The 70,875-nt window shown below is 38.9% G+C and overlaps 5 protein-coding genes and 1 long non-coding RNA gene across 9 annotated transcripts; 3 read left to right on the plus strand and 3 right to left on the minus strand.

Annotated features, from left to right (window-relative positions):
* Positions 1–16,337: 16,337 nt before the first annotated feature.
* On the minus strand, positions 16,338–18,130 carry LOC121970494 (protein TonB-like). Its single transcript, XM_042521256.1, has 2 exons — positions 17,792–18,130; positions 16,338–16,752 (listed from the first exon to the last, which is right to left on the minus strand). The coding sequence occupies exons 1-2, from the start codon at positions 18,113–18,115 to the stop codon at positions 16,534–16,536; spliced, it is 543 nt and encodes a 180-aa protein (XP_042377190.1). The 5' UTR covers positions 18,116–18,130; the 3' UTR covers positions 16,338–16,533.
* Positions 18,131–18,433: 303 nt separating this feature from the next.
* LOC121970496 lies at positions 18,434–19,296 on the plus strand. The gene is made up of 2 exons (XR_006108937.1): positions 18,434–18,650; positions 18,732–19,296. It is a non-coding gene; the product is annotated as an uncharacterized LOC121970496 (long non-coding RNA).
* Positions 19,297–20,383: 1,087 nt separating this feature from the next.
* LOC121970495 lies at positions 20,384–22,419 on the plus strand. 3 transcript variants are annotated; one of them, XR_006108936.1, is made up of 4 exons: positions 20,386–20,905; positions 21,055–21,234; positions 21,371–21,430; positions 21,512–22,419. XR_006108936.1 is itself a non-coding variant. In XM_042521258.1 (2 exons), the coding sequence occupies exons 1-2, from the start codon at positions 21,000–21,002 to the stop codon at positions 21,628–21,630; spliced, it is 354 nt and encodes a 117-aa protein (XP_042377192.1). In that variant the 5' UTR covers positions 20,393–20,999; the 3' UTR covers positions 21,631–22,419. The 3 variants fall into 3 exon arrangements, 1 of the variants encoding a protein (XP_042377192.1); XR_006108935.1 differs by having other exon boundaries at positions 20,384–21,280; positions 21,512–21,543; XM_042521258.1 differs by lacking the exon at positions 21,371–21,430 and having other exon boundaries at positions 20,393–21,234.
* LOC121970493 (hydroxyproline O-galactosyltransferase GALT6-like) lies at positions 21,447–26,646 on the minus strand. The gene is made up of 7 exons (XM_042521255.1): positions 25,595–26,646; positions 24,731–24,963; positions 24,374–24,661; positions 24,179–24,307; positions 23,884–24,057; positions 22,605–22,712; positions 21,447–22,078 (listed from the first exon to the last, which is right to left on the minus strand). Exons 1-7 carry the CDS (start codon positions 26,472–26,474, stop codon positions 21,872–21,874), a joined length of 2,019 nt encoding a protein of 672 aa, XP_042377189.1. The 5' UTR covers positions 26,475–26,646; the 3' UTR covers positions 21,447–21,871.
* Positions 26,647–31,364: 4,718 nt separating this feature from the next.
* On the plus strand, positions 31,365–36,711 carry LOC121970497 (DEAD-box ATP-dependent RNA helicase 37-like). Of its 2 annotated transcripts, XM_042521260.1 has the most exons (8): positions 31,365–31,494; positions 31,586–32,515; positions 32,623–32,706; positions 33,942–34,184; positions 35,053–35,220; positions 35,329–35,442; positions 35,778–36,244; positions 36,491–36,711. In XM_042521260.1, the coding sequence occupies exons 2-8, from the start codon at positions 31,742–31,744 to the stop codon at positions 36,558–36,560; spliced, it is 1,920 nt and encodes a 639-aa protein (XP_042377194.1). In that variant the 5' UTR covers positions 31,365–31,494; positions 31,586–31,741; the 3' UTR covers positions 36,561–36,711. The 2 variants fall into 2 exon arrangements, with proteins under 2 accessions (XP_042377194.1, XP_042377193.1); XM_042521259.1 differs by lacking the exon at positions 36,491–36,711 and having other exon boundaries at positions 35,778–36,483.
* Positions 36,712–38,747: 2,036 nt separating this feature from the next.
* LOC121970498 (threonine dehydratase 1 biosynthetic, chloroplastic-like) lies at positions 38,748–42,468 on the minus strand. Its single transcript, XM_042521261.1, has 9 exons — positions 41,937–42,468; positions 41,326–41,505; positions 40,916–41,185; positions 40,426–40,632; positions 40,093–40,341; positions 39,940–40,013; positions 39,740–39,857; positions 39,212–39,346; positions 38,748–39,102 (listed from the first exon to the last, which is right to left on the minus strand). The coding sequence occupies exons 1-9, from the start codon at positions 42,411–42,413 to the stop codon at positions 38,962–38,964; spliced, it is 1,851 nt and encodes a 616-aa protein (XP_042377195.1). The 5' UTR covers positions 42,414–42,468; the 3' UTR covers positions 38,748–38,961.
* Positions 42,469–70,875: the final 28,407 nt, after the last annotated feature.

Here is a 70,875-nt window from a genome sequence, read left to right on the forward strand (position 1 = left end):
AAGACTTTAGAAGAGGAACAATTGACCCAACCCTATTTCTAAAGTACCTAAGGATGGAGACATTTTTTTTGCCTAGGTCTATGTTGATGATATCATTTTTGGGTCAAGAAATAATAAACTTCTTCATGATTTTATCAAACATATGGAAAGTGAGTTTGAAATGAGTCTAGTTGGAGAATTGAGTTTCTTTTTGGGCTTACAAGTTAAACAAACTAGTGAAGGAACCCATGTCTACCAAACTAAATTCGCTAAAGAACTTATCAAGAAATTTGGGTTGGAAAACGCTAAAGGAGCATCTACTCCTATGGGGACCAATACCAAGATAGATAGTGATCAAGAGGGAAACCTAGTTGATTCAAAGCAATATAAGAGCATGATTGATAATTTGCTATACCTAACCACTAGTAGACCGGACATATTATTCGCGGTAGGAATTTGTGTAAGATACCAATCTTGTGCCAAAGAGTCGCATTTAGTGGCGGTAAAGAAAATTTTGAGATACATCAAGAGTACCCTTAATGTAGGTCTTCGGTATCCTAGGACCAGGAATTTTGAGTTGATTGGGTACACCGATTCCGATTATGCGGGTTGCAAATTAGATAGAAAGAGTACTAGCGGTAGATGTCAATTTCTTGAACCTTCCCTTGTAAGTTGGAGTAGTAGAAAACAACCTTGTGTAGCCTTATCCACAACCGAAGCCGAGTATATGGCCATGGGTAGTTGTGTAGCTCAATTACTTTGGATGATGCATACTTTAGAAGATTATGAGCTTCACTATTCCAAAGTTAAGGTGTTGTGTGAATGTTAGCACCATCAACTTAACTAAAAATCCGGTGCATCACTCTAGGACAAAGCACATTGAAGTGAAACATCATTTCATTAGAGATCATGTGGCAAGAGGAGACATTATACTAAATTATGTTGATTCTAAGTCAAATCTTGCCGACATATTTATCAAACCACTACTCGAAGTGGAATTTACCTCACTTAGGAGAGAACTTGGTATGTGTTTTGTAGAATAGTGAATATAGCATTACATGATCCCATATCACATTAAGAATTTATCTCATTGCATCTCACAATAGACCTAAGGAGCCTTGCTTGTCTATTTCTTCAATTAGACATTATGTAAGGTGGTTAGGATGATGTTTTTGGTTCAACATGTTAGTCATGATACATTACTTTGAGCCAATATGACATCTAGTAACATTAATCCTACATTACCTTGGTCCAATCATAGGGAAAACAAGTATACAAATCATGTGCACTTAGCCCTACGATTATGATTGGAAATTTTAACTTTACAATATGTATAAAACTTATTTTTGAAACCTTGGTTGAAGTTTGTGTTTGGATGGGAGTTACCATTGAATAGTTAAATATGAATCTATAAAAATATTGAAGTTTTCGACGATTGTCAAATTTTGTGTCAATCTTAAAAAATAAGAGTAATTATTTTTTTTAACCTTATGTTTCCTTGAGAATATGAGCCATATATAGTGTCTAAATGAAATTTCATGATTTTTGGGGTAGTATACATTTAGTTATGCATTTTCAAAACTTGGATATGAAAATTTTCATAAATGCAGTAATATCAGAATTCCCAATCGATCGGTCGATCGATTGGGGAGCTCGCACTTCACCATAAAGGGCAGTTGAATCGATCAATGAATCGATTCAGAGTGTTTTAATCGATCAATGGATCGATTGAAATGCATTTTCAATTTCACAGAAGCCATCTGAATCGATCAATGGATCGATTCAGAATGTTTCAATCGATCAATGGATCGATTGAGATGCAATTTTGATTTCCACAGACGCTATCTGAATCGATCAATGGATCGATTCAGCTTGTTTGAATCTATCGATGGATCGACTAAAATGTGTTTCCATTTTTTAACAGAGGCTTCGTGAATCTATCGACCGATCGATTCACTTCCTCTCAATCGATTGGTCGATCGATTGGGGATTTAAAATCCTACTTAAATCATTGTTAACCTAAAGTCCACCCTCACTTACTCTCATTTCCTCTCTTTTCCCTCTCGATTGCATCTGTGCCCTAGCCTGGGTGATTCTCCCGGCGACTCTCTCGCCTACATCGGTCGTCCTCTCCGGCGGCCCTCTCCGGCGATGAGCGCTCTTCCACCTCTCTCCCGCTTCCTTTCTTCCTCTCTCGACGCACAGGGCCGGTTCTTCTTCCTCATTTCTGCGTCGCCCAATGAGGACTCCAAACCCTAGGTAAATTCTTCCCTCTTTTCCCATTTTCTCTTTGGCTCTTGCTCCTATACTTGGATTGCTAATCTCCGTGTATCTTGTGTGTTTTGTGTGTCTTGCATTGCAATTTCTCTTGCATTGCATTCTCTGCTTTGGTATTGCATTTTTCTTGCATTTTCTTCCTTGCTTTTTATGTTGCACTGCCAATTATCTTGCTATTGCTTGTTCCTTTTCATTGGTTACCCATAGGAAGAAACAAAAAGTTCATGAATCGGGCGAAGGTTCGTCCATACCACCATCACGCCCATTACCTCCCACTGATCAGCGCTTTCCTAATGCTGCTATGCACCAAGCTTTTAGCAAACATACCTTTAAACTAATAACTCCTAGGTCTGTTGATCTTCAATTCTACAGGGACTCTTGTTTTGATACCTATTCCCATTTCAGGCACTATAAACTCGAGTCATTGTTATCTTGTGAGAGGAGTGTCAATGTAAGCCTTGTCTCTGAATTCTAAAACAATTTGCACACTTCTGATGGTGTCAACTATCGCCTTCGCATTGCGAAGCAGAGGTTGGACTTTTCCTATAAGATCCTTCAATCCTTTCTAGGGTGTCTACCATCCAAAAATGATTTTATTTTTTTATCCCACACTTCCTAATGAGTTGCCTCCACCTTTGAGCATCTCAATATTGCATCTATGCATCAATTCCTTTTTGGTCGTCCTCGTCCGGACGGGTCGAATGCACAGATCACTACTTTCTCTTCTCTTGAGTTGTCGGCTGAGAACGCCGCCCTGTTTAAGGTGATCATTAACTACCTCTTTCCCATTGTGTCATGTGCCTTAGCCGCTCTTCGTCCCCCTCACATGTTTGCCCTATATGTCATTCGGCATTCCCTTGACATCAACATTGCTCTGAACATATTTCATTGCATCATTCATTTTACTCAGCCAATGCAGCAGACGGTTCACATGCCTTTCGGTCATCTCAACACTGACTGGCTAGAGTTCATGAAGATAGATGTCTCTCGGGGTCGGCTGGAGACCATGACCGTTGTCTACTCTCGAATTTCTTCCCGCTCTTTCACGAAAACGGGTTTAGCGGCTGGTCCAGGGGAGTCCGATGGCATGATGGACGTGCTCTTGGTGAGGGACCCAAGGCTCTCCACCAGGGGGTCGTACAGGCACTAGTTCCTGCGACGGTTGATGCTGAGGAGGATATCGCCGAGCCTGATTCTCCGACATTCGAGGAGACTATCGATACCCATCTTGAGGAGCTGACCATGGAGGTAGCTAGCATGCGCACAGCGATGGACACCATGGTCCATCGGCAGACTATGATGCAGGCGACTCTGGACACATTAGTGGATTTGGTGAGCTCTTGGGTGTCGGGTCATCCGTCTCTGTCTGTTCCATCCACAGATCCCATCCCTCCTGCTGTAGATGTTCCTGAGGTTGCTGTTGCGTCTGCTGATGCTCCTGCTCCTGCTACTGCATATGCCCCTTCTTCTGACCCTATCGCCGTTTCTGATCCTACTCCCACTGCTCCGGGAGATGATCTCATTGAGTTTTATGGCCCTCTATGACACATGTTATTGTACGTTATGTGGATGTTTGTTGTGGAGTCCCTCTATGAACTTCACTTTATTTTGGATATATGATATACTGCTTTTCTATATTTTATTATGTGTCTAAAATCCAAGTTGTTATCTTATGTTGACATCTGTGTGCTTTAGGAGGAGTTTTATCGTGTTTCCTTCGAATTTATCGTGTTTGCTTAGTGCACAAATTGAGGGGGAGTTTTATTTTTGATCTTTGACAAAGGAGGAGATGTAAATTGAAGTTTATGCTTAATTAAGAAGGAAATTCATGCTTAGTCATATATGATTTGCTATTATTGCTTATAATCAAGTAAGATGACTTTTATGCCTAGTTAGTAACGATATTGTATTTACTGTTAGCTCATGCTTGTTGCTATTTACTGCTTATCGTCTTATTATTATGGCGTGTTGGAAATTAGCCTAAACTCAAATAGATTGTCAAACATCAAAAAAGGGGGAGATTGTTGGTGCAATCATGCCTTGGGTGTTTTCAATGTGTTGACAACTATTTAAGTTTAGGTTAATACGTTTGGATCTAACATGTACTGCAAGTTTTGCAGGAGAAAGTCCTTGCAGGTCAGAAGACCGGGTGTAAGGCAAGAGAAGTCCAAGGAGGTCGAGGACCGGAGTCTTGGCAAGAAAGTCCAGGGATACATTTATCTGGCACGAAGTGTTGGTTGGGAAACCAGCAAGCAATCGATTGGTAAATCGATTGAGGCGTAAAACTGAATAGAATACTACTGAATCGATCAGCCGATCGATTGGAGTAAATCAATCGATCGATCGATCGATTGACAGCCTCTGCGCAAGAGCACAGAATGAACTTGGATCGATCAGCCGATCGATTGGAGTAATCCAATCGATCGAGCGATCGATTCACATGCTTTGCGCAAGAGCACAGTGCGAACCTAGATCGATCAGCCGATCGATTGGGTACACCCAATCGATCGGTCGATCGATTCACAAGGTTTCTGCACGAAGGAGCAGTGCGATTTTGAATCGATCAGCCGATCGATTGGAGGTAACCAATCGATCGGCCGATCGATTGAATTGATTGAATCGATCCAGTGTTGATTCAATCGATCGGGACGGCACTCAACGGCTAGATTTGAATCGATTGGAGATGTCCTCAATCGATCAAAGGTGACGATCTCGTGAGAAACGACTAGTTTTGAAGACGAATAAAAAGGGAAAGAAGTACTGTAGCAATGTAACTCTTGTATAGTTATTGTGCTATGCAAAAAAGAGAGCTCTCCAAGTGATTTCAAAGAAAAAGATTTGAGTCTCTTCCTCCTAAACCTAGATCTCATCTTGTAAGAGGAAGAGGCAACCCTTGTAAAGGTTTCTCCACCTTCGTTTGTGATAACGAGAAGGAGAAGTTCATATTAGGGCTTGATCGTGTGGGTGTGTGCCTTGGATTAGTCATCTCGAGGAGGTGGAGACCAAGTAAACCAAGGAGTTAACATTGCTCTCTTGTTTTCTTGCTTTTCATTTCTTTCTATTTCGCTTCCGCTAACAAGTTGTAGGTGAAAAATTGAAGAAATGTTATTCACCCCCTCTAGCCAAACGCAAAGGTTCTATCATAAATGGTATAATAGTCCAGGAGATATGTTCATGGCTAAGACGAATACACTTATGAGAACTGAGTTGTGTCATGGAGAGTTCAGGAGATATGTCAATGCTTACATAAATGGTATAATAGTTCAAAGATATCACGTCTATTGTCAGCCAGTAAGCAAATAGATCTTCACAAAAGAAGGTTCAAAGGCTAAAACATATCCGTCATATACTGGACTCAGCTGTTGAATGCTTATACTCTATTTCTATTCATGTGGGATTGTTGGATATATGTGAATGGAGAAGAGGTGGAGAAGAAATAAGATCCATTATGAATGGGACTTTTAGTCCCACATTAGGAGCTTCAAGGTATATTGGTTAGTTTATATTAATTCACATGCATTGATGATGCGAACAAATACATGGGGAGAGGCTCTCTCTCAAGCATGAGCCTAAGATGGGGTGCAAATCCATAGCCCGGATTGCACTAAACCAAGTTGACTCATGTACAAGCAAGACCTACGTGTTGGTGCAACCTTAGGTCAAGGTTGACATGGGTGACCCGACTCGAGTTGACCTGACTCGAGGTATATTTTGATGTTTGACAAGAATGGAGAAGTTATATTTTGATGTTTGACAAGAATAGGAACTTGGGAGATTGTGGGTGCAACCTTTGGTCAAGGTTGACCTGGTTGACCCGACTTGAGTTGACCTGATTACGGAAAAGTCCAAGAATGGAGACTTGGCACGGAAAGGTCCAAGCAGGGAGCTTGGCTAGGGAAAAGTCCAAGTATGGAGACTTGGCACGAAAAAGTCCAAGCAGGGAGCTTGGCACGGGAAAAGTCCAAGTATGGAGACTTGGCACGGAAAAGTCCAAGCAGGGAGCTGGGCACGGGGAAAAGTCCAAGTATAGAAGCTTGGCATGCGAAGTCAGAGAGGGCTCGGTAGCTCGTTCTCCGGACTAGGTCAGAGAGGGCTCGGTAGCTCGTTCTCTGGACCGGACGAAGTCGGAGAGGGCTCGGTAGCTCGTTCTCCGGACTAGGTCAGAGAGGGCTCGGTAGCTCGTTCTCTGGACTGGATGGAGTCGGAGAGGGCTCGGTAGCTCGTTCTCCGGACTAGGTCAGAGAGGGCTCGGTAGCTCGTTCTCTGGACTGGATGGAGTCGGAGAGGGCTCGGTAGCTCGTTCTCTGGACCGGACGAAGTTGGAGAGGGCTCGGTAGCTCGTTCTCTGGACTAGGTCAGAGAGGGCTCGGTAGCTCGTTCTCTGGACCAGACGTGGAAGTCGGAGAGGGCTCGGTAGCTCGTTCTCCGGACTAGGTCAGAGAGGGCTCGGTAGCTCGTTCTCTAGATCAGGAAGGCTTTAGGGTTTAAGGCTGGGAAATTGGATCGGTCTGCTGATCGATCCAGTGATACTATGGGTATCTGGATCGGTCTGCTGACCGATCCAGTGATACACTGATTCTCACTGTGCATCTGATCGGTCTGGTGACCGATCAATAACCAAACAGATTGGGAGAAGGAATAGGAGGGATCGGTCGATGGACCGATCCACCTATGGTCTGATCGGTCCACAGACCGATCAGGGCTCTGCAACCAACTCTCTGTGAGAGTTGGGATCGGTCTGGGGATCGATCATCCTAGGGCCTGATCGGTCCCCTGACCGATTAGATCCGTCCTGGATCGATCAGGGTGGAGCCTGATCGGTCCAAGTCTAGCCGTTGAGTCACAATGGCTAGATTTCTGTCTTCTTCTTCGCAGGTTCATATAAATCAAGAGGTGGAGGGCCTCTATAGAAGGTTGAAACGGTTGACTTCTTCTTGCTCCTGCGATCTGAGCTTTGCTGAGCTCTCCATTACTGAAGCTTCGTGTGAGCTTCCCTCGGCTGGGTCTCCAACTGATCAGTTGCTGCTGTGGTTGGCATCCGTGAAGTTGCTGCTTCATCAACAGTCGACGAGAAGGCAAGCAAACTAGTGTTTTTACATTCATATTGTTCTTGGCTTCTTGCTGTATTTCTTGTACTCTGATCTTGCTGTTGCAAGAGAGATTGTGGCGAGGTTTCTCCACCCAGAAGGAGTTTTTATTAGCCGGTTTTCCGGGGTCTCATCCACTGACGGATTGATAGGATTCATCCACCTTACGGGCACGCCGAGGAGTAGGAGTATCATCTCCGAACCTCGTTATATCATCGCGTTTGAGGTTTGATATTCTCCTGTTTCATTTCTATCTTTTATTTCCGCTGCGCTAACTAAAATTGTAGGAAGAAACGTGAATTTGGGGTCGGCTATTCACACCCCCCCTCTCTAGCCGCATCCGAAGGTCCTAACAAGTGGTATCAGAGCGAGGTCGCTCTTCGTCGGATTAACACCCGGGGGAGCACGAGCTAGAGAATGGATCAACTTGGAGAAGACGTCACGATTCCACCCTTCTACGATCGCGACGACTTCGCGTATTGGAAGGTAAGAATGAAGTATTTTCTTATGATTAACCTAGTAAATTGGAATTGTGTACAAGTAGGTTTTATTCCTCCGGTGGATAAAGAAGGAGAACCTCTCGAGAAGAAGAAGTGGACGAAGGAACAAATCCACCAATCCATAATCAACGACGAGGTAACGAAAATCTTTGAATTTTTATTACCTAATGATATCTTGTGTAAGATAGGTAGATACAACAATACCAAGGAGTTGTGGAATAACTTGGCTAAGTTCCATGAGGAGAGCTCCAATTCAAGTCATGAAGAGGAGTCAAGTGAGCCAAGTAGCTCACATCATGGAGGTATGGAATTAGAAGTTGAGGGTTACTCAACATCTAAGGAAGAAGAGGAGGAGAGTTCTTCTTCAAGACTGGAGCAAGAAGAAGAAGCCTCTACCTCCGGAAGGGATGAAGGAGAGAGCTTATATCCATCCTCAACCCTAGGTAACTCAAGCAACTTAATTTCAAGTAAATTACATATAATGTGCTTTGAGTGTAGGGAATATGGATATTACAAAAGTAAATGTCCAAAGAGGATTAGGAAGACTCCACCGGCACCAAAAGTCAAGGAAGTCGGAGTCCCGATACGCAAGGGCAAGGAGCACGTGGTGTGCTTCCAATGCAAGCAAAGGGGGCATTATAGGAGTCAATGTCCAAGGAGGAGGCAACCTCACAAGGACAAGAGACCAAGCACATCTATGGGGGGAGCTAAGGCAAACCCTAAGGTATCCTTTAAGGCACATTCTTGCAATTCTAATAAGACACATGCTAGTAGTTTTATTGCAATTGTCAATAATGATAAGCATGATAACCATAGAAACTGATACATGTGCTTAGGCGCCAAACATGTTAGCCTAGATAAGGACAATGCTAGAAATGCCAACCCTAGAGTTAACTCATCTAAGGTTAAGGAAAACCTAGATAGGAATCCCAAAACAACTAGACATATGCCTAGGAATACCTCAAAGAAAAATGGAAAACTAAAGCTTGAGGTATTAAAGAAGGAAAATCAAGTCTTGAGGTCAAGACTTGACACTTTAAAAAAGGCTCTTAAGAATTTGGAGAAGTCAACTCTAGGGTCTAAGGGTCAAAAATCAAAGCCCAAGGATATGAGAGGTTTGGGTCACAAACCTAAGTCTCAAGTGGTCAAGCCCGCTTACCATAATGTTCCATTCGATTATGGAACAAGACCTAGGGCTAAAAAGACCATCACCAAGGTCACAAGGGGAGTCACCCCTAGAGTTGATCTTGATGAGTCCCAAATGACCAAGGCTTTAAAGCCTAGGAGGGTCATTAGGAGGGTTGCTAGGGAAGTCATCCCTAGTGAATATTTAGTGAACCCAATGAGCTCAAATAGGTATTGGGTTCCTAGGAGCGTGATTCCTTCACACTAGATGGTTTAGGGTGTGCCAACCTTAATTGGATAGGTAGTTAACCTACTCATGGCAAAAGGTGGCATTTTAGGAATTTTCAAGATGTAATCAAGCCTTGAAAATGAAATTAAAAATTATTCCTAAGGTGATTAGGATGTGCCAACCACATTTGAGGAGTTTCCTAGGATCAATCTAATTGGCACATAGTGATCTAAAAATCTTTAGTATATGATTTTAGGTCTATTACACTTAGGAATATAGAATTTATGGTAAAATGATCAAAATTATCAAAAATGGAAACTAAGGCTAAAATTAGGTATTTTCTATACCTTTATATGTTATTTGTCATACATTGTTTGTCATATGCCATGTCATGACATCATATTTATTTTATTATCATTTGAAATGTCATGATAATGCTTAGGTTAGTTATATGTCATGCCTTATTTAAGTTTCATACTTTATGCCATGACATCATGACATTGGCACATATTTCCACTTATGATATTATTTTATGTCATGTCACCATCTCTTGGATTTATGATCAATTAAATTGATTTAAGGATAAAAACATAATTTGATATGGAGATCTAATTGTTGTTTAGAAAATGCATGAGAACTTAGCTTAAGATGACCTAAACTCATATCTCACATCAAAATTGACTTGGATGTGTTTGATACACCTTAGATGTGTGTGAGATATTAGGATTATGAGTTAGGATCAAGGTGCATAGTTCTTGTACCTAGATGAGCCTAATTCGAATTTGAGGATCATAGGGAAAACTTGTGTACAAGTCATGTACATTTAGCCCTAAGATTGTGGTCCTAAATTGAATGGTTTAAGATCATTTCAAAATTGATTTGAAAAACCTTGATGAAGCTTTTCTAGTGATAGCATTCATCATTGAACAAGTTGATACAAAGATGGATTAACCTTGAGCTATTTCAAAGTCTTTCGAACTTTGTATCAAGATTAAAAAATGGAAGTTATTTTCATAGAAAACTATTTTTCCATGATAATATATGTTATGAGGAATATATCCTCAAAATTTTATAATTTTTGGAATTTTCTGTAATTTTTAGGGGTTTCTGAATTTCGGGAGAAAAATTAGAAATTCTTATCAGAGAATTGTGGACCGATCAGAAGACCGATCCAGGGAAGTCTGGATCGGTCACTGTACCGATCCAGGGCAGTGTGGATCGGTCTGGTGACCGATCCAGTGGAGTCCTGATCGGTCTGGTGACCGATCAGAGCGTGCCAAAATGCTGATTTTCGACTATTATCTGAAATTTCAGCTGTGGAAGTTGGTGTTTTAGATTTCTAAAGGGTTGAAACTCTCCAAGACATTGTTGGTGCAATGGTCAAGGAGGAGTTGACCTTTAGGGGGAGTTTTACCTATTGGTCAAGGGGGAGTTGACTTTTAGGGGGAGTTTTTACTCGTCAAGATTTCTGAGGATGAGTGATATGTGATTATCACTAAGTTGATTGTTGATTTTAGTATAAGGGGGAAATTAAGGGTTTCAATGAAAGGTATGAGACTTTCATTAGGAAGAAACTCTTGACCTTGATTCACTTCTTTTTGATGTATGTCAAAAAGGTGGAGAATGTCCAGAGAATGTTCAAGGAAGAACATTGGAGTTTGGGGAGAATGTTCAGAGAATGTTCAAGGAAGAACATTGGAGAACTATTGGAAAACCTAAGTTAGGTTATCGGGTTAACCTAACTTGATTATGGTTTTTGTCAAACATCAAAAAGGGGGAGATTGTTGGTGAAACCTTAGGTCAAGGTTGACTTGGGTGACCCGACTCGAGTTGACCTGACTCGAGGTATATTTTGATGTTTGACAAGAATGGAGAAGTTACATTTTGATATTTGACAAGAATAGGAACTTGGGGGATTGTGGGTGCAACCTTTGGTCAAGGTTGACCTGGTTGAGCTGACTTGAGTTGACCTGATTACGGAAAAGTCCAAGTATGGAGACTTGGCACGGAAAGGTCCAAGCAGGGAGCTTGGCTCGGGAAAAGTCCAAGTATGGAGACTTGGCACGGAAAAGTCCAAGCAGGGAGCTTGGCACGGGAAAAGTCCAAGTATGGAGACTTGGCACGAAAAAGTCCAAGCAGGGAGTTGGGCACGGGGAAAAGTCCAAGTATGGAAGCTTAGCATGCAAAGTCGGAGAGGGCTCGGTAGCTCGTTCTCCGGACTAGGTCAGAGAGGGCTCGGTAGCTCGTTCTCTGGACCGGACGAAGTCGGAGAGGGCTCGGTAGCTCGTTCTCCAGACTAGGTCAGAGAGGGCTCGGTAGCTCGTTCTCTGGACTGGATGGAGTCAGAGAGGGCTAGGTAGCTCGTTCTCCGGACTAGGTCAGAGAGGGCTCGGTAACTCGTTCTCTGGACTGGATGGAGTCGGAGAGGGCTCGGTAGCTCATTCTCCGGACTAGGTCAAAGAGGGCTCGGTAGCTCGTTCTCTGGACCGGACGAAGTTGGAGAGGGTTCGGTAGCTCGTTCTCTGGACTAGGTCAGAGAGGGCTCGGTAGCTCGTTCTCTGGACCAGACGTGGAAGTCGGAGAGGGCTCGGTAGCTCGTTCTCCAGACTAGGTCAGAGAGGGCTCGGTAGCTCGTTCTCTAAATCAGGAAGGCTTTAGGGTTTAAGGCTGGGAAATTGGATCGATCTGCTGACCGATCCAGTGATACTATAGGTATCTGGATCGGTCTGCTGACCGATCCAGTGATACAATGATTCTCACTGTGGGTCATCTGATCGGTCTGGTGACCGATCAGTAACCAAACAGATTGGGAGAAGGAATAGGAGGGATCGGTCGGTGGACCGATCCACCTATGGTCTGATCGGTCCACAGACCGATCAGGGCTCTGCAACCAACTCTCTGTGAGAGTTGGGATCGGTCTGGGGATCGATCAGCCTAGGGCCTGATCGGTCCCCTGACCGATCAGATCCGTCCTGGATCGATCAGGGTGGAGCCTGATCGGTCCAGGTCTAGCCGTTGAGTTACAACGGCTAGATTTCTGTCTTCTTCTTCACAGGTTCATATAAATCAAGAGGTGGAGGGCCTCTATAGAAGGTTGAAACAGTTGACTTCTTCTTGCTCCTGCGATCTGAGCTTTGCTAAGCTCTCCATTACTGAAGTTTCGTGTGAGCCTCCCTCGTCTGGGTCTCCAACTGATCAGTTGCTGCTGTGGTTGGCATCCGTGAAGTTGCTGCTTCATCAACAGTCGACGAGAAGGCAAGCAAACTAGTGTTTTTACATTCATATTGTTCTTGGCTTCTTGCTGTATTTCTTGTACTCTGATCTTGCTGTTGCAAAAGAGATTGTGGCGAGGTTTCTCCACCCAGAAGGAGTTTTTATTAGCCGGTTTTTCGGGGTCTCATCCACCGACGGCTTGATAGGATTCGTCCACCTTACGGACACACCGAGGAGTAGGAGTATCATCTCCGAACCTCGTTATATCATCGCGTTTGAGGTTTGATATTCTCCTGTTTCGTTTCTATCTTTTATTTCCGCTGCGCTAGCTAAAATTGTAGGAAGAAACGTGAATTTGGGGTCGGCTATTCACACCCCCCCCCTCTCTAGCCGCATCTGAAGGTCCTAACACTACGCGCATTGAATGCTGGAACAATCAGGGCAAAAATTGGCCCAAGAGAATGAACCAATGTTTTGCCATAAATTATTTTGCTACTTATTTAAGTGTGTAACGGATGCATTAGTTTAAAGATCAATGCAGAATCTATAAATGGTCAATTGAAACTTTGGCATTTCATAGCTCAGTGAGTAATGATCGTTAATCAATCATTAAACGTTGTTCATTGATCTGAGCTCATATATAAGGAAGCTTTAATCACAGACAAAATGAATACATACAAAAAAGAAGCTCTCTACCTACGCTCTCCCTAGTCTTCTCTATCATACATTTTTTGCTCGACGGTGTACCCATAATAGCAGTCGGGTACCTCTCAGTTCACCGTAACCACTAATACTTAGTATGTATCATGATTAACTATTGTATCATGGGAAACAGATGACCTGAGAAAATCTCGAAGCACAACCAGAGATGGGGCGAATCTGTTTCAAGGAAACTACATTCATTGAAGCCCTCGATCTTCTCGATTCGCTCTGCCGCACGGTCCGCTCTGCCTTTAGGCCACTAGGGATGGCAATTTCACCCGAACCTGATGGAGAATCCGATACCCGACCCGAATGGAGGAGGGTATGGAGAGACTATCAATACCCGATACCCGACCCGAATATCCGATTAAATAATATATATACATATATTAAAGAAATTTTTTCCCCCAAAATCAACTTGCTATTTTTATTTATATTAGGAGGAGACTATATAGATGTTTAATCTATTTTTTAAATTATATATATATTTGTTAATAGGATATTAATTTTAATATATTTTTGTTGAATGATAATAGTTGGATAGAAAGAAGAAAAATTAAAACTATAGAAGATATCCGATCCTTTAATGGGTATGGGTATACCCATCGGAGATCCTATACCTGATGGATATGGCGACAGAGGATATAAAATCCGACCCGAACCCGACCCATTATCATCCCTATAGGCCACTCTGCTTTTAGGCCTATCTGCCTTTAGGCCACTCTACACTCAGTCACTCTGCACTCGGTGACTCTGCACTCATCCACTCTGCACTTAGCCACTCTACAGTCTGCACTCAGCACTTGACAGAAATCAATTTCCGCTAACAGCATGAGATGACCTAAGAAGATAATCTATTACAGGAGGAGGGTGAAAAACAGGACCAATCTTCTTCGCCACCACCTCTCAGCAATCTCTACCTATCAAGCAATCGATTCTCGAAGAGATTAGGCAAGTAGAGGATGCAGAATTTCCCCGATCCAGCCTTAAGGACATGTACTTGGGATGATTAAAATTTGACGCCTTGTAAGTTTGGATAAATTGAGACTAGTTGATGGATTTAATTTATGGAATTGAATTTCAGAAGAAGTTGATATATTGGCTAAGTGGCCTCAAGGTTGACCACAAGGAGACTCCAAGTAGAAGGAACCTGGTGCTAAGAATGAGCATGTGTGTCAAAGAAAAATAGAGGAGGAAGAAAATGTCAGTCATCGAGCCAGGGAGGGGTCCTGGCACAAGCACTTTGACGTTCAAGTTCGACAAGTGATTAAGAAAAAATGGAGGACCGTGAACAATAAATTTTGATAGTGGAGTTTATTTGTACCTGTAGGTAAAGACCCCTTATATAGTATTATTTTCTCTCTATACGAATATTAATATATTACTAAAATAAAATCAACTATTCTAACACTTTATTGTCTTTCCTAAATTAAGTCTATCATCTCTACATTTACAGGGTGTAAGCTTACACCGTATATATTGCACAAGAAATATTCCCTTGATTCTTTAATAACTGTCACACAAGAGGCTACAGAAATATTTTAACTTTTGGAATGATGAATCATACTTTAATGGTGAGCTGACTGAGTCCCCTTTGTTGTCCGGTCTAACATTGCTCTTGGCCATGCTAAGCCGATTGCAGAAGGTTGATCATCTTGGAAACTCAACATTTGATTGAACAAGAGTCTAGTCGGATTGTATATCTAGAAACTTTGATTAGACCGAGAGAATCCAGTTCTCCAATGAGCCAGAATGACTCGTTATTTGATCAAATAAAAGATTCGATTAACTGGAGCGACTGCACAGCCATGCTAACTTTGAATGTTGACCACTTCTTAATTTTAACCGTCACTTTAACTAGCCTTCCTAATTTTGACCCTAACTTCGAAGTCTATCTTATTCACGAATGAATTTCTTCTCCAATCTTTTCAGAGGCTCAATTTATAACCATGGGGCTCGGACAATCCGTCATCCGTGTGAGAAATTTGAAAGTGTTTTAACTCGAGTTAATTGTAATGCACGGTTAGAATTTGGTCAAAGAGAGAAGATTTAAAGAGAATAAAGAATAATTTTCTAGGCACCAAAGGGTTTTATTTATATAAGTGATCTAAAAAATAAAATGCAACGATTGAATATAATGAGATATAATAAGTATAATCCTAAGAACAAATATGATAAATTTAGAAACATTATTTTTTTTACTGTCCATTCATATGGATAATGGCAGATAAAATCAATTCAAGATTGTTGTCCTAAATTACTTAAGTATTATTTTAACTAAAGATGTAAATGAATTAAACGTTCGTTAATAAATTTAGTATTCAACTTCATAAAAATTTATTTATGTTCGTTGAATATACTTAAGATTAATTAAATAAATAAATTTGAATAGCTCGTTAAGCTAAGCAAACAAGTTTGAACATATATATGTTCAGTTTGTTAACGTTCGTAAACAACGTTAATGAACAATGTTCACGAACCATATTCACTAATAAAACTCTTTTCAATATGCTAAATAAACAATAAAATAAAATAAATAAATTTAAATTATTAAGCTCAATAACCAATCAAACAAATAAAAATTTTAAACAATCAAATAAACTTGAATTGAGAGATCGATAGCATCTAAACGAACCAAGCTCAAACTAAGCTTGAATTGAAAGGTTGATAACATCTAAACGAATAAAGCTCAAGTCAAGATTCAAACAAGATCAAGCTCATAAAAAATAAATCAAGCCAAGCTTGAACAATATTTCAAAAATTTAATTCATTTTAAACTCGATTCGACTCGATTACCTCATCAAATAAGTTTGAACATCTTAAAACTCAGCTCAACACGATTTATTTACAGTCCTAATTTTGACACTTAAATAAAAACACTTACAAATCTCAAATCCCATGATTATCTAAGATAGTTAGACATCATTTTAAACATTATACAGTGTATTTTGCCAATGGCTCATTTTGTTTCAGTTTAAAATTATAAAAAGGATCTGATTTTGGTTTACTTTTTGTTTTGAAAAATGATAGATTAATGAACCTAAATTGAATTATATTTTTATTTATAAGGTTATTGCAGAGATTACGTGCAATTCACAATAAATGATCGCTCTTGAGAAGCATACCTGCCTCAAGTAAGGTGACAAGGTTTTACTTACAATGCGAAAATTAAAACAACAAAAAACAAAATAACTTGATTGAATGTTAATAATTACCAAGGGAAAAGGGCCAAAGCAACTCTGTGTTTGCCATATAAAATATGAATCGTAACAAATACTACATTTAATAAAACACCTGAAGTCGAAAACTAAGATTGCAGTCTCATAGCTAGTGTACATAATAAACACATCCGAAGGTGTGTTGTGGTCAGACAGAAATAAAGCAAATATTTACTATCACGGCGAGAAATGGATCTTATTGCTCAAAACCACCATTCATGTTGCATCCTTGACTGCTCAGGCTTTTCTGGATCTTCCTCGTCTGGCTTTTCTTCTTCTTCCTCCTGCTGCTGTTGTTCTTCCTCCTCTTCCTCATCCTCTTCAGGGGGGTCCTCTGGCAGTGGATGTGGCAATGGAGTCTTCATTGGGCTGAATTGTGGGAATATATCTGGTCTCCTAGGAGGTTTGGGTCTCTCCCATTCCTAAATCAAACATATTACTGAGAATTGCATGATCGAAGATTCAATACTTGAGGTAAAGCATATATTTCACTGAAACAAATTTGTATAGTATTGTGAGATCTGCACTATCAACTTATTTGCTATTTTCAAGGATTAGTTCACTGGCAATTATCAAAACTCAAATATGAACAATGATTAATGAAGGATATGTCAAACATGAAGCATTACTTGCACCAATTAGTGTTTACTCTGATTTTCTGAACATGAGAATTCATGAAAACTGCTAAATTTTGATAGGTTGCAACCTGCACATGTACAATGATTTGTAGGAATCACCCATAAGACAAAGAAGTTGCTACTGTGTCTAACTCGCTTAAGAAAGGATGAAAGAGGTAAAGAACAAAAATGAATGAGAAGCAAAAATATGTTCACAACAAAAGGAAATTACTAAAGTCCAAATAAGGTGATTTGTGAAGCAAGAAATATTCATATGTTTATTTGGAATTTCATCAACAATTTGCTTGTACAAAAAGAGAATCCAATATTTTCTGTGTTCTTGTGAGAGGAATTATGAAAGAAATTGAACAAAGATGTGAATACAAAGAATTGGTCGCTAAAATATGAAGCATTAGACTGACTCTTGATACACCTCAAAACAACACAGTTATGTTACCTCAAAACGTATTAATCATAGCAGATCATTTGATACGAATCACTTACAACAGAAATCGCAATGATCATCTAAAGGGAAACTAAGTTAGCCTCTAAAAAATGCTAATAAATCTAGTACTACACTGTTCTTTTCCTCCATGAAATTGAGAGCCCTACTTCCACAATGAACAATCAACTCAATAACCCTAAACTACAAGGATAATTCCGGCCGCTGTTGATTATCTGAAAACCTACCCTAACATAACGAGACTCCCAGCCCTCTGAAAAAAAAAAAAGAAGAAGAAGAAGACGATTTGGGCATAAAATTAAAATCAAGCATGTAATTGCAGCATCATATCTTCTAATTAAACCAAAAAGGAAAGGATTAAAGCAAGTGGAGTAGGCATACGATGGGGAAATCGAGAGGAGAGCGACGGGTTTTCCTCTCTTCCTGGGGAGCCATGCAGACGACGCCGTGAGCTCTCCTCATCGGCGAAGGAGCACCCAGGCCAGCGGCCGCCCCCGGAGACTGCTTCGGCCTCCTGGACGGCAACATGGAAGGCACGCAGGTTGGAGAGGCGGTCGAAAGACACCACGACGAGGAGGCCATATCTCGCCGGAGCAGGTAACGGAAGGCGGCGGCGGATCCAGAGAAGGAAGGAAACGCCAGTACACCACGATGAGATAAATAGCAATGGCGGGGTAACCGGGCCGAACTTGTGCCATTTACCATTCCAAATCCAGGCCCATTAAATACCGGGCCTTACTACCGGATCCAACCAAACTGTTCCGCCCAATTAGGAAAACAAGCAGCCCAATGAATAGCATTAAGTTCACGTTTTGAATGAGAAATGTTTCATGGAAAAAAGAGTCCAAAAGTGAGGAGGCTAACAAATCAATCCTCCAAATTTTAATTTATGCCATGACAAGCAAGAAATAGCTTTCCTAATGAAGTGGGACACACGGAGCTTGAAAGAGAAGAGTAGGAGTTGGAGGGTGACTCGGTACCAAGCCAATATCAAATGCAATTAATGTAGTTTCTTCTGCGAGGGCATGAGAACCAGTGAAAGAGACTTCACCCCTCCCCAAAACAAACCAAGCCTATTACTTAATTCTCTCCACCTTCAATTCCTCCTACCACATCTAATGGTGCAGTGTTTTTAGTGCAGCTCTGGGCTCCTTCCGCCTTCTCCCCATGGGCTGGCTTCAGTCCCTCTTCTCCCCTCTCAAGAGGCTCTGGTTTCGCCTCCACTCTGCTCACAGAAAGAGTACGCACCGTTCCACTCCTCGTTTCATCATCATCTTACTTCAGTATTGCTTCACTCATTACTAATGATTTTCATCAGCAGAGAGAGGGATTTACATCCTCTACGAGGATGTGAAGTCGTGCCAATGCGAGGACGTGCAGGTTCTGTGGTCGATCCTCGTGGAGTCGCAATCTCCTCGTCTGCATTTGAAGCGTTGAGGCGACTCCAGTTGATCTATCCATGGAGGAAAACTAGAGTAAGGTGAAGTTTTTTTTGAACTTTTCGTGTATAAAAAAACTTTGTAATGGTGAGAGCGAGAGGAGCGGCTCCTCTAGCTCTAATTCTTGCTTGCAGAAGCAAGAATGAAAAAGAGAAGAAAAAAAAAACACTTTGTAATTACACAGAATCAAGAAAAGTATTTATACAATAACAATAAAATTACATGAGAACAGGGTGCAGTAGAAGGTCGATTTCCTTGTTTCTTGATAGGTGTCGAGTCCATTATGGTTAGTTGTGGGGTAGCAGAGATTTCCTTTTCATTGAGCTTCTGTGGCTGCTTGATGTTAGTGAATAAAAAACAATGTTGTGTGTTATGTATTGGGAAAGAAGCCTGGTGTATGAGTGCTTCTCTAAATGGTTGTTTAAGAAAATTGCACGCTTTTGTTTACACATTGCTAATTATTTATTTCTCCTTGACTGATGTAGACAGAGCAACTTCTGTTTACAAATTCCATCTTGATTCCCAAATCAAAATATTACTGAACTAGAATTCTGAGGAAAGTTAACTACCCAAGCATTGAAATCCAACCAAAGAGCTTCAAACAGGCAGAATTCGCAAGTAACTTATTCCATGATCAAATCAATGATGTCATTGAGATAAAATAACTGACTAGTAGCGAATCACCGACAACGAAGCACCAAGTATTGATTAGTGTTCTTTTACAATTTCCCTTTTTTGTGTGTGTGTTGAGTGACTTGGATTCTGTCTATTCTAAGCACGTCTATAGGAAATCATTGTGGGCCACCGAATCACTTTGTGTAGGCTCATGATAAAATACACTGTGCAATCAGTTCACCTTTTCTCTTAATGTAACTTTTTGGTCTGTTGTCTTTCTTTAATTATGTTGATGATAGTGATAATAATCTGCCAATTGCTTAAAGAAAAACTGAGCAAGTCTTGACAGTTTACCTGTCAAATGGTTCTCTGAATAATTCTCCACAACTGAAAGAATCAAAACATTTATGAAATCTATTCCCATTCTTAGATAACTAAATATATATGAATGTGAGACCCTAATGGTATTTTATGGACTTAAGTTTCTGAATGTTCTGTTAAGGGTATTTTGATTAAGAATACTTACAATAGATGCCAAACAGCCTTGCTGAAGAACCAATCAGAAGAATAAGACTACTTTAACTTTATTTCAATGTGATAAAACCATCAGTATCGTCTGTGTAAAACTCAAATAGCCTGTGAATTCTCACTATGATATCTTCCTTGGTGAGCAAAGTGACATGAAACATGTATTTCACGTTTAGAATATAATATAATTTGTAATTCACCACATCATTAATTAGAACTCATCTCTCCCAATACAAAGTAGCTCAGGAATGCCAATCATTCAACTCTATTTTGTTGTCTTTTTCAAAGGGCGATTAGTTCAATTATTGGGCCTAATCAGTGCTGACAATTCAAGTAGGCTTGATAACTTTACTCATCAGCCACCTTCATGGATAGAGAAAGAACACCCAGTTCAAAGCATTGGGCAAAGTGTGATGCGTGCTTAGGTTAATGAGAAGGTGGCATAACCTCATCTTATGGAGCCACATCTTTATAATGACATCCATGGGGTCGTGTGTAACTCATTGAGCTTGTGTAACTACATCTATCAACCCCCCAAAATCTATTCGTGCTCAAGAACCCTAACTTTTTTATTTCATTCAAAAACCAAATCTGTGTGTGATGCACTTGCAAAATGCAGCAGCAACAAAGAAAACGAGTTTTTTTTCCATTACGATTTAGCTAAACCTTTAATGAATTCACATTGCATGGAAAGAAAATGAAAAGAGCACGGGCGTACTCGTGGTGAATGCCGGCGATGATCTCCTTCCCACGCCGCCGGCAGCATCTCCTCTCCCCCTCTATCTGCACTTGGCGTTCGCCGCGGGTAATTGCTGCTTGTTCTCGCCGGTGGCTTGCGAATACCATTTTGTACTCGTCGACGCCTGCGACGGTAGCACAATTCGATTCGGCTCGATATTAAGCCGGATTCTAGGTATTTTCACTCAGGCCCTTTCATTTCAGCAAATTAGTCCTCTGTCTTCAAATCAAATATCAAGTTGATCTTTTGCTTAAACAACAAGTGAAAGATGCGATTTTTGGTCTCAGACTTTCTTCTTCCCTCTCCCTTCATTGTTCGTCCAGGATTAGGGTTTTCTGACTGCGGTGGTGAGATGGGGCAGCAGTCGTTGACCTACAGCTTCGTGGCGCGCGGGCGGCATACCTGGCGGAGCACACGGAGGTCGCCGGCAACTTCAACAGCATCACCGCCAGCAGAGGCTCCCCTCCAGCAACAAAAAGTTTTCCTCATCGAGGACGGATACAGTGAGCTCCCTTGTGGCTTTGGTCAAATTCAGCAATTATACTCTTTGTATGTCGTATTTTTTCCTTTTTGGAAAAAAAAACACAGAAATTTTGAGTAGTAATTCCAGTACTTGAATTAAATGATTTGCAATTTCAGAAAGGAAAAAGTAGCTCGCCAAATAGAATTCTGATGTTGGCGTTCCAAAAATAACATTCAGTTAAGAATCAACAGCTGAATCAATTAGTCATAGCAGTTCATTAAAAATTGTTGATTATTCACAAAATTGTTGCTTAACAGTACATGGAGGTGATAGAGAGCAGCAACAAAAACAAAAACAAAAAAGGACGATGCAAGTTCGACCATGTACAGGCGTCCTGTTGTTAGATATGGTCGGCAAGCACAGGGAGAAGATGTGATTCTGTTCCATGGCAGTTTTCACAGTTTATACAACAAAACTGATGGAGAAGCCGTAGGGTGTTTAACCTTTTATGACTGCAACTTCCATAGGCATCGTGCTGATCCTGTCATGTGTTGGGCAAGGTAGCTTTTCCATCACTAGCCTTACTGCCAACATGAGCACAAAAGAAACAATGAAAGAATTCTTTGTTAAGTAAGCAGCATGACACCAGCATCACTAGCCCTTGCATCTCTTTGGTGTCATCTCATGTTACAGCATTGAGGCTTTCCTGCTTGCAATTTATCCCACATGCATGTCATTTGCCTTGGAGACTGGTAATGTGCAGTGTAGTAACCGTCAATGCATCCGAACTGGCAGAACTTGAGGCTGTGAACGTATTCAATTGCTCTGGAGTTATTGAACTGCTCGACCCACATGCCCATGCTCACATCTTCCATTTTAAACAACTGCATCAGTTTTGAATTTGAAGATCATGCATCATATCATACTTCCATCATTATAAAGGAAGAGGAAGAAGAATTAGCAAAAAGGAACAAAACAAAAAGTAACCATAATGGAAAGCTCATCATCAGGAAGTCATATTCGTCACAACTATTGAATTCAACTACACAATGTCATATGGCTTTTATTCAAGACTATATCCCCAATAATATTCAAATTCATTTTTTATTCCATAGACGAATCTTTTCTTTTGATCCAACTCCACAGAGAGACCAGGTGCTCTAATGAAATTCTTGTTTTATATAGCTACTAATGTTTTAAATTTATCATTTTTAGTAACTATGCATATCTATCTTAGTCTTTTCATTTCTATTACATTACCCTTTTTTGTTAGTATTTCTGAAATTTCGTACGAAAGAGATTTGAAAAATATGGAGGCAACTTACAGGCTGTTCTAAACAGTGTTATTATCAATGTTAATGCTAAACTAAACTAAAAAAAAATGACCACAAGAAACAGAATTGTGCTTACCCTTAATTTGTGCTTCTCAAAATTATAAATGATAAAATGAGCAATATCAGATGATACAACATATCCTGGACCATTAGCATAGGGTGGATAATCCTCTTCGGGCCATTCCTGCAATGTAGGATCATAAGTCTAACTGGTAGGTGAAATGGTTTACTTAAGATTTAACATTCAAATCAAGTAAGGTACACGGTTTATAAGAACAAACAAACAGAAAAACAATCACTTCAGGGATAGCAATGCAGTCAGCATTTTAAATCAATTGTTGAAAAGTTCAAAGTTTTCTACAGTTTGTCATATTTCTTAGAAAATAGCCAGAATTTTTTTGTTGTTTTTTAATTAATTTTAATTTGGATAAAATGAGTTTTGATTTTATGCTGAATTAATAAAATGAGTTACAAAAAAGAGAGAGAAATTATGTATTATGTCAAATTTTTGAATTAATAAATTCACTTCCAATTCTATTGATGAGATTTTTTTCAATGGTTGAAGTTTTATTTTCTCTTCGTAAAATATTTATATCCTTCACTTCATCTATTTCATTCTGAATTCCTGGACACTTCCACGGTTTGGTTTTGATGTTACGTGATATTTCTTCCATTAGTATCCTTTGTTATTATTAAGATAAAATAGGATTAAATGTTGGACAGAAAACCCTTTTGCAGATATTAGGATTAAATGTTGTTAAAGTCATACAGTCAGAATGGAAGCATAACAACATGCACCTCATACCCAGAACAATTCCTTTGATACTTTTCTAATCAAGAAAGTTTGCTAGCCAATATCAAATAGTCGTTAGAGGTTGTATGTGCATTTCTAATTTAAGAAACATGTCCTCACCATGTCGAAGTTGATCAAACTAGTTTTCTTCTTGCATTCTAGAGTGTAAAGGATGCCTACCCTTGCACAAGATGTGTTTTTATATAATTAGGTAGACCAAAGGGTGAGCAAAAAAAAGGATTTATGTAAACAAAGCAAATAACAAACAAATCCAAATCAATCAAAGTAAGCTCTACTACCCAGCCACAACCACCAAAAGTTTAGTATTTGTCCTACGATTGAACACAGATAAAGAGACTAATGTCATCCTCCAGGAAGCAAAATTCAATGATCATAAGTCTTAACTTGCAAAAAATATAAAACAATCAATAGAAGATGAAATAGATGAAAAATATGGAAATATCACAGAACACACACAATCCACTCAAAACTTTCCAATCATACTGGACACTACAATAAACAGTTTATGGCATCATAGTTGCCCTTCAAACATATTTGTTACCTCATATGTGACCGCCCATTTCCCTTCCCGTAGCGGTTGGTGGTGATAGTTTATGTTACCGATATATAGGCTTTTGTCACTAGGAACTTTCTTGACTTCATTGATCACTGAATCAACTCTGACAAATGTATCATCATCACATTTCATTATATAGCGTGCAGAAACAGAACGGACCTATTGGAGAAAGAGGAAATAGCATCAAAATGGGAAGTCAGTCTATGTATGGATAGAGCAAAAAGAACAAAATAAATCAGAGTTACAAATTGATATAAGATAGAAAATAGTCAATACGAACCCCATATTCACATATGGCAACAGTCTTGAGAACAACAAGATCATAGCTATCTAGAAAAGGAACTATAACTATGTCACCAAAGAACTCAGCCTCTTTCTTCAACTCAATATTCACTTCCTTCCTTCCATGCTGTTTAACCAAGATTGTATTAGTTGAAAGAATTGAAAATGCATGAAACAACATCATGGAGTTTACCAGAGCAACAAAAAACCGAGCCACAATATTGGAAGATTTTCTAACAGTACGCATCCATGATTTCCTAACAGCCATCCGCTCTGCAAAATGGTTGCCTGCAGAAAGGATGCCGATGAAAAGTTCAACTGGTCCATCAGGAAGTGGCAGTGCTTGCCATTCTTCTGACATTTCTAGGCTCTTCTGTGGAGCAAAGCTAGGATGTGAAGTTGGCAATGAGCCAGCAAAAATGGAATGGACATGAATGTCCCCTTTCACTGACAAACCAGTTGCGTCTTCAAGAACATAAGCCTACAGAGAGCACAAAAAAATAAGGTTAATTCTCCATCACAATATGGGAACTTAGCAAGTGCAACTTACAGTTCGATAAGGAAAAGAAGTCACATGTCTTCCATTAACATTGACATGATAACCTTCCAATCCAGCACTAAGTGTGAGAACAAACAACTTCTCTTCGGCAAATGGATATGACCAGTCCAATGAAATCTTTTTTGTCCGACCAATTAATCGGTTTAACCACCATGTTGCCGTTGACTCCTCCATTTTGTTGTCATCCTCACGTATCCACTTTTCACACTTCAATAGCCCATCAACTGCAACAGAAGCCAGCAAACAAGCAGGTTAACAAAAGCCAATTTAAGTGAATAAAACACATTTTTTGCACTTAAATAGATACAAAGTATGGTTGCATAAACGTTGATAGTAAGGTTTGTTTGCAAAGTATGGATGAACAAGGAAACACAGAGGTTCAGAAAACCATGCATCTTGTTTTCTTTAAAGGATAGCCAAGGAGGTAGGAAATCAAATAGACACAGTACAGGGTCCATCCTTCGTAAGTCATCTACCACAACGGGCAAATGTGGGAGTGGCTGTTAATAAAAGAAAATTTCTTGCATGCCACTATTTTTCTTGCACGGGAATGAACACCTAGATTGCTTTAAGACCTATTTGACAAGTTCTTCATCAGCAACAACGGTAGCATCCCTAGCTTTGAGGAAGGCCTGAGTTCTAAGGTGACCCCAACAATGAGAGGGATGGATATAACCTCCCAAAGGTTGATGGAGGCTAGGGCATGGGAATCGATCAGGGCAGTTGGAATAAGCAATGGGAATGTTGAGAACGATCAGGTGCTGTCATTTGTGGAATGCTCAGAGGGAGGTGTGTTTCATGACAAATCCAAATTATATCCAAGAGACCATAAGAAGCTCATTCAAGGTGACCTACCGGTTTCATCACTAGCCGGGGACTTCCAACCCTCGCACCGTTGGGCTGATCCCCACTGCATGCGATAGCAAGTATTCTGCTCAATAACCGGCTTTCCACTCCAATCTCCCTTCAGCCGAGGGTTAAAATGGAGAATCCTAGGCGGATCCTCCCCGTCTACTGTTTTAAGCCCCTGCAGCTCCATCATGAACTGAGACACCATGATCTCCTTCTCCCCTTCGCCCAAGATCGTAATTTTAGGGTCATATTCCGCGTGAGCTCTGAACGGTTTCGCAACAAGGGTTATGTACGAACCCAATGTTAATCCACAGGGGATCACCATGACCTTCTCCCTTTGAAGGAACTCTTCCCCAGAGAGTATGATCGAGTGCGGGCATCTCTCTTCCGTCCGGTTCTCCTCCTTCGTGATCTGAGGTCCTTTCAAAGGCGCTGCTTTTAGCTCCTTGAGCAGCTTATGCCCCACCTCCCACGCGTCCCTCGCAGACTTGTGAAGCCCGGAGGTCGGCCAATCGCCAGCAGCAGTAACATTGAGAAGGAAATTGAGCCCTGATACCGACAGCGTCCTTCCCCGGTCAGATGAGAAACGGAGGTCGGCGGGTCCATGGGCCGATTCATCAAGGCGGTGCGTTCGGCGAGAAGGACGAACCCGCGCGGCCAAGTCCTCCGCTCCGAGGTTGAGGGAGAGGCTCACACCGTCGCCGCCGAGCAGCCCGGCAGCAGCATACCTGGAGGAGGACTGAGCAGGGGAAATCCCGCTGGAGATGAAAGGAACCTCCAAGAGAAGGAGCCCAACGTAAAGAAAGACCGCGATGAGTAATGCCTGCAACGATCGCTTCCGGCCAAGCGAGAGCACCGCCTCCACCTTAGGCGATCGCCTCATCGTACGTTCCACGCCGGTCGGGCACCGGATCAGGAACCGAGAGGAAGGGAAACCCCCAATCCCGATCACTGGCTCCGAGTGCGTTAGGGCAAGAAACCGATGGGAGAGAAGGCGGAGGAAGAAATCGTAGGGGCGGCAAAGGGAAGAGCCGAAAAAGATGCCAATTTAGAGGTCAGTGGAGACTTTCTGAAATTATTCGCTTACTATTTTTCTTTTCCAAATTTTCCTATTTTTTATTGCGCATTTTCGTGGAATTCCCTCCGTAATTAATTACAAAAACATTTTTTAAAATCAATTTTTATTATAAAAAAGATTAAAATCTTATATTCTCTATTATAATTTTCCATAATTATTTTTTCCTTTTTAAAAAAAAAAGTGTTTAGAGTCGACTACAAATCCTTGACTTACAAATTAGAATAAGAATTTTATTTTTTTAAGAAAAAACTGAAATATTTTAATAAAACACATGTTGCCCTCTTATTGTTGTTTAAAGTTGTCTTATTTTATATTGTTTGATAAGTTATCATAGCATCTTCCTTTATTCCAACTGGCAACCTCCAGTGTAAAGATCTCATCGCATGAACATGCATCATTTTTTTATTATATTATCAAAAATAAAGATTACATTTCTTCCAAAGGTCCCATGTAAATTAGAAAATTAAACGGTCCAACACATGAAGGATATTTTTGCCGACTTTGCTATCCTTTCTATTTTTTACAAAACTATCTTGAAAAACAAAGATCACACAGCTTACAGGGGAGATTGTGTTATATGTTAGACAATTAAAATTTAAATCACTATATGATTGGCAAAGTCAGAAGGGATGAACTGGAGATTTTTTTTGAAAAATAATTTATTATCTTTATGTTTAGATAATGTAGTGTAATAATCGATTTTTTATTCGAATGGTCTCTCTTAATTCTTTTTTTTTTTATCAAAGAGGATCCAATTCATTATTACTTATAAAATCACATAACTATCCTCTTATATACTATTTAATATTATTATTATCCCTAAGAGAATTTAGTTGACTAAAATATGACAAACTTACTATAATATGATAAAAGATCAATTTTAAGCAGGTTAGCGATTGATTATAAACAATAATAGAGTCGGGACTAGATCATAACAAACTCAAGAAAAATCAATTATTTATTATATATAACAATAACATTTAAATATACCATATTTACATCAAATAATACATCAATATGCAATATCTAATATGAAGGAGGGATGATAGAGCAATACAAGGCACTAGTGACTCAGCGAGACGACTTTGGTCGGCGATGTAATCAGTTCGTTGCTGGCGAGGCGAGTGTATTTCTGAGGACATTTTCCTCATCCTCATAAATGGGGGGCAGGTCAGCGATGTGACCGGTTCACCGTCGCCAAGGCGAGCATATTTTTTAGGATATTTTCCTCGTCCTCATAGATTGGGGGGCCACCCTCCAAACATAGAGTCCCTCCGCCTTAGGTTATGAGATAATTCTGTGATTTACCTCTCTTCACATGACCTTTTTGTTATAACTATTTGACATTATTATTTCCTGTCACATATATTCAATCCTGAATCGATCGGGCAATTATATGAACATGATAAGTCTATGTTGTAGCAACTACAGTTTTATAGCTGCTATAAATATTGTAATAATTATAGTTTTATAGTTGCTATAAATATTATAGCGTACAACTATGAAACTGTAGATGCTATAAATATTGTAATGGCTATGAAACATTGTTATGCTACTTGATGCAGTGATAAAGGGAGCCCATTAAGTGTGAGTCAAAGGATGGAGAGAGCAGTCGACGTGGAGGTCAAAGTTAAGGAGATCAACGCTAGAGAACCAACGGGCTAGCTCACCGAAGGAGGGTCGAGCAGAGCTCTCTTGCAGTAGGCAATCAAGTATGAACTGCCCGATCGGCAAAGAGGTGGTCCAAGCAGAACGCCCCCGTGCAGCTAAGATCATCAAACGCTTATTATGGAGCAGAGGAGTGTTGGGACGACCGAAATGTTAGCCCGGTCGGGCGGAAGCAAGCTATCAAGTTAAATCATTGCAGGGAAGAGCATCCTACTCTGATCGAGCGGAGGTGCCCCTAGCAGAGCGGCTTCTCCGCTCAACCGATCAGCGAGATTACTGACGTATCTCAGGATATCCTTTTGGGAGATAGTGCTGCTGACACGAGGCATGGTCAACAGACGGATCGCACGATGGAAGCTTCTACTGTTTTGTTAGGAATATGCATACTCTGTTAGAGTATAGTGTCTGAAATACTTTCCCAACAGGTCTTTTCATAGGATAAATTGAAAAACGTGCCCACGACCAATTGGAGAACATGTCTACACCTCGAGAAGCATGCACGTCGTCTACTGGGGCACTATATAAAGGGGGGTTTATACACCAGCGGAGTTACGCGTTATTCATTATTCACATCTGTGTCTACTGTTGCTCCATCTTTTTCCTCTTTCCAGTGACTTACTTGAGTGTCGGAAGGTCAACGTCGGGACCCCTTTCCTTGCTCAGCACTGACATTTCTTGTATTGCAGAGTGGAGCAGAGTGTACATTCAATTAATATAGCAGCCACATCCCTAACTTGTCATCTCTAAGATTTTCAGATAGATCATTGCTATAACACATACTTACGCTATTCAAAAATATTTATATCGTAATCATCATAAAATGATGGCTATTATAATATAAATTTAGTAGGTTCATCACGTTATAATAGTTATAAAACTATAACTGCTACCATTTAAACTTCTCTATTAAGTCATATTCATGCAGTTATAAATCATATTAACTATGACTTAAATGTGTCCAACTCAATAATATTCATGGAGTAGTAATTTTGCCACCATGTAGTAGTAATTTTGATTTCTTAATTATTAAGATATAGATTTATTATATTTATATAATTCACTGATGAATTTAAAATGTAATACGTGTGACTTGAGTTAATAATATTTAATCACATATCTGACACGTTGTATTATTTAACCAGGACTGATGGGCCATTTTTCATAATTAAACAATAGAAAAGGGGCGCTCACGTGAGAGTGCAAAAAAAAACTGCGATTTTTGATTTTTACCTCATTTATTTTACTATTTTATTAAAAATATCTCTTCTTTACTAACTAATTTTAGTGAAGCCTAAAATGAATTTACGTTATTGTCCTTTTTTCTATTCACTTTAAAAATAATTCTAAGGTTTATTAGTAATTCCATAAGCGAAACAATCATTGATATAGAGTTCGAGACTCAGCTGCGGCGTATTATTATGAATTTTTCTCATCATTAATTTTCACTGGTTGTTTTATATAAAAAAATATAATTCTCTTTAGTCCCACATCTTAGAATTGACAACACTAGGATCAAAGAAGTTTCTATAAATATTTTAGGCCAACAATTTTAAAAAATATACTTTTCTTAGTTTTTTTATTAAGATAAGTATAATATTAAATTAAATTAATTTTTTGCATAGGGAAGTCCGTTACATTAGTTTGTTGTTGGGATTTTCTACGAATCTACCCAAATAATTAATTCTTAGTTTATAAAGGTGACACTAGAAAATTCAAATAATTCGGATTTTCAAAGACCCAAATAATTTATATATTATTATAAAGCGTGTGCACGATCACATTAGTATTGTAAGAAAAATTATTCCATTTTTTATCAAAGGAAACCTCATATTTCTTTATTTATCAAAATAATACCTTAATTTTAAAACTAAAAAAAAACATCAAAAATAGTATTATTCCCTTCCTATTCCTCCTGCCAACCTCCTAAATCCCACGTTAGACCTAATATTGGACCATATCATACATACGCTGGACTTAATATTGGACTATATCATACTTAGAGTAAGTCTAATATGAAAAATATCTGATTCACTGTGGATCTTATATGAGATTATAACATATTCAACAGTGGACTTGATATGAAAATATATTTTGTTTTTTATCCTGGATAGAGGGGATGCATTAGAAAATGATGAGAGAGGGGATTTATGCTATGTTTACTCGAAAGCATGGATGAGGAAAGGAAAGGAATTTATAGTAGAAAATTATCCTCGGAGGAAGAAAAGAGAAAGGGTGAAAAAATCTCTTCCTTTACATTGTTTGTTTATCTTGATAGAGAAAGATGTATATATGTAATATAATAAAAAAGGGTTTATGCGTCATTTTTTAGGTACATGGTGTAATTTTGTAAGTCAAAAAGGGTACATGCGTCAATTTTTTAGATATATGGTGTAATTTTATAAATGAAAAGGGGGTACATGCGTAATTTTTTTCTCATCCGCAACTTTTCGTCCGATTTTGAGGTGATCAATTTTGACTCTAAAATTATCCGTTGATGGATTACGTTTTTTTCCATTTGAAAACTTTAATGAAATAAATGATGGAAACTTTTCCACTATAAAATTTTTTCCTTAGTTTTCGTTTCCGCTCTTTTAAATAAACTGACCATTAGAAGGTGAGGGGTAGAAAAGAAAAGTAGTTTTAAAATTAGGATACTCTTCCAGATAAATAAAGAAATGTGACTTTTTTTTAAGTAAAAATTTGAAAATTATTTCTTAATTATATGGAAAATTAATTTTTATTTTATGTTGTGCTTTGGATTTTAAAACTCGGAGGGGGCACATTGAAAAAGAGGATACCTTGCGAATGAAGAGAGTGATTAGGAAAGAAATAATATTATTTTTGATATTCTTTTTGGTAGTTTTAAAATTAGGATATTTTTTTTAGTTAAATAAAGAAACGTGACCTTTTTTTAAGGAAAAAATTGAAAATTATTTCTTAATTATATGGAAAATTAATATTTATTTTATGTTGTGCTTTGGATTTTAAAACTCGGAGGGGGCACATTGAAAAAGAGGATACCTTGCGAACGAAGAGAGTGATTAGGCTCGAGCTTTGTTATTTATATTTTCGGGCTCGAATAAACTAGGGATTCTCTTCCACCAAATTTTCCGACGACGATTGCTTCCCTCCTCCGGTTGCGAGTGCTTCTCAGTTGGTATGTTGTCCTTATTAATTTCTTCCTCCCTCCTAGCCAATGTTTGTTCTTTCTCTGATTGCGTCTTCTTTTCTACTTCGTTTTGTCCCAGGACTCCCTTTTCGTCAGTGTTTTTGCGAGAAGTTTTGGTCTGTTGGTTTACTTGCTGCTTAAGGGGCGTGATCGTGGGGGATCTAGATCCATAATTGCGCCGATCTGATACTTTTATTGATTTGGGCTGGAAAGATCGCGATTTGCTTGCTGAATTATGCGAACGTCATGGGCTGATGCAGTTGCGGACGCCGATAACTCGGCTGCCGTGACCAGCGCCTCCGTTGCCAACGTTGTCACCGCCTCCGCTGCCCCTTCCCGTGGTGGCCGCCCTGCCTACGTGCCTCCTCATCTTCGCAACCGTCCAGTGACTACTGAGTCCTGTGCAGCGCCAGCAGCGCCGGCAGCTCCATCTCCAGTAGGAGGTACGTCAAAGCTATCGGCATCTGCTGCTCCTGCTACTGGTGGGAGCCGCCGGGGTGGTGGTTCCGTCCGTGACGTGGTTCGTGCTGGATCTAGTGGTGCGAGAACTGGCTGGCACTCCAGAGGCGGTGGTGGGAATAGGAAGGAACGTGAGGCGAACCCTTTTTTGAATGATGATGAGACCATTGAGGTTGCATTTGATAGCAAGGAAAATTCAGGGATCAATTTTGATGCTTATGAAGACATCCCTGTTGAGACCAGTGGTGAGAATGTGCCCCCACCTGTGAACACATTTGCTGAAATTGATTTGGGGGACACACTAAATGAGAACATCAGGCGGTGCAGGTATGTGAAACCAACCCCCGTCCAGCGCTATGCAATCCCCATTTCACTTGCAGGCCGGGACCTCATGGCCTGTGCTCAGACTGGATCAGGAAAGACAGCGGCTTTCTGCTTTCCAATCATCAGTGCAATCATGAGGGGACCTCCAGGACCGAGGCAAAGAGGATCAAGGACTGCCCTCCCTCTAGCTTTGATTTTGTCACCAACCCGTGAGCTATCTGTTCAAGTATGTAGTTTTTGGGTTTTAGTCCTCTTTTCATAAAACCTTTTTTTTTCCCTAGCCATTGCTACCTTATTTGGTTGGTCTCTTAACCTAAGTTTCTGGTATCACAGATACATGAGGAGGCCAGAAAGTTCTCTTTCCAGACTGGTGTTCGAGCAGTAGTTGCCTATGGTGGAGCTCCTATAAATCAGCAGGTTCTTCTTCCATCTTTTATGATAATACTTCTTTGATAATTCTTGGTTGGATGAACTTTTCAACCAATGTAGTCAAAGTCAGAAAGCGAATTAACGACACTCCAAAAAAAATGCTAGACCTCTGTTATAACACATTCAGTGAGAGGTGCATGCTAGTGTTTGCCTGACCAAAGTAATATACATATCTGTATTTTCTAACACTATAAAATAGAGAATTGATACCTTTTAGAGTTAATAGTTGAATGAGCTATGATATAATTTTAGGCTTAGTTTACTTAGGTGGAATTGGAAATATCAGAGAGGAATGAATTATACAAAATTGCAAACATATCGGAGTTGCATCATATAGAGCTGAAGCCTGGACAGGAGCACCAAGATGAGAAGAGAAAGGGGTAGTTAAAGGTCGAGAACATGGATGGTCGTATGCCAAGTTTTATTATTTCCATGAAAGGATATTGCCAATTCCGTCATATTCACCAATTTGTAGGTGTTAAATCTGCTACCAAATACCATATGTTAGGTTTGTGCTTTTGTTTTCAAGACAAGGTCGAATGCATTCTGCATTTAGACATTAATTTGAAACTAAGTGCAAGATGAAAGTATTTCACTTTTTTCTTTGCTGTTTTTGTTGTTGTGGATCAGAAGCTTTCAAGTCTAGTATACTTGGACATTTAACAAGAAACTTGACGGAATTGAAACAGACTAAAAGGTAAGATAACATAAGTAGCACATCCTTGCCATCAATAAGAAGTCAAGAGAAGTAGAGGATGGCATGAAAGGTAAAAGAAATGAGCATACTTAGAAACATGAAGGGGAGGAGTGAAACAAAAGCTGAATAAGATATGTGCATTAGAAGTTGGAGATTGTTGTATTCATCTCCATCCTTTTGGTCTATTTGCCGAATTATATTCTTTGTATATGTTATTCCTACTTACCACAGTTGATTATCTACTTTTTGACTGTTTGTCTAATTGAACAAGAAAAAGGTCCATTCCTGCAGTTGTTTGTCAATTGTCGTCCATTCTTTGCAAGTTATTTACCGAAGCATCGGGTGCTAATTTTAAAATTGATTTTTTTGTCCAAATCTCTTGTATCTCTAAATCTTATTTCCCTTTATCTAATTCGTTAAATAGGGAGGAATAACATGGAAAGCTATATTTTCTTTCTATTTCGGCAAGACATTATCCCTCACGGTCTTAGTGTTACACATCTTCTGTTACAATTCATATTTGCAGTTGCGAGACTTAGAAAGGGGTGTTGACATACTTGTGGCAACTCCTGGTCGTTTGGTGGATTTGATGGAGAGGGCTAGAGTTTCTTTGCAACATATTAGATATTTGGCCTTAGATGAGGCTGACAGAATGCTTGATATGGGCTTTGAGCCACAAATTAGGAGAATTGTGGAACAGATGGACATGCCTCCACGTGGTCAAAGGCAAACTATGCTGTTCAGTGCCACCTTCCCAAAGGAGATACAGGTTTGTCTTTCTCTCTCTTTTATAAACAATTGCTTTTGGTGATTGAATTTTGGTATGCTGCTGTTAAATTTGATTGTATATGTGAAAAGTCATTTGGAAAGAAACTGATTTATATTGATGTTGATTTTAACATTCCACTCAAGGTCATGCTTGAGTAAGCTTGAGCTGTGGGTCAAACTCCAATTCTAAGACATTGCAAGATAAGACATATGGGATTTGCATGAAAAGGCCCATGATTAGACAAACACACATTATAGAACAATAGAAAGTCGCTGTGGGAACTCATGACTTATGCTTAAAACCATCCTAATGTTTGATTGGGTGATCTTTTCATTACAAAAACTCGCACTATAAGGCTAGCTGTAGATTTATAATTTATGGTTTGGCGACTAGTGCTGTAGCAGGTGTTGACTTTTGTAAATCTCTAATTAGGTAACTATATCTGACTACAATGTTGGGGTGAACAGACAAGTGGTTGATTTTTACTAGCGTTGTCAAATATTGTCAGACTATTATCTCATATCTTCTTTCTATGCCAATCATTGCTATGTGAACGAGATTGAAGTAGAGATATCCAGTTGTAGCTGCATTTGGTACATTTTCAAATTGAAATGGTTTGAAACTTGAAAACAATTTATTATATTTGTTAAATGTATACTCGTATGCTGTTGTTCATAATTTTCTTACATATCTATTTGTATCTTCTCATGAATTTCTTGTTGGTCTATATGATTTCATTTTATGGTCATACGCCTTCTATTGGTATGTATTGTATTTTTTCTGAGTTTATTTTGTCTTCTTTTTAATCTCTTTCTCATTAAGGAATTACTAATCTGATAAATTGTCTTCATTAATTTTACTTGTGCAGAGGTTGGCTTCTGATTTCCTTTATAAGTACATCTTTCTTGCTGTTGGGAGAGTTGGTTCAAGCACTGATTTGATTGTTCAAAGGGTGGAATTTGTAACGGAATCTGATAAAAGAAGCCATCTTATGGATCTTATTCATGCCCAAAGAGAGAGTGGCGCTCATGGAAAAGTAAGTCTTGACCTATTTGGTGTTTTTTTGCCATAATTATATCATTGTTTTGTCTGCCATTGTTAAGTACTCTTAGAGTATTAGCGTTTTTTACTTCAACTGCCACAGCAATCTCTGACGTTGGTTTTTGTGGAGACAAAAAGAGGAGCTGATTCTTTAGAACACTGGTTGTGTATGAATGGGTTTCCAGCAACCACAATTCATGGAGATAGGACTCAGCAGGTACATATGTACTTAACATTATTTTTCTTTATCTTCCTCTTATTTCCAATAGTTGATTCTGTACCATGAGACAGACTAATTTCTACCTCTGTTACATTTTCTTTATCTAATATTCTTTAGTGTATAAAGAAGCTAGTTCAGGAATGCAAAATGAAAGTTTTAAAGCACAGATCGTTGTCCACTCAACGGCAAAATTAACATGTAGAAAAGAAGAAAAAATTGGCACTAATCATCCTTGGATATCAGATGACTAATAGTGATTCTGACCTTTTTGAAGTTGCTGTTTTTTCTTTTGGTTCGATAAAATGCTTTACATAAGCTCTGTTGTCTTTCAGGAAAGGGAGCAAGCTTTGCGATCTTTCAAGACGGGTGCTACGCCCATTCTTGTCGCGACTGACGTTGCAGCACGCGGGTTGGACATCCCGCACGTGGCACACGTTATTAATTTTGACCTACCCAACGACATCGACGACTACGTGCACCGAATTGGAAGGACAGGCAGAGCTGGAAAGTCGGGCCTTGCCACTGCCTTCTTCAACGACAGTAATGCATCCTTAGCTAGGTCATTGTCTGAGCTAATGCAAGAATCAAACCAGGAGGTGCCGCAATGGCTCACTCGCTACGCAGCTGCTCGTTCTCACAGCGGCGGTGGGGGTGGTAGAAATCGAAGGTCTGGTGGAGCCCGGTTCGGTGGCCGTGACTTCAGGAGAGATTCCTCCTATACCAAAGGTGGCGGAGGAGATTATTATGGAGGATCATTTGGTGCATCTGCAGGATATGGAGGTGGATATGGAAGTGCAGGAGTGGCAAGTGCTTGGGACTAGCTAGTTTCATCCCAAATACCTTATTTATCCTCCCTCATTTTTGATGGATTGATTAGGAGTAATTATTACTAATGTGATGTGTTTTATCTTTTGTTTGCTTTCCTAGTTTGTCGAACGTTTGTCTAAAGTGTTAGTAACTCTTTAGTCTCCCAATCTTGTTATTGTAAAGTGAATACGTTGATGGTTTCTCTGCAAATCTGAACTGACACCAGATAAACAAAAACTTTTTTTGGTGCATCTGTAGGATATGGAGGCGGATATGGAAGTGCAGGAGTGGCAAGTGCTTGGGACTAGCTAGCTTCGTCCCAAATACCTTATTTATCCTCCCTCATTTTTGATGGATTGATTAGGAGTAATTATTACTAATGTGATGTTTTATCTTTTATTTGCTTTCCTAGTTTGTCGAACGTTTGTCTAAAGTGTTAGTAACTCTTTAGTCTCCCAATCTTGTTATTGTAAAGAGAATACGTTGATGGTTCTCTGCAAATCTGAACTGACACCAGATAAACAAAAACTTTTTTTCTTTATTTATTGCAATAAAAATGAATTACATTGTAAAAAGGATAATAAACACGAATGAGAAAAGATAACAATCCAATCCATATTTATACAAAAACACAAAAAACGAGTCATTTAGTAGAAGAGGTAACCAAAGGCGAGGGTGGCTGCAGAGGCGACTGCCATGGCAGCAGAGGAAGACGCCGAGGGAGCAGCAGAGGTCGGTGCAGGAGCAGGGGCCTCAGCGGCGATGGCCGTAGCAACGATCATAGCCAGAGCGACAAGTCTTAGCTTGAAAGAAGCCTCCATTGATGTTACCTTTTACTGGAAAAACTAGGAGGAGGAGGAACTTAAATAATGCAGAGGGAATCAATGAGGTTCGCTTGGAATTGTGGGAGGAAGAGAGGGATTGGAGGAAGCCTTTTATAGGAGAATTCTATGTATGATTGTGGACAAAACAAGCTGTAAAAATCTAAATACAATCTGTAAATTTGTTATGTGCTTGGTTGGACGCTCTGTGATTAGCTGGAAAAAATCTAAATTTAATCTGTAAAATAATATTTTTTCTCTGTTTTGTAGCTATCTTCGCGCTTTTGCTTGGCCCATGGCAGCTGTGTCTCGTCTGAAACCAGCTGCACGACATCTGTGTTTCTCAGCTGGCTTAAGCAAGCTGATAATTTAATCGCATGCTCGCAACTCACTTCTTGTATTTTGTTGTTTATGAAACAAATTTTAATCATTTTTCTCTTGTTTTTTTAAAATCAAATCAAATTTATTTTTCAGTTTGAATGGAATAAACAATTTCCAATTTTATCTTTATTAGTTAATACATTAAAAAAATAATTTGAGTTTTTTTTTTCATTTTAGGTAACTGTAGTATAAGATTTTACATATTTTGATTTAAAAAATAATTAATATAAGATTTTTTTTATCTATAATTTTAATAGTTTTATTTTTTTTTCCTTTTTTTTTTGGGCACATTTCTTTTTTCTCTTATCATTTCGCCCTCCGCCTTACGGCCCTCATTGAGAGAAAAGAATCTAAACTTATGATTTACATTGGCTGCGTTGGTGAGCGTCGTGATAAAGCTGGATTGCTTCTGTTTCCTCCTCCAGATCTCTATGGGTCGGTGGGACGACGACTTTGTTGATTAGGCTACGAGTCCGTTATTCACCGATCGGGGATAAGTAGATAAGCCGGAATGGTTGTTGAGCAGTGGTTTACGTTTAACCCTCTGTTTGGATGAGGTGAGCAAAGGTTCACTAATGGAAGGGGGAAGGGAGGGGAAGAAAGGGAAAGAGAGGGGAAGTAAAGTATTTATAGATAAAAGCTACGTCCTGGTTGGAGGACCTTTAACTGTATGGCCTTGGGAGATCTGATGGTATCTAGGTTCTTCGGGTCGTTGTCGTCTATTTCACATCATTTGGATGAGTTCTCTTGTCGAGAGGATGGGGAAGTGGCAGTGGAAGAGACGGAGCAGGAGACGGCGTAATCGTCTAGGAACAACTTTACAGGTGACGGTTGCTACTGCCGATGGTAGCAACATGGTATACTTGACTCAGACGTTGGATTTCCTTCGCCAAAACTACTCTGACTAGCTTGCACTTCGCCGACTAACGGAGGAGATGAAGCTGCAACACGGAGGGATGCGGATGAAGGGGGGCACGAGACTATTTAGTATTAAGAGGAAAAATTAATATTAGATCAAAGGTATTTTTGAAATAAGAAAATATTTTGATTCTTGAAAATAGAATAATGACTGGTTGAGGGAAAGAGACACAGGAATAAATCATTATTCAATTATAATGATTCATTCCCTTATTTGTATTCCTATTCTTATAATCTAAATATTAACAATGACAATCAATAATTATTATTCATATTCCCCATCCTTATGCCTCTAAACCAAACATGTTGTAATTCGATTAACGTTGAACAAAATGATAATTTCCAATTTATTTTTTCGACTGGAATCGAATAACAGACATTGTAATTCTTAATTTTTATATTTGATAAAAGTTTGTAATCCTAAAAGTCCACCAGAGAAGATTAATCAACAATACATAGACTAGGGTAAGAACGTTGCCCACAAACTTCCAAACTATAATATAATTGTGACAACAAACTTCAAAGTTATAATTGAATATTCCAACCAAACTTTCACTATAAGAACTTCGCCTGCGCACCGAAGGTATGCTCACTGCATCAACAGACGATAGGCCTCATTGTTCATCTGATATGTATACTCGTAGCCAACATTCTCGGCACGGTTCTTGAATTCTTCCAGATCCTCTCCTGGAACTTGAATGCCGACCAGTACATTTGCGCCGGTTTCGCCCTATATACCATAAGAGAAACAATTAAATATAGAGTGTGATGACACAAGAATGCTAACTCTAAAAGTTGAATCAATCAAGGAACCTCTCAGATGAAGCAACGCAGTGTACCTGTGCTCGATAATGGAACAAGCTTATGTTCCAACGGGGACTGAAGGAGTCTAAGAATTTCATTAGAGCACCTGGTCTCTCTGGGAATATAAATCGACACAGTATTTCATTTTGAACATTTGATCGCCCACCCATCTGGAAAAAATATATAATTTAAAATACATTAAAATGATAATTATTATAATTCCATAGGCACATAGCACACTATTTTAGACTGCAGAGGGAAACAACCAAGCTAATTTATTATCTCTCTTTCAATGATTGTGAATCCTGAAGTCTGGTGTGTTAAAGTGCTCTGATAGTGATATACTCAAATGTCAAGAGATACTCACCTAAGAGCCTTTAGTTGGGATTGGTACTCTCTTTTGGACTTCAACAATATTAAACTAAATATCTATGTGAACTGAAGATACAAAAGATAACATCACCATTCAACAGTATGCAGTTATAACTTAGAACAATAAAATGTACTTCTAAGTTTCAAAACAGGTTGTAAATGCCAAAGCAATGGTAAGACGAGATACATACAAAGTATCTAAGATGATCTTTTGCCAAGTCATCATTGGTGAGGTTAAAAGTTTTAAGTTGGGCGTGCTCCATTCTAAGCACCATTGCTGCAAGTTCAGAATCAATATGAACACCAACACTGCAATAACAATATTCATTAATTAAGTGAAAACCAAACAAGTTTCATTACTTTTCTTATCATAAGCTAATTATGGGCATACCTATAAAGAACAAGAGCATTTTCTTTACGTGAATCATATCTGTACTTGAACTCTGTAATGTTCATAGGACCAACCTACAGACGAAGGTTTTTAAATCAAAAATCAAAATTTAGCTTTAAAACAAATTGTGATGTAGAATATAGTCATACATACCAATTCACAGAATTTCTTAAAACTCCCTTTCTCCTCTGGTAGATTGGTTGCCAAAACAGCCTCTCGTTTGCGACCAACATCAGCAAGTTCAGTCACAATTCTCAGTCTGTCAAAATTCATGTTTGCACCACTTGTTATAGCAACAACAGCTTCACCTTTCAAACCATAGTATCTGCAATAGGCCTCTGCCCCAGCTAGAGCAAGAGCACCAGCTGGTTCTAGTATGCTTCTTTTCTCCTCAAACATATCCTATATCACATTTGGTATTTCTCAAAATCTTAACTTCAAAATAATCATTATGAGCAATACTCATAAGCGGGACAGGTATAGGACCTTTATGGATGCACAAATGGCATCACGACCAACAAGAACCACTCCATCAACTAGTTCCCTGCACAAATGGAATGTCTCTTCTCCAACCACTTTTACAGCCACACCATCTGCAAATCCTCCCACTTGTTCTAGCATAATTCTCTCCCCATGAAATAGAGATAATGACATTGCATTTGCATCAGAAGGTTCTACTCCAATGATCTTTACCTGCAGACAAATTTCGACTGACTGAATCTCTCCAGGAGCATCATTCATTGTTTGGATCCATTTTTAGTGATGGGACTACTTAAGGACATTTGTACAATCCACAAGCAGAAAACTTAAGACCTAAGCAGAAAACTTCATATAAGTAAAAGAAATCTAATTTTGAGTAAAAATACAGATCTTTTGTTCAAAAATATTGAAATAAAAAACATTAACAATTTAAGGCACCGTGAAGTAGAGGATATAAAACAGACTAAGATCACGATAATTCAGAACAAGCACACACCTCTGGGAGGACCCGTTTTACATAAGCAGCAATTCCTGCTATTAACCCACCACCACCGACCGGTACAAATATTGCGTGTATAGGACCACTCATTTGGCGAATGATTTCCATCCCAATAGTTCCCTGACCTGCAATAACATCAGGATGATCAAAAGGGGGTATGAATGTACGGTCTTCCTCCTCTCCACATTGCTTTGCATATGTTTGTGCTTCATCATATGAATCCCCCTTTAGGATGACAGTTGCACCTAACCTCTCAACTGAACGCCACTAAAACACATCACAAAGTAGGGTAAGAGAGAGGTACATGCAATTATACAGATGCTAAGAAATGAAATATAAAGCATGATATTTTCTTTTAAATGAAAGTGCATTGCTGAAAAATGCTAAATATCCAAGCAAGTAGACACCTTGATTTCAGGTGTGGTCACTGGCATTACAATTACTGCATTACATCCTAGTTTCTGAGCAGCCAAAGCAACACCCTGTGCATGATTGCCAGCAGATGAGCAAATGACTCCTCTATCTAATTGCTCCCGAGGAAGTTTAGCCATCATATTGTAGGCTCCTCGCAACTTGAAGGAGAACACCTGCATTCCCACAGTTGAGCGTATTAGTGCATCTACATAGGAATATCCAAAAAGGAAGCTGCAAAGTGGGAGTTTCAAAAGTATAATTGCTGCAAGTTAAAGATTAAACAGTCTTTTTGATACGATTTTGAAAACTCTATCTTTACTATTTCCTTCCCAACCCGTTCCATTTTTTTGATATCATATAATCTCCATTATTTTTCCTTTTTCCCTTCTCTTGAATTTATGATATTTGTAAATCTGATCGTGGATAATTAATAGTTTTAGGTCATAAATTGTGAATTTATGACCTTTGGGTCGTGACACAATATCTATGTTCTCAATTTTCTATCTTCTTTCATATACTGAGCATCACAGGAGTTATAGGATACTCTCATATAAGAAACGGAGAAAAGTAACTTTCATCCAAGGATTAAAAAGACTTTTTTTACCGGTTGCAAGTCCTCTCTCTTAAGCCAGAGATCTACTCCAAGTCTCGCAGACAATTTCGTCGCTCGTTGCAGCGGCGACTCGATCGCCACATCATAAACCTTCGAGGTCAAAATACTGGTTAGATACTCCATAGGATTCAACGCCCCGTTTTGACCAACGTCGGCCGCTAACGCAGACGATGGATAAGTTTTCTCAGAAATGCCCCCAAGGTAGCCGCTTTCGTACTGCAGAGAATCCACCGAGACCCTCTTGAGGGGAGGGGAAAGGGATGTTGCATCCGGCTGAGTACTGAAGCCGGCCGACGAAGATGAGGAGACGGCGGCAACCTCGAGCAGTCGACCTCTCAGCGAGTCGGCGTGGATAGATGGGCAAAGGTGGTGGAAGCGGAAGGAGGTGGCAAGGCGTGCTCCCCCAGCCAGCGGCAGCTTCGAGGGCGGGGGAAGGCGCGAAGGGCGGAGGGCGGCGAGAGATTCCATGTCACCGAGCTTGAGATGGATCGGGGCGTTCGGCGAACAATTAGGTTCGGCGTATCAAGAGAATCTTTTCATTTCACCCCCTGACAGTTTATTTTTTTTGAAATGCCTCTTCCTACTTTTAATTTCATTGTATGATGTCTGCTGAACTGTAATTCAACAATGGTATATATATATATACTATTATATATTCAATCGTGGGATCTCCAGATCTCTCGATGTATATATATTCAATCGTGGGATCTCCAGATCTCTCGATGCCACAGCATTACCCATATATATATATATATATATATATATATATATATACTATCAAAAGAGTTCAGATTTCTATCTCAACACCTTTTTATCCGCATCCCATTAGTGTTATATATATATATATATACCTTTTTATCCGCATCCCATTATATATATATATATATATATATATACTATCAAAAGAGTTCAGATTTCTATCTCAACACCTTTTTATCCCCATCCCATAGTTAAACGATAATTGAAAAAAAATAAAACATCATTTTAGATGAAATTTACTAATTCTTTTCTCCTTCCCAAACAACTTCGATGCTCCGTCGGCTTTCCTCCTAGTTTGAATTTCCTTAATCCGTAGGGATGTAAATGAACTAAATGATTCGCGAGCTATTCAGAGTTTGATTCGGTAAAAAGCTTGTTCGAGTTCATTCGTTATCGAGCCGAGCTCGAGCTTGATTTCGAGCTCGACAGTTTTATCGAGCCGAGCTCGAGCTTAAGGATATTCGGCTCATGAGCTCGCGAACATGTTCATTTATAGGCTCGCGAGCAAAAAAAATGAGCCTTAAACTGAGCAAAAAAACGAGCTCTAAAACGAGCCAAAAAATGAGCTCTAAAACGAGCCTTAAACCGAGTCAAAAAATGAGCTCTAAAACGAGCCTGAAAATGAACTTTAAAATGAGCCAAAAAAACGAGCTCTAAAACGAGCCAAAAAAATAAGCTCTAAAACAAACCTTAAAATGAACTTTAAAATGAGCCAAAAAACGAGCTCTAAAATGAGCCAAAAAAGAATTCTAAACGAACCCGAAAACGAGCCCGAGCTCGCTTAATGAGTTAGGCTCATTAACTTTGATAATCGAGCTAATAACGAGCCGAGCTCGAACTGTTCACGAGCATGATAATTCTAAAACGAGCCGAGCTCGAGTCTTGTGATAAAAGCTCGATTCGAGCTCGAGCCAAGCTCGAGCCCGAATATAACTTAAACGAACCGAGCTCGAGCCTAATATTGTTCGGCTCGGTTCGACTCATTTACATCCCTATTAATCCGTTAACTTCTCATCCTCTCCTTTCGTCGACTCCAGCATCACTTGCTTCGTCGACTCCAGCTCTAGAATCTCAAAGGTACCCTAAAAGATTAATTTTAGCCAATGACGATGCTCCACCAAAAATAAGACCTTCCATTTACCCGATTGGTTTTGACGATGGTTAGCTGCAACTCCGTCATTGTGGTTCTCCGTCGTCATCACTCCAGCTCCAAAATCCTGCAGAAGGTGCCCTAAATTCGGATTTCATCACTCCAACTCCAACAGTCGTCACGTCTCTTGTTGGTTGCTACTCGGAAAACCCAGAGGTTCCACTGTACAAAAATTTTGTACAAAGGTCTGAACCTTTTCCTAGCTACCATGTGTTCTTTTAAATTAAATTTTGGATCGCCTGCGGAACTTAACACGTTTGATCCAAAACTTAATCTATTTGTTCTTTTAGGTTTTGACTTGGATCTCCTGCGGAACTTAACATGTTTGACCCAAATCACCTTAAGTTATTAATTCCATTAAATATTAATTTCCATAATTGGTTCCCAGTACTGACGTGGCGAGACACATGGCCTTCTTGGATATGGGAGCAACCACCACCGACTAGACAAAACCTTTTATGGAAAGCTAATATTTAATTTCCTAAAATAACTTTAGGTTAACCGAAAGGAACAATCAAATCACAAGGAAAAGAAATAAACATAAGAACACTACTTCGAAAATAAATTCGAAATACTAGAATCGTAAGCCTCTTGTATTTGGTATTATTTCAAAAAATAACTAGTATGATGCGGAAAGGAAAAATACTAGTTATACCTTTTAGAAAGACCTCTTGATCTTCTACCGTATTCCTCTTCTAACCTCGGACGTTGTGTGGGCAACGATTTTCCGAGATGAGAAACCACCAACACACCTTCTTCTCCTCCTTGCTAGGTTCGGCCAAATCAAGAGCTTCACCAAGGATGAAGAGAAAACACCAACCAAGACTCCAAGGGATGCAAGCTTTCTCTCCTTCTTCTTCTTCTTCTCCAAGTAGTATCCGGCCACCACAAAAGCTCCAAGCAATGGAAGAGTTTCGGCCACCACAAAGAGGAAGAGAGGGAGAGAGGTTGGCCGGCCACAATACCAAGGAAAAGAGGGAGAGAATAATAGAGGTTGTCCCCCATGAAGGCACCCCCACCCCTTCTTTTATATTCCTTGGCTTTGGCAAATAAGGAAATTTATTTATAATAAAATTTCCTTAACTTTCCTTGACAACAATTAATCAAGAAAAATTAAATAAAATTTCTTAATCCATTAATCACGGCCGGCCACCTCAAATAGACAAATTAGGAGAGTTTCAATCAACAAAATAAAACTTCCTAATTTGTTTCCAGAAATTTTAAAATTAAAATTTCTCTTCAAAAATCCCTTCATGGTTGATAAAAAGAAATTTCTATAATTTTATTTTTCAACATGTGAATAATTTTACAAAGAGAAAAAATAAAATATCTTTCCAATCTACAAATAAGGAAAGAGATCTAATCTCTTTCTTTAATCTTTTGTAGATCCTTTTAAGAGAGATATTTTAATTTTAATTCTCTCCAATAAATTATATCTTCCACATAAGAAAAATTAAAATTAAAATTCTTTTTAATTTCATTAGGGTCGGCCCCCTTTAGCTTGGGTTCAAGCTAGGGCCGGCCACTCATAAACCATGCTTAGGCCGGCCCTAGCTTGATCCCCAAGCTAGCTTGGCCGACCCCCTTTAGGTGGGTATAGAAGGTGGGTATAGGTGGGTATAGTACTCTATAAATAAGAGGTTACGATAGGGACCAAGAGGAGGAATTGGTTTTGGTCTCCCGATAAAATTAAGCATCCCGTGTTCGCCCCGAACACACAACTTAATTTTATCAATAATAATTCATTCCACTAGAGAACTATTATTGAACTACCGCACCAATCCCAAATTACATTTTTGGGCTCCTTCTTATTATGAGTGTGTTAGTCTCCCTGTGTTTAAGATAACAAATGTCCACTAATTAAGTAAGTTACTAACAACTCACTTAATTAATATCTAGCTCAAAGAGTAGTACCACTCAACTTCATCGTCATGTCGGACTAAGTCCACCTACAGGGTTTAACATGACAATCCTTATGAGCTCCTCTTGGGGACATTCTCAACCTAGATTACTAGGACACAGTTTCCTTCTATAATCAACAACACACACTATAAGTGATATCATTTTTCAATTTATCGGGCTTATTGATTTATCGAACTAAATCTCACCCATTGATAAATTAAAGAAATAAATATCAAATATATGTGCTTGTTATTATATTAGGATTAAGAGCACACACTTCCATAATAACTGAGGTCTTTGTTCCTTTATAAAGTCAGTATAAAAGAAACGACCTCTAATGGTCCTACTCAATACACTCTAAGTGTACTAGTGTAGTTATATAGTTAAGATAAACTAATACTTAATTACACTACGACCTTCCAATGGTTTGTTCCTTTCCATCATGGTCGTGAGCTACTATTTATAATTTATAAGGTACTGATAACATGATCCTCTGTGTGTGACACCACACACCATATTATCTACAATATAAATTAATTGAACAACTACATTTATCATAAATGTAGTCATTTGACCAATGTGATTCTTATTTCTAGATAAATGTTTATACCAAAAGCTAGGCTTTTAGTATACATTCTAACAGTCTCTGAGGTCCACTGTTGTCGCAGCTCCGTTGCAACAACCAGTAGGTATGAGATTGTTTTGGGGTAGCATTTTAGGGCTTTTATTGAATAGTTGTGGTTATGTCTGTTCTATATCTTTTTGCCCTTATTTGTACGGGTTTTAATTAAATTTTGTTGAATTTAAGTATTATTGTTCTTGCAAATATAGATATACGTATAATGCTCTCTTTGTCCAAATTTATACTGTTTGAGTGAATTTTGGTATTTTATGTAAGTTGGGGTTGTTTTGAGTGAATTTTATCAATTTTTTTAATAAAAATGAGTGATTTTCCATTACTTATGGAAATTGCAACTATTTAGCTTAATTTTGTCAAATTTTACTTCTTTGAGTATTAGGTTGCTATTCAATGACATCATCAAGTAACAGCAGCATCGACCATAACAAATTTGAAACTGTATGATGCAGAGACTGCGGACTAAGAGTATTGGTGCTAGTCTCTAGATCGACTAAGAACCCAAGAAAACTCCACCCATGACGACCGGTCATGGCCGCTCCCAAGCCCGGATAAAGGAGGAGGGTTGTGTTAGGTTGCTAGCCAGCGTCAAACTATGGCAAATACTCAATGAATGAATCCATTAAACTATTGTGCTAATGCTAGATTGTTCCCCGGAAGGAACGCGTTATAGGGACCGATTATAACGTCTCGGCAAGGACCGCTACATCTCCAAAACTCAGGTGTAGTGATAAACATGCAAGAGTTCGGGTTCGACTGTAACGTCTGAGCAAGGACCGCTACATCTCCATGAGAACTTGGGTGTAGTGTTAAATATGCAAGAGTTCTCACACCATAGGTTAGATAAGAACAAATATGATAGAACAACTAATAATCTAAGATTTGGAACATGGAATATGGGAACTCTCACTAGTAAATCAATGGAGGTAGTAGATATGATGATTAGAAGAAAAATTAGTATTTTGTGTGTACAAAAGATAAAATGGACAGGTGAGAAGGCAAAAATGATAGAAAACTCGGGTTTTAAGTTATGGTACACTGGAAAGAGTAAAGCAAGAAATGAAGTGGGTATTATTGTAGATAGTTTGTTAAAAGATGAAGTTGTAAGAGTAGTTAGAAAAGGGGATAGAATTATAGCCCTTAAGATAATAGTGACAAAAGAAACTATAAACATAATTAACGTATATGCACCACAAGTAGGATTAGATGAAGCTACCACATCAAGGTTTTGGGAGGACTTAGATGAAATATTACAAAATATTCCACCAAATGAAATGATTTTAATAGGAGGTAATCTAAATGGGCATGTCGGAGTGAAAAATGAGGAATATGAGAGAGTACATGGGAGTTATGGGTTTGGAACGAGGAATGAGGAAGGGAAAACTATATTAGATTTTGCGATAGCATATGACCTTATATTAGCTAATACGTTTTTTAAGAAAAGGGAAGAACACTTAGTCACATTCAAAAGTGGGAATAATAAATCGCAAATTGACTTTCCTATGGTTAGAAAGAAGGATAGAAAGATTTGTAAAGATTGCAAAGTCATCCATGGAGAAAGCTTAACTACCCAACATAGGATAGTAGTGTTAGATATACGCCTCAAATATAGTATCAATAGAAAGAAAATATATACAATTCCTAGAATTAAGTGGTGGAAGTTAAAGGATGGGAAGCAACATATATTTAAGGAGAAGGTAGCAGTACAAGCATTAGGTGAAATATACGATGATTCTAATACAACATGGGATAAAATGGTATCAAAGTTGAAAATAGTAGCTAAGAGTGTACTCGGTGAGTCAAAGGAATATGCACCACTAAGTAAAGAATCTTGGTGGTGGAATGAGAAAGTACAAGAGAAGGCGAAGGAAAAATGAATAACTTATAAGGAATTATATATTTGTAAGAACGAGGAAAACTTAAAAAAATATACAATAACCAAGAAAGAAGCTAAAAAAGTAGTGAGTAAAGAAAAAAATGAAACTTTTGAACGGTTATATAAAAAATTGGATACAAAAGAAGGGGAAAGAGACATTTATAGAATGGCTAAAGTGAGAGAAAGAAAAACAAGAGATCTTAGCCAAATAAAATGTATGATATTAGTAAACGATGGAGAAATAAAAGAACGGTGGAAGAAGTATTTTTATCAACTTTTTAATGAAGGTTTAGGTGACCAACTTAACTTAGGTAATTTAATTAGGTCAAATGAGCATAGAAATTTTAATTTTTATCATAGAATTCAAACTTTAGAAGTAAAACAAATTTTAAATGAGATGCACAATGGAAAAGTCGTTGGACCAGATGATATTTCGATAGAGGTATGGAAGTGCTTAGAGAAACAAGGTATTGAATGACTTACAAAATTATTTAACATGATATTGAAAATGAAAAAAAATGTCTGATCAATGGAGGATAAGTACTCTAGTTCCCTTATATAAGAATAAGGGAGATGTGCAAAATTGTGCAAACTATAGGGGTATTAAACTAATGAGTCATACTATGAAACTTTGGGAAAAAGTAATAGAAAAAAGATTAAGGAAGGAGACCACAGTGACAGAAAATCAATTTGGGTTCATGCCTGGAAGGTCGACAATAGAAGCTATACATCTTCTTAGACAATTAATTGAAAAATATCGGGAGCAAAAACAAGATCTACACATGGTATTCATTGACTTAGAAAAAACTTATGATAGAGTCCTAAGAGAAATTATATGGAGAATTTTAGAAAAGAGAAGTATTAGCGTAACATATATTGAACTAATTAAGGATATGTATGAGGATGTAACGACCAGAGTAAAGACTTCAGGCGGAGTAACTGAAGCATTTCCAATAAAGATAGGATTACATCAAGGATCAGTTCTAAGTCCCTATCTTTTTACACTAATTATGGATGAACTCACTGCGCACATTCAATACACAATACCGTGGTGCATGTTGTTTGCAGATGATATTATTTTGGTAGATGAGACATGTGAAGGAGTAAATGCTAAGCTAGAATCTTGGAGGGAAACACTAGAAGGGAAAGGTTTTAAGCTTAGTAGATTAAAGACAGAATATATGGAATTTAAGTTTAATAATATTAGAAGTAATGAAACAATTGTTAAGATAGGAGAGGACGAGTTGCCCGGAACTGAGAGATTTAAATATTTAGGATCATTTTTACAAAATGATGGAGGGATTAAGAGAGATGTCTCACATAGAATACAAGTAGGATAGGTGAAATGGAGGGGAGCGTCGAGTGTTTTATGTAACCGTAAAGTACCTCTTAAACTTAAAGGTAAGTTTTATAAAATCGCAGTTAGACCTGCTATGTTATATGGAGCTGAATGTTGGGCTATGACTCAAGCACATGAGCAGAAGATGAGAGTTGCAGAGATGAGGATATTAAGATGGATGTGTGGACATACGAAGATGGACAAAATAAGAAATGAGAGCATTAGAGAGAAAGTCGGAGTTGCATCTATTGAGGGAAAACTTTGAGAGACACGTTTAAGATGGTACGGACATGTACTTAGACGACCAATAAATGTTCTACTTAGGCGATGTGAAACTATGATAAACATGCATATCAAACGAGGAAGAGGAAGACCAAAAAAGACTTGGTTAGCAACAATAAAATGAGATAAAATTTATTCAAATATAGATGTTGATAAAGTAGGAGATAGAGCTCAATGACGTAAAAGAATTCATACAGCCGACCCTACCTAGTGAGAAAAGCTTGGTTGTTGTAAATGGTATGATATTGCTCACTTTGGGTCTAAGCCCTCATAGTTTTACTCTTGGCCTCTACTCAAAAGGCCTCATGCCAATGGAGATATCTTTTTCTTATAAACCGATGATCTTTCCTACATGTTTTCAATGTGAGACTATGTTTGTAACTTTGCAACCCCAACAATCCCCCCTCAAACAAAGGACCACAGACTCCTCCTTGAGTATTAGGTCACTCTTGACCTGCTCAAGGCCTCCCCTCGAGTATCGAGCCACTCTTGACCTCCTCAAGGCCTCCCCTCAAGCATCAGGTCACTGACCTGCTTAGGGTCTCCCCTACTTCGTTCAAGGTTTTACCCATATGGTTCAATCTTGGATCATGGTTCTGACTCATGCTTCTTTCGGCAGTTAGTCTGGTGAAGAGCGACCTTGCTCTGATACCAATTGTTAGCACTGCGGAGACCGACAAGAGGGGGTGAATTGTCTACAAGATAAAGTTAAGCTCTTCTCTCCCTTTACACTTTATTAGTAGCACAATTACAATAATAATAATAAAGATGAATTAAACAACTTAAAAGAAAGACGTAAGAAGGCCAAAAATTAACTTGGTTACAATCTAGATGATTGTTAATCCAAGACAATGAAAGACACTAGAAGATCTCCTTCGTTGTAGGTTGAGGAGGCTCTTACAGACGTTGACAGCTCAAGAAATAGACTAGGAAAGAGTACAAGAGTTGTAGTTCAAGTTGTCTTCTATTTCCTAGCTCCAGGGATCTTTTTATAGCACCTAAAAAACTCTGTCCGAGCCTGGAAGGCACCTTCAATAGGCTGGAAGGTGCCTCCAAGGTAGTAAGTTTTATCTGTACAAAGATAAAACTTTATCTTTGCTAACGGTCACTGAAAGGCGCCTTCAATGGCTTGGAAGGCGCCTTCGTACTGTTCATCGAAGGCACCTTCCAAGCCATGGAAGGCGTCTTCCATACGAGAGATTAGCTCATTTGCTGATCTCTTCGCGTGGGTGGTGCACCGGCTAACCGGAGTTGAACTCACCCGAATCCAAATTCGACCTTTTCCTCGAGTAGCCTTCCTCCCCGACTTCTTGTCCCTCAGACCGCCACGTGCGTCCTTTGTTGGTGAAAATATCCCTTAGGTTAAGGTTGACTAGGTTGACTAAGCTTGAGTTGACTCAAATTTGAGTCTTGATGTTTGGTTTCGATGTTTGACAATATATAGAGATTGCAGGAGCAATCGTCCGATTGGGGAGATTGTTGGTACAATTCCTCTCTTGTCAAAGTTTGACCAGTATGCAGAAGAGTCAAGTAGGTCAAGGTTGACCAGTTACTTGACTGGGAAAGTCCTAATTGGAGGTTAGGCAAAGGCAAGTCCTTGTGAGTGAAGTCAGGTAGTTGGAAAATCCTGGTGAGTGAAGGCAGGTGAAAGACCTAGTGAGTGAAGCTAGGCAGGTGAAAGTCTCGATGAGTGAAGTTGGGTAGTGGGAAAATCCTAGTGAGTAAAGCTAGGTAAAAGTCCTGGTGAGTGAAGGCAGGTAGATGGAAAGTCCTAGTGAGTGAAGTTAGGCAGATAGAAAGTCCTGGTGAGTGAACCCAAGCACGTGGAAATCTATGTGGGTCAAGGTTGACCAGACACATGGTGTTGGGAAGTCCAAGTAGGTCAGACACATGCCTTGATATGCCCCTTCTGATTGCACTCGTAGCACGTCAACTCGAACTTTACCTTGGCTTGGGCCTCCTTGGATTGAATTACCTTCTTGAGGTCCTTCTTGTTGAAGCTTTTCTTTTTCTTGTAGAGTTTCCTCACTAAGTTGACGAGTTTGGCTGTGAGCTCGTCGTCGTCATTGTCCGAATCCAGTTCTTCTTCTGACTCCTGTTTGGTTCTGCGTTTTGATCTTGACTCACGTGCTCTTCATGTACCTGCAATCAAAGCCAAACCTTTCTCGACCGGACGTGAGTTAATCTGTCTGTGAAGCTCAAACTCAGCAAACAACTCATCTAATTTAATAGAGGACAGGTCCTTAGAAACCTTAATGTAGGCATCTACCATGGATGCCCATAAGGTATTCCTTGGAAAGGCATTTAAGGAATACCTAATGATGTCTCGATTGTCTACCTTTTGCCCGATCGCATGAAGCCCGTTGAGTAGGTCTTGTATCCGGGCATGGAGTTGGGTAGCTGTCTCGCCTTCCTGTAATTTAATATTATATAATTTATCAAATATTAAGTCCCTTTTACTTACTTTGGTGTCAGATGTTCCTTCATGAAGTTCGATCAACTTCTCCCACAACTCCTTGGCGCTGGAAAAAGGGCCGACGTGGTTGAGCTCCTCTTTTGTTAGTCCACACTAGAGGGTGCAAGTTGCTCTGGCATTTGCTTCCACCTTATTGATTAATGCTGGATCCCAGTCTTCGCAGGGTACTAGTTTGTCGTCTCCATCAGTCGGTAGTTCAAACCCAGTCTTGACGATCATCCACATCTCGAACTGGATCTTCAGGAAAATTTTCATCCTGCCCTTCCAGTAATTGAAGTCTTCTCGGGTGAAGAGCGGGGGGCGGACAGTGCTGTAGCATTCTTGTTGGTTCATTTAGAGAATAGGCACACAAAGAAACAAAAAGATGTCCCAGGACTTGATCCTGGATTAGTAGTGCGGTATGGAAATAAGAATAAATTGCGTTCTCGAGTGGTGTTGCATCAACTTTAAGAAGAGAATTCGATTACGAAAAGAACTAGATCAGAATGTAGCAATTATGCTAATTCCTATCGACTCCAAAAATTGAAAAACACCACGAAAAGAATGCTTGAATGGTGGTTGCACCAAATCAATGCTACCCCACTCTAATACCAATTGTTGGATCGAGATGCGTTAGAGGGGGGGAGGGGGGTGAATAGCGCTTGTGGCTATCACTCATTTCGGATTCGAAAAACTCGATGAGTAAGCAGTAGAATAGAAAGAAATAACAACAAACACAGAAAGACACCAAGGGTTTACTTGGTTCGGAGCCTAGGGCGACTCCTACTCCAAGGCCCGCGATCGTTGATCGATTTCGGTGGACAACAACTATAATGGCACAAAACGGTTACAAATGTGTATTACAATAAGTGCAAACAAAAAGTTATACCGACAACACAAATTAGGAATCTCGAAGCTCCGGGTCGTCGGTGACTTGTAACATCACTTCAGGGTGTCTCTTGAGTAGCAAGCAATGGCTAGATCACTTGTATATTGTTGTATTAAGGCTGCTGTTCGAGTCCCCTTATATAGCCTGCTTGAGGCGCCTCAAACCCCATTCAAGGCGCCTCCAAGTTGCCGAGTCAGCCGTGTGGATCAGCGCTGAAATCTTCTCCTCTTATCCTGCTTGAGGCGCCTCCATTGTCACTCCAAGGCGCCTCCAAGCCCTGGTCTGAGGCGCCTCCAGCTCCTCTTCACAGCCAATTTCTGCTTTGCACCCGAGGCGCCTCCAAGCTCCATGGAGGCACCTCGGACACTGTTCATCCGAGGTTTAGTTTATTCCTTTTGTACCTGCAAGATAGTTAGTCCCAACACAACAACATACCCTGCAAGACAAAGTTAGACCAGGTATAAATATGTTAAATCAAGTGATCGACAGTCATCGGACTGTCCGGGTTTGACTTCGGATTTTCGTCCGGAAACCCTAGGTCGACCCGACGCATACTGTTCCCTTTGCGGGGAACGCATCCTCACCTACTCCCCTCAGGAGAGATTACCTGATGCCAGTTCAGTCCTCCAGATCAACTGGACTTTCTGCCTAGGGTTACCACTCCCTAGGACCTAGGGTTACCGCCCCTAGGGTTTTTCTCCACCTAGGGTTACCACCCCCTAGGACCTAAGGTTACCCCCCCTTAGGATTTTCCTCCACTTAGGGTTACCACCCCCTAGGACCTAAGGTTGCCGCCCCTTAGGGTTTTCCTTCACCTAGGGTTACCACCCGCTAGGACCTAGGGTTACCACCCCCTAGGGTTTTCACCTTGTCTAACCGTAGTTAGGACTTTTGTCTAAGAACACTTAGGACTTTCCTACAATCTCCATCAGACATGTTAGATCACAAATAAGCTTAACTTTGATTCCTTTGCCATTATCAAAACTTGGGTTCGATCGTCGGATGCTTCCCGCATCAACAAAAGCCTAAGGAGGTCGACCCCATGACAAAGAAGAGCAAGGAACACATTGTGTGTTTCTCGTGCCATCAGAAAGGACATTATCGGAGCCAATGCCCTAAAGGAAAAAAACCGACCAAAGTCAAAGGAGGAAGCTCAAGTCAAGAGGGAGCTCTCAAGAGCAAACTCAAGGTATCATTTGTTGAGCCTATTCCTTTAAGTAATGATAAAAAGTATGCTAGGAAAAGTTTATATTATTTTAATGCTATTTATCATGAAAATAGGAAGCATGATAGAATTAAGGAAAATTATGTAGCTTATCTTACTAAAACCACTCAATCTAAGGCTAGAAAAATAGATAATAAATTAGACAATAACTCTAAATATTTTAGATATAGGCCTAAAAACAAAAATGTTCATAGGAATCAAGAAAAACCATGGTTTTTGTTGATAAAGTTGACACTTGGAGGCATTTTCAAGGTTTTTGTTAACCTTTGAAAATGAAAATGATTAATTGTTTACTCTTTGGAAGAGTAAACTATGCCAAAATTTGAGGAATTGGATTTAATTTAAATTGGAACAAATGAGGAAAACCAAATGAAATGCTAAGTTAAGAGTTTGACATTTTCTTATGAAAATATGGGCAACCTAGGATGATCTCATTTAGTTAAGCTAAGTATTAAGGATGCTTAGATAGATTATCTAGGTATATTTTATTTATGCTAAATTATCATGCTTTGTTTTCCCATCATATGTCTTGACATCATATTTTGTATTCATGCTTATTATGAAAAATAAACAAAAATACCATGTCATGTCATACATACATCATGTAACTATAGTATGTTTTCTTTTGAAAATTACTTATTTTGATGTATGTCATAAATCATCATGCATTATTTTAATTTCCTTGTAATTAAGGACAATGACATTTACCAACATGTGACATCCTAAGCGAATATTCATAATTCGTAAAATGTCTAGATAGATATGCATGATCCCTAATTTAGGGTAAAAACTAAAATATACATCTTACAAAGACTATAAGGTGACTTGTATGTGTTTTAGTACACATTAGATATTAGTGAGATGCTAGAATGATGAACAAGACTCAAGATATTGATTTAGTGCATCTTATTGAGTTTTGACTGTTGGGGCAATTTCCCTAAGTCAAGGTTGACCAGTTTGACTAAGCTTGAGTTGAGTCAATCTTCAGTCAGGATTAGAGTTTTGATGTTTGACAATATAAGGAGATTACTGGAGTAATCACCCGATTATGGAGATGGTCAAAGGCTTGACCAGGTTGATGAGAATACAAGTCAAGTAGGTTAAAGTTGACAGGAGACTTGACTGGGAAAGTCCTAACTGGATGTTAGGCATTTGAGAAAGTCCTGGTGAGGAGCCAGGCAACGGGAAAGTTCTAGCGAGGAGCTAGACAGGAGAAAGTCCTGGTGAGGACCCAGACAGTTGGGAAGTCCAAGTGTGATCTTGGCAAAGGTGAAAGTCCTGGTGAGGAGCCATGCAATTGGAAAGCCCAAGCATGTGGTCTTGGCAAGGTAAGTCCTGGTATGACTTGGCAAGGAAGACCCGACAACTAGGATGAGGCCGAAGGAAGCTCCTGAAGGGAAGACGTGAAGGATGGGGAGATATCCGAGGGACGTAAGGCTGATGGAGGAGGTTAGAAGGCTAGTTCAAGGTTGGTCGGGTGTGGCCAAATGCTAGGCATGGAGACCCAACAGGTCACGGTTGACCAGAAGTTGGGTTTGGGAATTTGGACTTAAGTTTGAGTCAAGTTTAGAGTGTTCAGTCGATCGATTTGGACTGTGCTGCAATTGTGGGAAGGCTCAATCGATCGGTCGATCGATTGGGATATGAAATCACGAGCACAAAGACTTTCCCAATCGATCGGGCGATCAATTGGGAGCTGCCAATCGATCGGTCGATCGATTGGGCAGCAGAAGCTCTCACGCGGATACGAGAGCACAGAAATGTTCTGAATCGATCGGGCGATCGATTCAGGAAGTCCCAATCGATCGGTCGATCGATTGGGAAGTGACCGTTGCGCAGGATGCAGATGATTGACGGTTGCGATGGAGCGGTGCTGACGTGGCAATCGATTGGGGATGAATTCGATTGATTGGGAGGACTGTTTAAAGCCTGAGCGGAGCGTTTTCTTCGCGAGATCTTTGTGATTTCTTTCCTACGAGCTTACAACGATCTTCAGCGACTTTCTTTGATCTTCACCGCCAGTTCTTGAAGGCTCTTGGGAGTGTTCTCTCAAGGTTCAAGAGGCAACAACAAGCAACAAGTAAGCAAGAAAAAGTAGTATTTTCATTTGTATCTTGTACTCTCTTCTTGTATTTTTGTTTGTGTTGTTGTGTGAGTTTGTACGAGGCATCTCCGCCTCCGGCTGGGACCGAGAAGGAGTTGTTCATAGTGGAGATAGTGAGTCATGTGTGGATCCTTGGATTAGTCATCTCTTCTTGAGGTGGATACCAAGTAAATCCTAGGTGTTAGCGTTTTGGTTTGTTGTGTCTTTCTTTCCGCTGCATATCATCAAGACGACGCAAGCACGACGAAACGCTATTCACCACCCCTCTAGTGGGCACATCAACCCCAACAATTGGTATCAGAGTGAGGTCGCTCTTCTACGGACTAACCGTCAAGAGAGCAAGAAGCTAGAGGAAGAAGAAGATGGAGTCAGAAGGACCGCTCGGATGAGATATCCGAATTCCACCTCCGTATGACAAAGAAGATTTCAACTATTGGGGACAAGTTTGGAAACTTGGTTCCAAATAGATTGGAACAAATGGGTTGCATTGGAAGATCCATTTGAGCCTCCAAAGGACAAAAAGGGGAAGCGCCTCCGACCTCGACATTGGACCGAGGAACAAAGGGAGCAAGCGGAGGCGGATAAGGAGATAACAAAAATTTTGTTAAATCCATTACCCTCTAACATAATTTTGAGTGTAGGTGAATGCACGAGTGTAAGTGATCTTTGGAAAAAGGTCATTGCCTATCATGAGAACCCCACTCAATTTCAAGGAGTGGATGAGCCTAAGGAGAAGGGCTCATTGGTCTAAGAAGAGAAGGACCAATCCAATGTTGACATAAGGTCAACATTCGAGAAGAAAAAGGAAGAGGAAGAGAAGGAAGAAGATGAGAGATCTTCTACATCTTCAAGAGAGGAAGAGGTGGAAGTATCCATATCCTCAAGAGTTGAAGAGGTGAAAGCACCCACACCCTCAAGAGGAGAAGAAGAAGAAGATGATGCAACCTCCATAATGCAAGATAAATCAAATGGAGGATCAGGTGTCACCCATACAAGCAAAGGTATAGAAATTTCGATTGTAAATAATAAAAATCATATTATTTTCTTTGAGTGTAGGGAACATGGCCACTATAAGAGTAAGTGCCCAAAATTAGCCAAGAAGAAGGGCCAAGTAGTACCTAAGGGCAAGGAGAAGCCTAAGGAAACAATCCTCACAACAAAGAAGAGCAAGGAAACATTGTGTGTTTCTTGTGCAACCAAAATGGACATTATCGAAGTCAATGTCCAAAGGGGAAGAAAACAACCAAAGTCAAAGGAGGAAGCACAAGTCTAGGGGGAGCTTCCAAGGTAAAAACCAAGGTATCATTTAATGAATCCATTCCTTTGACACATGATAAAAAGCATGCTAGAAATAATTCTTATCATTTTAATGCTAATTATCATGAAAGTAGGAAGCATGATGGCACTAAGGATAAACATATTCCTCCTCATGCTAGATTTACCACACCTAAGGTTAAGAAGGTAAATAACAACTTAGGCAATAACACCAAGGACTTTAGATATATTCCTAAGAATAGAAATGCTCAAGGATTCAATGAAAAACCAAAATCTAGGGATTTATGGAGTGAAAACCAAGTCTTGAGGACAAGACTTGATAATTTAGAAAGGACCTTAGCAAGAATGGAAAACATGCTTAGGGTTCAAAATGAGCATAACCGAGGAAAAGCTAGACAAGAGTCATCCAATGGCTATAGAGGTTTGGGATACAAACCTAAAGTCAAGAAGGATGTGACTTCTTTTCATAGGGTTCCATATAGCTATGGGACCAACCCTAGGTATAAAGGTCAAGTCAAGGATACTAGGGAAGGAATCCCTAAAGGTTCTTTTGGCAAGACCAATGTGACTAAGACTTCTAAGAAATCTAACAAAGTCACAAAGAAGGTCGCAAGGGAGGTCATCCCTAAAGTTGATATAGTAAAGGTGACTAAGGCTCCAAAAAGGCCTAATAAAGTCACAAAGAAGGTTATAAGGGAAGTTATTCCTAGAAGTGACCTAGTAGAGGTGACCAAGGCTTCTAAGAAGCCTAGAAAGGTCCTTAGGAAGGTGACTAGGGAAGTTATTCCTAGTGAGTACCTAGAGCATCCAAGGAGTACCAATCGGTTTTGGGTTCCTAGGAGCATATTCTCTACACCCTAGATGAGTTTAGAGAGTGTCAACTCTAATTGGAAGGGTAGTCAACCCAACCTTGATGAAGTTGGCACTTGGAGAGCATTTTCAAGGTTTTACTAACCTTTGAAATGAGAAGGATTATTAGTGTTATTCTTTGAAAGAGTAAAATGTGTCAAAATTTGAGGAGTTGAATCTAATTTAAATTGACACACTTGAGAGAAACAAAAGTAATGCTAAATTGGAATTCGACATTTTCTTATGAAATTAAGGGAAATGTAAACCTTAATCCAAATTGTCACTCTTGGAAAGAGTAACATGTGCCAAATCTTAAGGAATTATGTTTGAATTAAATTGGCACAATTTGGAGAATCATATGAACTACCAAGTTGGGATTTTGGTATGTTTTTAGGGAGTCAAGGGCAAATCCAGGCTTAAAATATAAGGTGATTACTCCTTTGGAAGGATAAATATGTCAAAATTTGAGGAATGTGCTTAATTTTAATTGACATAAATAAATCAAGAGATTAAAGAAATGTCAAGTTGGGGTTTGACACTTTCTTGATGAAATTGAGCAATCTAGGATTTAATTTTAAGATTAACTAAGGTTTAAGGACACTTAGATAGGTAATCTAGGTATTTCTTGTATGCTAATTTGTCATGCTTTGTTTGCCCATCATATGTCATAACATCATATTTATTTTTGTATTCATAATTATTATGAAAAATATAAAAAATACCATGTCATGTCATATATACATCATGTAGTTATAGGAAATTTTCTTTTGAAAATTATTTCTTTTTGATATATGTCATAACATATCATGCATCATGTTTAATTCCTTGCAATTAAGGACCAATGATATTCACTAACAAGTAACATCCTTGGCGGATGTTTATAACCATCAAAATGCCTAAGTAGATATGCATGATTCCTTAGTTTAGGGAAAAACCAAATATACATCTCACAAAGAACCATAAGGTGACTTGTATGTGTTTTAATATACATTAGATACAAGTGAGATGTTACGATGGTGAACAAAACTAAAGATGTTGATTTAGTGCATCTTGTTGAGTTTTAGGTTCATCAAAACACATAGTTATGTGCTTTCCAATCATTGGGAAAGCTAATGTACAAGTCATGTGCATTGAGCCCAAAGAACATGGTTGTGTTAGAGTGTATACTAAAAGCCTAGCTTCTAGCATAAACATTTATCTAGAAATAAGAATCACATTGGTCAAATGTCTAGCTACATTTATGATAAATGTAGTTGCTCAATTAATTTATATTGTAGATAACATGGTGTGTGGTGTCACACACAGAAGATCATGTTATCGGTTCCTTATAAATTATAAACAGTAGCTCACGACCAAGATGGAAAGGAACAAACCATTGGAAGGTCGTAGTGTAATTAGGTATTAGTTTATCTTAACTATATAATTACACTAGTACACTTAGAGTGTATTGAGTAGGACCATTTGAGGTTGTTCCTTTTATACTGACTTTATAAAGGAACAAAAACCTCAGTTATTATGGAAGTATGTGCTCTTAATCCTAATATAATAACAAGCACATATAATTGATATTTATTTCTTTAATTTATCAATGGGTGAGATTTAGTTCGATGAATCAATAAGCCCGATAAGTTGGGAAATGATATCACTTATAGTGTGTGTTGTTGATTATAGAAGGAAACTGTGTCCTAGAGATACTAGGTTGATAATGTCCCCAAGAGGAGCTCATAAGGATTATCATGTTAAACCCTGCAGGTGGACTTAGTCCGACATGACGATAAGGTTGAGTGGTACTACTCTTGGACTAAGATATTAATTAAATGAGTTGTCAGTAACTCGCTTAATTAGTGGACATTCGATATCTTAAACACAGGGAGACTAACACACTCATAATAAGAAGGAGCCCAAAAATGTAATTTGGGATTGGTGCGGTAGTTCAATGATAGTTCTCTAGTGGAATGAATTATCATTGATAAAATTAAGTTGTGTGTTCGGGGCGAACACGGGATGCTTAATTTTATCGGGAGACCAAAACCGATTCCTCCTCTCGGTCCCTATCGTAGCCTCTATATAAAATCTTGTATCCATCTAAGCCCATCTTCTAATTCATGTAGTTGATGTTGCTATCTAAGTAAGCTTCACATTGTTGAAATCAACGTGAACAGAACATCAACTTATGTTGGTGTTGCTTATCAACATGAGAAGCAATTCACGTTTTTATGCTTGGCAATTAAGTCAACATGAATTACTTAAAACGTGAGAAAGCTTTGTTCACGGTTTTGCTTGGCAATTAAGTCAAACGTGATAAGTTCTGTTCACGTTTGGTTTTGCTTGCAAATTTAAATCAACATGAGAAGTTTGATGATGTGCCAACATGAAATTAAGAGGAGAATAAGTTTTAATTAAAATCTTTCTTGTCATGGAGATTTATTTTTAAAGGAAAGATTTTAAGTTTTCCTTGTTTATAAATATCCATATGTTTAAAGAGAGATTTTAATTTATAAGTTTCCTTTTTTACAAATCACCATGAAGGGATAAATTGTTAGAGAAATTTTATTTTTAAAATTTCCGGAAACAAATTAGGAAGGTTTTAATTCTTGATTGAATTAAATTTCCTTTGCTTAGATTATTGTGGCCGGCCATGTTGATTAATAAAAGAGAAATTGATTTTATATCAATTAAATTTATTTTTCATGGCAAAGGAATTAAGGAAGTTTTTATTAAAATTTCCTTATTTGCCAAGACCAAGGATTATAAAAGAGGGGGTAGAGGTGCCTTCATGACAAGAACTCTATTATTCTTCTCCTCTCTTTTCCTCCTTGGTGGCGGCCCTAGCTTCTTCCTCTTCTCTTCTTCTTATGGCCGGCGGCAACCTCTCTTGGAGCTCTTGATGGTGGCCGGTTCTAGCTAGGAGAAGAAGGAGAGAAAGGTGGTTTTGTTTCTTGCATCCCTTGGAGCTTGGTGGTGGTGGCCGGACCTCTACTTCTCTTGGAGAATTGTGGTGGCCGAAACTTGCAAGGAAGAAGAAGGTGCTTGGTGGTTCTCATCTCGGAAGATCGTTGCCCACACAACGTCCGAGGTTAGAAGAGGAATACGGTAGAAGATCAAGAGGTCTTTTTAGAAGGTATAACTAGTAATTTTTCCTTTCCGCATCATGCTAGTTATTTATGGAAATAATACCAAATACAAGAGGCTTACGATTCTAGTATTTCGAATATGTTTTTCGAAGTTGTGTTCTTTTATTTTTTATTTTTCCTTGTGATTTGATTGTTCTTTTCGGTTAACCTAAAGTTATTTTAGGAAATTAAATATTAGCTTTCTATAAAAGGTTTTGTCTAGTCGGTGGTGGTTGCTCCCATATCCAAGAAGGCCATGTGCCTCGCCACGTCAGTACTGGGAACCAATTATGGAAATTAATATTTAATGGAATTAATAACTTAAGGTGATTTGGGTCGAACGTGTTAAGTTCCGCAGGAGACCCAAGTCAAAACCTAAAAGAACGAATAGATTAAGTTTTGGATCAAACGTGTTAAGTTCCGCAGGCGATCCAAAATTTAATTTAAAAGAACACATGGTAGCTAGGAAAAGGTTCAGACGTTTGTACAAAATTTTTGTACAGTGGAACCTTTAGGCTTTCCGAGTAGCAACCAACAATTGGTATCAGAGCTAGGGTTTTGCCTCTGTGTATTTGGTATTAGTTTAATTATGCACATGTCATACATAATTTAGGCAGGATAATAGTAGGATGTGCTAACTTTGTGGATGCAGGATCCAACTATTATGGCTTATAGTTATTATGTGTGTGATTGGACCCTTGGACATGTCAAGGGCATTTAATTGTGTGTGCATGATTGTATTATAAAATACAGCAGGAGCTGTATTTAGTTTTATTAGGATTTTATTTTTGATCTAGATACATGTACATTCCTTTTATGGAATATATGATCAAAATGTAAAATTCTATTTATGTCGCGGATCGAATCTTGCATAGCGTGGAACCTTCTAAGGACCAGAGGCGCAGCGGAACTAGGAGCAAGATGGATGCGACTCGGTGGCAGTGGCCAAATATGGCAGCAGTTTGGGATGACAACACACGGAGGACAACTAGAGATAAAAGTCATAATAGTTGAAAATTAGATTTTCTATTTATTGCTTTTATATTGTGTTGTGTGTGCATGTTAGTTTACATATTTAGTAGGCTAGCATAGTTAAAATTCCTCATTTATAAATAACTAAGTGGGAGAGGGATTTTTAAGTAAATCCCATGGTCTCCATTACTGGTTTGTAAGTGATGCAAACAAGCTTGCGCATTGGCTCTGAGTGCCTTCCTCCATAACGGATGAGCTTGTTTGTGGATCACTAGAACAGACTTCCATTTTTGAATGACTATAGGAAGTTAATTAAGAGCGTGTGATCTTCCCCAACGGAAGGGGCATAATCTTATTAATGGACTTAGTGTCAAGTAATGGTATACACTTAGACACATCTAATAGTATCCTCCCCATCGGAGTCACTGCTATTATTTGTGTGACCAAATGATACCAACTATTAATTTTATTTGTCAAAAAGTTAGGTTGACAAGATAATAAAATTAATGGGTTAAAGCCCTCCTTTTACAAATGTTGAATTTGTATACGTCCACACTAACGTGGCATGCAAAATTCACGGTGTTTGAGGTGTTGGTGAATTTAAATAATATTGTTTGAGGAATCAATATTTTTTTAAATTCAAAAGTTTTTGACCAAATATTTGATTAAAGATAGACCAACTATTAATTTTATTCGTCATAAAGTAAGGTTTACGAGATAATAAAATTAAATGATAAAATTTCCTCTTTGAATTTGTATACGTCCACACTAACGTGGCATACAAAATTCATGGGGATTTTTAAGGTGTTGGTCTTAACCAAATATTTTTGTGATTCTTTGGATGATGGTCAATCCCTAGCTGATATACTTTAGGATAGACTTAGTGGTCCCAATTATAATTGATTGGAAATAAGATTTGGACATTAAGGTAGACTATCCTTTTAGAACTAAGAACAATATATGTGTATTTTATTCATTAGTTGAAACATGTTTAGTGGTGTTATCTACCAGAACCTGGAGTGTAGATACAGATGCCATTAATCATGTCCGCAATTCATTGCAGGTTCCAGGAAACCCGACAACTAAATGAAAATAAAAACACCGTCCACATGAGCACTGCTGTAAAAGTGGCAGCTGTTGCAGTGGTAGATGTTTATCCTTTGATAAGAATAAAACATGGATTTTGAGTAATTGTCTTTACGTACCAAGTTTAGAAAGAACTAGATTTCAGTTTCTAAACTATTCAAAGAACTTGATATTCTGCCTCTTTTAATAACAAAGTTGTTATTAAGAAAAAGAGGGAAGTTATCTGTTCTGATACGTTGGTTGGCAATTTATAAATCCATAACTCCCACGATGCAACAAATGGAAATTAGTAACACATCTTCTAACTTTAAGAGAAAGCAACCTTTGGAAATGAACCAATTATATCTTTGGCATCTAAAGCTAGGTTATATTAACTTAAGTAGGATTCATTGGTAGCTGATGAACTTTTGGGTTCATTAGTAGTGAAAATCTTTCCAACCTGCGAATCTTACTTGGAAGGAAAAATAACCAAGAAGCTTTTAAGTCTAAGGGGTATGGAGCCAAAGATATGTTGGAATTGGTTCGTTCTGATTTGTGTAGACCTTTGACTATCTAGGAAGAGGTTGTTTCGAATATTTCATCTCTTTTATAGATGACTATTCGAGATAAGGATGCATTTACTTGACGTGCCACAAGTCTAAGTTTTTTTTTTTTTGATTAGTTCAAAGAGTACTAGGCTGATGTGGAGTAATGTCAAAGTAAAAGTATCTAGACACTATGGTAAAATCGTAGTTACGAGTACCTCTTAGGAGAGTTTAGGAGTCACTTATCAGAAGTCGGGATTTAATCCTAACTAACTGCACATGATACATCCCGACAGAATGATGTAGTAGAAAGAAGGTATAAGGCTCTTATGGAATAATTAGATCGATGATGAGTTATTACCAAATTTGTTTTAAGGATATACACTACAAACAGAAATGAACATAATACCTTCTAAAGTCACAACTCTCTACTCCCATAGAATTGCAGAATGGGCGTAAGCCTAGTCTGAAGTATATTCGGATTTGGGTGGACTAGCACATGAGAGACACTGATAAGTTGGGCAGGAGTTCACTTGTTTGTGAGTTATCCTAGAGAAACGAAAGTAGGTTTATAGTCTTAAAAATCAGAAGGTCATTATTAGCATCAATGACCGATTTTTAGAAAAGGGCTATGTAATAAACCATGTGCCCATAAGTAAATTTGTTCTTAAGGAAATAATGAAGGGCATGTCTAATCTAGTACCAACTGTACAAGATGAAATATCACAAGAAAATGCAACACGTATCATAAATGATACACAATTACAGAAAGTGCCTTGTCGTAGTGGGAGGGTTGTTAGGCAACCTAAAAAGATTCATGTTTTGGGAGAGTTTTTGGACTCGATCCCTAGGAGGACATGAACCTGATCTCCGGACATATGATGAAACACTCCAAGATAAAGATGCAATATCTTGGCAAAGAGTAATGAATAACAGAATTAGAATATATGTATTCTAATAAAATCTGGAAGCTTATAGAACCACCAAATGGTATAAAAGCCTTTGGGGTGTAAAAAGGTCTATATTAGGAAAAGAGGGATAGACAGGAAGGTAGAAACTTTCAAAACAAGGCTAGATGAAAAAGGAAACTTTTTCACTGGTAGCCATGCTTAAGTCTATCCGGATTCTTTTATCTATTTGGCAAGTGGATGTCAAGACAGCATTCCTTAATGGAAGTCTTGAAGAAAACATCCATATAAAGCAACCAGAAGGGTTCATTGCAAAGGGCTAAGAGCATCTTGTGTGCAAGCTCAATCAGTGACTGAGGCAAAGCTTCAAGGTCTTGGAACATCCGGTTTATCAAAGTAATCCAGATCTATGGATTTAGTAACCGGATAAGTCTTGTGTATACAAAAGATGTGATGGAAACGTGGTGGTATTTCTTGTACTATACTTAGATAACATTTTTGGTAGTTGGAAACAATATCAAAATGTTGTCAGAAGTAAGGGTATGGTTGTCCAAACAATTCGATATAAAGGACTTGGGAGAATGTATATATTCTTGAGATCAAAGTAATAAGGGATCGCAAGAAAAGAATATTTTACTTATCCCAAGCTTCATACATCGGAAAAATCCTTGCTCGTTTTAAGCATACAAAACTCCAAGAAAGGTTTCTTACCTTTTCAGGATGGAGTAACTTTATCTAAAGATATGTCTCTGTAGACATCAAAGGAGATAAAGGAAATAAAGCGGTTCTTTATACTGTTGGAAGCCTAATGTATGCTATGCACGAGATCAGAAATCTGTTTTGCCAAGGGCATAGTTAGCAGATATCAAAGTAACCCTGGACAAGGACAATGGATTGCAGTAAAGCATATATTGTAGTACCTTAGAGGCACTAGAGATTATATGCTAGCTTACAAGGCAGTTAATTTAGTCCTTGTGGGTTGCATGGATTTTGACTTCCAACCATATAGGGACAATAATAAGTCAACCTCGGGGTTTTGTGTTTACTTTAGAGAGGTAAAGTCATAACTATGGAAGAGTGATAAGCATAGGTGTTTTTCTGGACTCCACCATAGAAGCTTAGTATATGGTAAGCCTCTGAGGTAGCCATAAAAGCTGAATGACTCAATAACCTCAAGATAGACTTAGATATGATTTCTGGTTTGTCCAAAAATTGTTACAATTTATTGTAATAATGTTGGTGCAGTAGCAAACTCGAAGAAACCATAAGTCTATAAGGCAAGTAAACACAATAGAGCGCAAGTACCACCCAATACGAGGAATCGTATAAACGAGGAGAAGTTGTTGACGCCTAGATTGCATCAGGTGATGACCTATAGATCCTTTCACTAAGGTCATTAAGGCAAGAGCTTTTGATGGGCATGTTGAAGGGATGAGAATCAGATGTATGGCAGCAGATATGACAGCTTAGTCTTTTAGTATAAGTGGGAGATTGTTAGAGTGTATACTAAAAGCCTAGCTTCTGGTATAAACATTTATCTAGAAATAAGAATCACATTGGTCAAATGTCTAGCTACATTTATGATAAATGTAGTTGCTCAATTAATTTATATTGTAGATAACATGGTGTGTGGTGTCACACACAGAAGATCATGTTATCGGTTCCTTATAAATTATAAACAGTAGCTCACGACCAAGATGGAAAGGAACAAACCATTGGAAGGTCGTAGTGTAATTAGGTATTAGTTTATCTTAACTATATAATTACACTAGTACACTTAGAGTGTATTGAGTAGGACCATTTGAGGTTGTTCCTTTTATACTGACTTTATAAAGGAACAAAAACCTCAGTTATTATGGAAGTATGTGCTCTTAATCCTAATATAATAACAAGCACATATAATTGATATTTATTTCTTTAATTTATCAATGGGTGAGATTTAGTTCGATGAATCAATAAGCCCGATAAGTTGGGAAATGATATCACTTATAGTGTGTGTTGTTGATTATAGAAGGAAACTGTGTCCTAGAGATACTAGGTTGATAATGTCCCCAAGAGGAGCTCATAAGGATTATCATGTTAAACCCTGCAGGTGGACTTAATCCGACATGACGATAAGGTTGAGTGGTACTACTCTTGGACTAAGATATTAATTAAATGAGTTGTCAGTAACTCGCTTAATTAGTGGACATTCGATATCTTAAACACAGGGAGACTAACACACTCATAATAAGAAGGAGCCCAAAAATGTAATTTGGGATTGGTGCGGTAGTTCAATGATAGTTCTCTAGTGGAATGAATTATCATTGATAAAATTAAGTTGTGTGTTCGGAGCGAACACGGGATGCTTAATTTTATCTGGAGACCAAAACCGATTCCTCCTCTCGGTCCCTATCGTAGCCTCTATATAAAATCTTGTATCCATCTAAGCCCATCTTCTAATTCATGTAGTTGATGTTGCTATCTAAGTAAGCTTCACATTGTTGAAATCAACGTGAACAGAACATCAACTTATGTTGGTGTTGCTTATCAACATGAGAAGCAATTCACGTTTTTATGCTTGGCAATTAAGTCAACATGAATTACTTAAAACGTGAGAAAGCTTTGTTCATGGTTTTGCTTGGCAATTAAGTCAAACGTGATAAGTTCTGTTCACGTTTGGTTTTGCTTGCAAATTTAAATCAACATGAGAAGTTTGATGATGTGCCAACATGAAATTAAGAGGAGAATAAGTTTTAATTAAAATCTTTCTTGTCATGGAGATTTATTTTTAAAGGAAAGATTTTAAGTTTTCCTTGTTTATAAATATCCATATGTTTAAAGAGAGATTTTAATTTATAAGTTTCCTTTTTTACAAATCACCATGAAGGGATAAATTGTTAGAGAAATTTTATTTTTAAAATTTCCGGAAACAAATTAGGAAGGTTTTAATTCTTGATTGAATTAAATTTCCTTTGCTTAGATTATTGTGGCCGGCCATGTTGATTAATAAAAGAGAAATTGATTTTATATCAATTAAATTTATTTTTCATGGCAAAGGAATTAAGGAAGTTTTTATTAAAATTTCCTTATTTGCCAAGACCAAGGATTATAAAAGAGGGGGTAGAGGTGCCTTCATGACAAGAACTCTATTATTCTTCTCCTCTCTTTTCCTCCTTGGTGGCGGCCCTAGCTTCTTCCTCTTCTCTTCTTCTTATGGCCGGCGGCAACCTCTCTTGGAGCTCTTGATGGTGGCCGGTTCTAGCTAGGAGAAGAAGGAGAGAAAGGTGGTTTTGTTTCTTGCATCCCTTGGAGCTTGGTGGTGGTGGCCGGACCTCTACTTCTCTTGGAGAATTGTGGTGGCCGAAACTTGCAAGGAAGAAGAAGGTGCTTGGTGGTTCTCATCTCGGAAGATCGTTGCCCACACAACGTCCGAGGTTAGAAGAGGAATACGGTAGAAGATCAAGAGGTCTTTTTAGAAGGTATAACTAGTAATTTTTCCTTTCCGCATCATGCTAGTTATTTATGGAAATAATACCAAATACAAGAGGCTTACGATTCTAGTATTTCGAATATGTTTTTCGAAGTTGTGTTCTTTTATTTTTTATTTTTCCTTGTGATTTGATTGTTCTTTTCGGTTAACCTAAAGTTATTTTAGGAAATTAAATATTAGCTTTCTATAAAAGGTTTTGTCTAGTCGGTGGTGGTTGCTTCCATATCCAAGAAGGTCATGTGCCTCGCCACGTCAGTACTGGGAACCAATTATGGAAATTAATATTTAATGTAATTAATAACTTAAGGTGATTTGGGTCGAACGTGTTAAGTTCCGCAGGAGACCCAAGTCAAAACCTAAAAGAACGAATAGATTAAGTTTTGGATCAAACGTGTTAAGTTCCGCAGGCGATCCAAAATTTAATTTAAAAGAACACATAGTAGCTAGGAAAAGGTTCAGACGTTTGTACAAAATTTTTGTACAGTGGAACCTTTAGGCTTTCCGAGTAGCAACCAACAGGTTGGATATTGATTTTGAAAATGTTTTTAAAATGCTTTTGAAAACCTTGGTGAAGACTATCTTTTGATAGTATTCATCACTGAAAAGTTAAACACAAACTAGGAGAAAACATTGAAGTTTTCAAGAGTTTTCAAATTTGTGTCAATCTTTGAAAATAGGAAGTTGTAACGACCCACCTTCTGGGTACTGGCTGTAAGGCCGGTCGCTACAGTTTATGCTAAACTATACTGTGCGGAAAGCTTGGCTAATTAAAATTTTACTAATTATCTGATTAATGTTAATTCGGACACTAACATTCCGGGTGTACCTTGGAGTTGTACATATGCTAGGGGAGGTATTTATAACTGGTAACACCCTCCGGATCGATCCACAGACCGATCTACTGATACGGGTACGTCACAAGACCCTGGATCGGTCGGTTGTCCGATCCCGAAGCTACATCGCACATCCCCGGTGGATCGGTCTGACCGATCCGGTGTGGCTCGATCGGCAGCGGATCCGGTATGTATGGATCGGTCGGTGGACCGATCCGAGCACCTGAAATCGGGACTCGCCACTATATTACCGGATCGGTCGGTGGCCGATCCGGAGAATCTGATAGCATCGTATCAGATCGATCGGTGGCCGATCGATGGACCGAGCCACGATCGGTGGGAGACCGATCAGAGTCTGATATCAGACCCGGGAAACTCTGATTTCAGCACTTTGGCGTGCCAAAACCCCACATAACATCTAACTAATGCATCATAACTATTCTAACAACATGTAATAACATTCTAACGACATAAACTAGTAATCTAACTTAACATAAGGCATAGTTTAGGAATTCATGGCAACACACACAACTAAAAGTGCCTAGAACATGTAAACCAAAACCAATAAATAAAGTGCTACAGTAAATGCTAAAGAGTCTAATGCTCAATTTGCTACGTCCCCTAAGGACCTTTGATTCCAGTTCCATACACACCCACCATCTTTGCATTGCCCTCCAGCTTCCTCTGCTAGTCCATTTTCCTTTTTCCTGTATCTGCAGTATAAGGAAAATAGTATCTGTAAGCCAAAAAGCTTAGTAAGAAACCATCTACCTCACAAAAACATGCGACGATGCAAATATGCTTTGAAATCATGCTGTTTAAAACATATGCTGAATGTACTGAATAAACTAAGCATGGCATGGCATATAAGCATACAATCATAGCATATCTAAAGCTGTACATGAAATCAATGGAGATAATTGAACTAAGCATATAAAAGCTAACTGGAGCTAAACTGATACTGAATTCAAACTCAACTAGCAAGACCAATTTTGAGTTTTGAAAACTAATTCGTAATAAGTGAAAATACATAATCATACTGTTTTGGGCCCGGCAACTGTACTTGCTGTGCGCACATCCCTAACTAGGCCCGGGATGGCAAGTTATCTGAACCTAGGGACGACTGTGGGAGTCCAACCCAACGGATATCTGATCCTGTACAGTGCCTACTGAAAATAAAATACTGAATGTAGCTAATTACTGTGTAACTTACTGATTCTAGGTTATCTGAACCTAGAGCTAGGTTGTCTAAACCTAGATGCGACTGTGGGAGCCCACCC

This window comes from Zingiber officinale, chromosome 4A (assembly GCF_018446385.1).
Source record: "Zingiber officinale cultivar Zhangliang chromosome 4A, Zo_v1.1, whole genome shotgun sequence".
Lineage (NCBI taxonomy): Eukaryota > Viridiplantae > Streptophyta > Magnoliopsida > Zingiberales > Zingiberaceae > Zingiber > Zingiber officinale.

Coding starts and splice junctions, on each gene's coding strand:
- LOC121970498 (XM_042521261.1), bottom strand. CDS start 42,413: ATGGAATCTCTCGCCGCCCTCCGCCCTTCGCGCCTTCCCCCGCCCTCG. Junction 39,347..39,739: donor AAGATCATCTTAGATACTTT/GTATGTATCTCG, acceptor TATTTTTTCCAG/ATGGGTGGGCGATCAAATGT. Junction 39,103..39,211: donor TGTTCCATTATCGAGCACAG/GTACACTGCGTT, acceptor TATGGTATATAG/GGCGAAACCGGCGCAAATGT.
- LOC121970497 (XM_042521260.1), top strand. CDS start 31,742: ATGCGAACGTCATGGGCTGATGCAGTTGCGGACGCCGATAACTCGGCT. Junction 35,221..35,328: donor AGAGTGGCGCTCATGGAAAA/GTAAGTCTTGAC, acceptor CAACTGCCACAG/CAATCTCTGACGTTGGTTTT. Junction 36,245..36,490: donor GGTGGATATGGAAGTGCAGG/AGTGGCAAGTGC, acceptor ATAAACAAAAAC/TTTTTTTGGTGCATCTGTAG.
- LOC121970495 (XM_042521258.1), top strand. CDS start 21,000: ATGCGATTTTTGGTCTCAGACTTTCTTCTTCCCTCTCCCTTCATTGTT. Junction 21,235..21,511: donor CCTCATCGAGGACGGATACA/GTGAGCTCCCTT, acceptor GTTGCTTAACAG/TACATGGAGGTGATAGAGAG.
- LOC121970494 (XM_042521256.1), bottom strand. CDS start 18,115: ATGGTAAATGGCACAAGTTCGGCCCGGTTACCCCGCCATTGCTATTTA. Junction 16,753..17,791: donor CTCCTCTCGATTTCCCCATC/GTATGCCTACTC, acceptor TGTTTGATTTAG/GAATGGGAGAGACCCAAACC.
- LOC121970493 (XM_042521255.1), bottom strand. CDS start 26,474: ATGAGGCGATCGCCTAAGGTGGAGGCGGTGCTCTCGCTTGGCCGGAAG. Junction 24,662..24,730: donor CTTCTTTTCCTTATCGAACT/GTAAGTTGCACT, acceptor TGCTCTCTGTAG/GCTTATGTTCTTGAAGACGC. Junction 24,308..24,373: donor CTCGGTTTTTTGTTGCTCTG/GTAAACTCCATG, acceptor TTGGTTAAACAG/CATGGAAGGAAGGAAGTGAA.